The sequence below is a fragment of the Rattus rattus genome, chromosome 7 (genome assembly GCF_011064425.1).
Source record: "Rattus rattus isolate New Zealand chromosome 7, Rrattus_CSIRO_v1, whole genome shotgun sequence".
Taxonomy (NCBI): domain Eukaryota; kingdom Metazoa; phylum Chordata; class Mammalia; order Rodentia; family Muridae; genus Rattus; species Rattus rattus.
In genome coordinates this window covers 87,129,560-87,201,648 of record NC_046160.1, presented here as the reverse complement: position 1 = coordinate 87,201,648, position 72,089 = coordinate 87,129,560, and the positions used below count along the sequence as shown (strand labels likewise).

At 38.1% G+C, this 72,089-nt stretch overlaps 1 protein-coding gene across 1 annotated transcript; it reads left to right on the top strand.

The window, feature by feature from the left end:
* The first annotated feature begins 16,011 nt into the window (after window positions 1–16,011).
* On the top strand, window positions 16,012–48,557 carry C7H14orf39 (chromosome 7 C14orf39 homolog). Its single transcript, XM_032909125.1, has 17 exons — window positions 16,012–16,060; window positions 16,160–16,216; window positions 17,435–17,561; window positions 19,461–19,550; window positions 22,601–22,788; window positions 22,879–22,921; window positions 24,537–24,657; window positions 26,052–26,143; window positions 28,469–28,590; window positions 29,310–29,386; window positions 34,388–34,473; window positions 34,650–34,696; window positions 38,463–38,524; window positions 40,421–40,596; window positions 42,278–42,446; window positions 44,544–44,601; window positions 48,361–48,557. The coding sequence occupies exons 1-17, from the start codon at window positions 16,012–16,014 to the stop codon at window positions 48,555–48,557; spliced, it is 1,761 nt and encodes a 586-aa protein (XP_032765016.1).
* The last annotated feature ends 23,532 nt before the right edge of the window (window positions 48,558–72,089 follow it).

Genomic DNA, 72,089 nt, shown 5'->3' with positions numbered 1-72,089 from the left:
AACCACGGGGTCTCAATGCTTACTGAAGGTTATGTATCAAATGGATCTGGAGGATTGGTGCTTAGCTATGTGACGAGCCTATGATTTGTCAACACAGTATTATCAGTAATAAAACATCGACTGACTGAAAGAATGATTAAGTCATAGTTCTCTGCTGGAATATATTTCCTTCCCCCAACCCCCCCATTATAATTTAACAGTTATAATTTAACATTTTCTCCATTGTTATTAACTTACCTCTTTCTTTTTCCTCACCACTTTCACATCCCAGATCAAAATATTTTTTAAAAATACTCATAATGGGAAGTCGGGGTGGCTCATTGGATAACCCTTCTTGCCACAGAGCCTGACAACCTCACAACAGTCTCCAGATTTCACATAGAGGAAGGAGAGAAGCAACTCCTACCAGTCGTCTTCTGACCTTTAAACACATACTGGGGTAGGCCAAGCAGGTGTGTATGCGCGGGCACACACACACACACACATACACACCCTTAATAAATATTGTAACTTTTCTGAATTAATCTCCTCGTTCACAGAAAACACTTTTAAAAGTTGCATTATAAAAAATACACAACATCTTACTTCCTAAGTAGCCACATTCTCCTGAAAGAAGTCTTACTTTTTCCTCCCACCACTTCCAGGACACCTTTGACAATATCCAAAGACATCTGGAGAGCCAGAATTTAGTGACCGAGCCAGAGGTGCTAACACTGGAACAGAAGAACCCCTCACAACAAATAACAATAACATCGCTTCTAAGAACTCCAGCATCAAGGGTTTTGAAAGTGAACAATGTAGGAAGCCTTGCTAAGGTTCTGCATACTCTGTGGGTGGATTGCTTGCAGAAGAATCAGTCCAAGCCCCGCCTTGAATTTATCTATTGTATTTATGTGTATGAATGTTTTGCCTATGTGTATGTTTGTGAACCAAATCTGTGCCTGAGGTCTGAAGAGGTTAGAAGAGGATGTTGGATCCCCTGGAACTGGAGTTATAGATGGTTATGAGTCGCATGGAGGTGCCGGAAGCTGAACCCCGGTCCTCTGCAAGAGCAACAAGTGTTCTTAACCCCTGAGCCCTCTCTCCAGCCTTGGAACCAGTAAACTTCCTATTGTACCTTTTTTGTAGGCCACATTAATAAAATCAGTTTGTAGGACCCACTTTTTTCTTAAAATTTACTGTAGTTGTTGTCTATAGTCATGTTTATATGCCCCCCAAAACCCCACTGTGATCAGAATAAGTTTTTCTTTCTGACATGATGGTATCTATGGTCTTTGAGTAATTTAGGACAGAAAGAGGTAGGTCTCTCTCCATTTTACAAAAACCAAAGATTGCCCACATTGCACATCTAATTAGTGGCAGACAGAGGAATACAACACCCTCAGATTTCTAACCATTGCACGCCCTGCTCTTTCTGCTCAAGGGAGATGGTTTAATTGTAGCAGAGGCCAGGGCAGAAGGTCTGAACCACACACACAGGTTACTGACCCTCCATAGATACAGGTCTGCACTGTGACTTCAGCACCTGAAGCACTCTAATTCAAGGAGGGGAGGTAGATTTAAACTGTCTTGGATATAACCCTCGCCACTCCCCAAAGAGACCCTGAATCTAAATGTGGCTTTGGGACTCCATTGTCTTCTTCGGAGACCGGAAACTGCTGGAGTCTGGGGCTGGCTCTATTGAAGAGTTTTTCCTGAGTCAGCATACTGTCCACTTACAGGAAAGGCGAACTGAATACAGCCTCAGGGGACAAGAGATTGGACTTGAGGTGTTGTAAGGCTGGGTTTAAGTGAAAAAAAAAAAAAAACCCTCTGAACTCTTTTGTCAGGTCTTTCAAAAGAATAACAGTGATGCTCACAAACACTTCTATAATTAACAAGCTGTCAACATTTTCTATTGCATTTACAGAAGTCGATTACAGACCTCAGAATGGTGATAAATGTTTCTTTAGGTCTGAAATGTTAGCCTTCATCTTCTTTTCAGCCTAGGGGCAATTTTTGAAACCAATTTTGTTTCAATCATTTTGGATCAGTTGTGCGGTAATTTTGGAAGTGCAGATGCTCCGGGCCCACCTATTGAAATAAAGATTTTTAAATGGAAACACAGAGAGGAGGCTGCTTAAGCCCCAGTAGGACCAGCTGCAAAGCTCTGGTAGGGAATTATATAGGCAGGCAGAGGAAACGGAATTGCAAAAAAAAATTAAAGGATGGAGAAATGTGTGTGTGTTTCTTTAAGAGCAGATTCCCAACCCCCCCCTTGAGTCCTTTTCTCTGTTTTGAAAAAAAGGAACATAAGAAAATTTATTTAAAAAGTTATTAACACTGGGGTTGAACTGTTTTATAAGTTTAAATATTTATTTTTATTCTTCCTTTAGTGAATTTTCTTCTATGTCTTTTCTATTTCTTTACCATTTGCTACTTGTCACAATCCTTTGTGTGTGTGTGTGTGTGTGTGTGTGAGAGAGAGAGAGAGAGAGAGAGAGAGAGTTATTCCTTAATGAGTGCTAATGATTATTTTTCGATGGTATAATAATATGTTACTTTCTCTCTTTTCTACTTGGTCTGATCTATGGCTCCTTCCATCTGCCCGATAGTCTCCATTGCTAAGAACTTCCTCAGTAGACTAAGCTTAACATTGTGAGGTAGGCAAAAACAAAATATTCCTTCCTGAAAAGACGGGAGGAAGGAGGGCCTCAGAGCAGAGGCACTGAGTCATTGTACCGGTGCTTTAGGGTAGTGATGCTCTCACACTAGCATTTCCAGGAGCCATGAAGCAGTAGATGCAGGGGACTTCAGATGTTTTTTGCAGCCCCAGTTTTCTTATCTACTGAATAAAGTAATCCTTAGACGGGAAGTGCAGGGCTAAGCGAGATATGAATGACTGTCCTTTGCGCAGTGCCTGACATCATACATTTCAACCAGAATTAGTTCCCCTTTTGTGACCGAACCGTTGACTGAGTCTAGCAATTAGGCCTTTGGTATTGTCTTCATGATGGCCGACTTTCCATTTGGTGCTTGACTTTGCTATCCTTTGCTGTTGTCTTTGAATCCCTGGAAACTTTCTTTAAATTAAAAAAAAAAAAAAGATTTATTTTATTTTATGTACATGAATTTGCCTGATACCTACAGAACTTCAGAAGAGGATGTTGGGTCTTCTGGAATTGGAGTTACAGATGGTTTTTAATCACTTTGTGAATGTTGGGCATTGATTCAGGTCCTGTGCAACAAATGCACTTAACCACTGAGCCATCTTTTCAGCATCTCATAGCCTTCAGAGGAAGGGTTTGTCCAAGGTAAATGTACTGGCTGGTTTTGTGTGTCAACTTGACACACGCTGGAGTTATCACAGAGAAAGGAGCCTCAGTTGAGAAAATGCTTCCATGAGACCCAGCTGTAAGGCATTTTCTCAACTAGTGATCAAGAGGGGAGGACCCAGCCCATTATGGGTGGTGCCGTCCCTGGGCTGGTGGTCTTCAGTTCCATAAGAGAGCAAGCTGAGCAAGCCAGGGGAAGCAAGTCAGTAAGTAACATCCCTCCATGGCCTCTGCATCAGCTCCTGCTTCCTGCCCTGCTTGAGTTCCAGTCCTGAGTTCCTTTGGTGATGAACAGCAATGTGGAAGTGTAGGCTGAATAAACCCTTTTCTCCAATCTTGCTTCTTGGTCATGATGTTTGTGCAGGAATAGAAACCCTGACTAAGACAGGAAGCACTCCTATTCTCTGTTTCAGTAAACTAAATGTTTCCTCTCCTGTTTCCTGTGGCTGATGTAACAGTGCGCCTCAAAGCTGGGTGCTACCAAAACCCAGAAATGAATTCTCTCACAGGTCTGGAGGCCACATGTGATCAAAGTGTTGGCAGAAGTCTTTCTAGAGCTCCAGGGAGGAATTCTTATTCCTATTCTAGGCCGCAGGCATTTCATGTTTTGTAGCTGATTCTCTCTACTTTGTGCTCTGATCTCTATATCACTTATCCTTTTTGTGTGCATGTGTGTGCGCGCGTGCGCGCTCATGTGTGTGTGTGTGTGTTAGTGTCTATGTGTGAATGTATATGCCTGTGTGTGTATGTCCGCATGTGAATGTCTGCATGTGAGAGTTTGCGTGTGTTAGTGTTTACAAGTGAGTGTATATGTCTGTGTGAGAGTGTGTGTGTGAGTGTATATGTCTATGTGTCAGTAGTGTGTGTGTGTGAATATGTATATTTAAGTACGTGTGAGTATATGTGTTTGTGTGTATATTTGTGTGTGTACACATGTGAGTGTATGATGCGTGTGGGTGTTAGTGGTGTGTGTGTGTGTGTGTGTGTCTGTCTGTCTGTCTGTCTGTTTTGTGAAAATACCCATATTTTATAAGGATAAAGAAGATTCTCTTAGAGATCACCTGTGTAATCCAGGATGTTTCTCCTTATAAGATCTTTAACCTGGTCTCTTGTCTTACCACATAAAGTCAGGTTCGCAGATTCTGGGGGCGAGACAGTGAATTAACTCTGGCAACCTTCTTCTTTCCAGCTGACACACCCAGGTACCTGACATGTCAGTCTCAAATGTTTTGGAAGTAAACAGAAAGGATAGAATATCACAACTGATTGATTTAGAAATATAAAAGACATTTTTGGCTCTGTTATTTTTAAAATAAAATCAAAGATGAATTTTCATTGATTTCTTCATTTCATTTGAAATTGTTAATTTTTTGTAGGACAATTGATATAAAAATAAGCAAAATATTGGATTTATGTCATGGGATTCAATAACTGAAAGAACATTCCACCTCTCTTTGCATTTTCTATCCAAATGTAGAGTCTTTAATTACAATGCACTTATAGGAAGAAATCTGCAGGTTATTTGTACTTTATTTCAGAGAGCTGAAATAGAACTTTTACCTTTTTAAAATAATATATGTAATTGATCTCTGCTAATAAATCACCAAGTCTCAGAATCTTGGGGCAGAATTTTGATTCTTCAATATAATTTACATAATTTAGTATAGAGCAGTGAAGCACTTCTTTGGGTTTAGCAGAATCCCCCCTTAGCTGTGAATCTGTTATGCTACCCAATCTTTCCTTTCCCTTCTTTTTTTTTTTTTTTTCTTTTTTCCGAGTTGGAGACCCGAACCCAGGGTCTTGCGCATAGGCAAGCGCTCTACCACTGAGCTAAATCCCCAACCCTCCCTTCCCTTTCTTATTAGAAGGGTATAAACTTTTACTCAAGTGAAAGCTCTTCTATTAAGACTTCACCGTAAGATGGGTGGTGGTGCACACGTTTGATCCTGGCACTTGGGATGAAGAGGCAAGTGGATCTCTGAGTTCTGGTGGCAGAAAAGTCTGCTAGAACACCTGGAGCAGCTGCTAAGGCTGTCCGCACACAGCAATTGCATTTGTCGTGTGGTCTACATCCTTCTCACATTCACCTAGTACTAGTGACCCTTCACTAAGCCATCTCTCCAGGCCCATCACTTCTACAGATTCTTAACCCAAAACACCACATAAATGACCCTGGGAGAGCCTCTGCTTCCTTTTGAAACGTCACAATCCAGGCCTCCATCATAAACATTGCTCTCAACACTCTTCTAAGCTCCCTGAGAACACCCTGTTAGGATCTGAACCATGATCATGAGCATCTTGAGGAGGAAAGGGCTTATTTCATCAAACAGTTTACAATTCAACATGAACCCCAATAGGGACACCAACCCACCTACAAAACTTTCGACCCCCAATTTATCCTGTCTACAGGAAATGCAGGGATAGGGGATGGAGCAGAGGCTGCGGGAAAGGACAACCAATAACTGGTCCAATGATACTCTGCTATGATTACAGAGAGGAGCCTAGCACGGTTGGCTCCTAGCCTAACCACTGAGAGGCTCCACCCAGCAGCTGACTCAGACACGGATATCAAGAGCCAAACAACAGCAGATTGAGTTTGGCGACTCTGACGGAAGAATAGGAGGAAGAATTGAGGCCATGAAGGGGATAGGAACTCCACAGGAAGCCAACAGAGTCAATCAACCTGGACTCTTGGAGCTCTCAAGAGTGTGAACCACCAACCAAAGAACGTACACAGACTGGACCTAGGCTTTCCTGCTCATGTGTAGCAGATGTGCAGCTTAGTCTTCATGTGGGTCCTGGACAACTGGAGTGGGGGCTATCCCAAAAGCTGTTGGCTTTATGTGGGATATGTTCTTCTGGCTGAGCTACCTTGCCTGGCCTCAGTGGGAGAGGATGCAATTAGCTTCAGAGAGACTTGAAGTATCAGGGTGAGGGGAATAGCCAGGGGAACCCTGACTCAGAGGCAAAGGGATGGGCAAAGGGTTGTGGGAAGTGGTGACCGAGAAAAGAGCAGTGAGTAGGATGGTAAGTGAGTAGGTAAAATAATAATAATAATAATAATAATAATAATAATAATAAAAGGTAATCCCTCACATTCATTCCCTCAGACCAGTCCAATATAGAGTAAAAACAAAGCCCATTTTCAGGTTATTCTAGGTGGCATTTGAATTGACAATTAAAGTTGTAATTATCATGCTGAGATTTAGAATGTCATTTAATGTGATACAAGTAAGTAGAGATATTTGAGGAGAAGCAGGCTGATACCTAGAACAGAAACAAAGGTACATGAACAGTAAAAAAACTGAGAAGAGTGAGGCTGACCTTAAGTGGTGTTTTCCTGAGATGGGTTACGGTTACACAGTGGTGTTTGGCTGCAAAAAGCATTGTAATCTGCTCCAGAGACAGGGAGTCAAGTAAAGAAACAAAGAGATGGTTTTGTTTTAATAGTTAAATGTGAATTCTAGGGGGTTGGGGATTTAGCTCAGTGGTAGAGCGCTTGCCTAGCAAGCTCAAGGCCCTGGGTTCGGTCCCCAGCTCTGAAAAAAAAAAAAAAAGTTTAAATGTGAATTCTATCACACATAGAAAAATCTTGGCACATTTTAAACCCGTTTTTTCCCCATTAACCTGACTTGGAGTCATGTAAATAAACTAGTCCTAGCAGGTCACACTGGAAATTCTTCTATGCCTATGATTCCCATAAGAACAATTCTTAGGACACCTGTGGGGTATTTCTTTCCTTGGAAGTGCTTGTAAATTGAATTGAGATTGTAGCCATAATGATAAACTATTTTAAAGCTGTCACCTATTTATTGTGGCTACCAAAGTGTGCCTGGTGTGGGGGTTTGGAGGAATTGGCCTGTTCTTGAGGAGTTTATAGACAGGAAATTTATGTAACAGTTATACCAATAATGGATAAGTGAAACTCTGTTAATGACCATGAAGGATAAGGGCACAATCTCAGAGTTTACTTATGCATGTGAGTTTACTTGTATATATGAGTTTGTGTCCATAGGTACACCTGCATGCCAGAAAGAGGCCTCAGATCCCATTAAAGATGGTCGTGAGCATCATATGGTTGCTGAGAATTGAACTCAGAACCTCCAGAAAAGCAATCAATGCTCTTAACCACTGAGCCATCTCCTCAGCCCCCAAGCTACTAGCTAATAATGCTGAGACTGTTAATACTTTAGTTGAGAGTTGGAAGGTGTGTAGATTATTCAGTGAAGAAAGATGGAGAGTTCTAGGCTGAGGAGCTAACCAGAGACTGAGTCAGTGGTGGAAAAGAGTGTGTTAAGTGCTGGAAGATTCGTAATACAGATGCATTGCAAAGAGACGATGGGCTGGACATGTGCCGAGATGCTGGGAGAGATCACGTACACAAGGACTAATACATACATGTTTAATGGATTTACTGACTGTGCTCACTAGTTTTATGTCAATTTGACACAAGCTATAATCATCTGAGAAGAGGGAACTCAACTGAGAACGTACCTCCAGGCGATTAGGCTGTAAGCAGGCAAACTGTAGGACATTTTCTTAATTAGTGATTGATGGGGAAGGGCCCAGCCCATTCCCTGAGCTGGTGGTCCCATGTTCTGTAAGAATGCAGGCTGAGCAAGCCAGTAAGAGCATCCCTCCATGGCTTCTGCATCAGCTGCTGGCTCCAGGTTCCTGTCTGAGTTCCTGCCTGTTGCCTTGGTTATGATTTTACTGCTGTGACCAGACACAAGATCCAAGGCAACTCTTATAAGGACAACATTTAACTGGCTTACAGGTTCAGAGGTTCAGTCCATTATCATCAAGGTGGGAACATGGCAGTGTCCAAGCAGATATGGGGCTGGAGGAGCTAAGAGTTCTACCTCTTCATCCAAAGCAGACAGGAAAAGTCTCGCTTCCAGGCAGCTAGGATGAGAGTCTTAAAGCCCAGGCCACATGACATACTTTCTCCAAAAGGCCACATCCACTCCAAGAGGGCCACATCTCCTAAAAGAGCCACTCCCTGGGCCAAGCATATTCAAACCACCACAGCTGTGACTGAGCTATGTAAGCCAAGTAAACCATTCCTTCTCCAAGTTACTTTTGGTCCTGGTGTTTTATTACAGCAATAGAAACCCTAACTAAGGCAGTGATAGAAAGTCATTTTAATGTTTGGCAAGAACAAAGTTTATGTGGCAATGGAATTGGAAGGTAGATTTGAGTCCGTTGAGAAACAAGCTAGGAAACAGACAATGGGAGCTTGAACAACTGTTTAAAAATGTGTTGGCTGGAGGCCGAGCAAATCGACTGTGGAGAAAGACTCTCCAGAAATCAATTTGAACAGCACTTTGTGTAGAAAATGGTCTTTCAGGGGTGCTAAGGACAAGGTGAAAAGTCTTAGTTTTAGCACAACGTGATGAAAAAGTGCAGAAGGAAAGAATAGCTGATCATACCCTTTCTATGATTTCAAGCGAGGTTGCATGGAGGAGACTGTGTTATAGAGAAAGTCTGTAAGAGCTAAGTATAAGCTGGAGAGCACGGGAGGGGTAGAGTCATGAACCAGGTCCACCAGGAGAGCCCAGCACTGAGCCGTCCCATGGCACTTACCTCAGTCCATAGCCTTAGAATGGAGCCTCTGGGGCCCTGAGAGGCTTATGATCAAAGGGCCAGACTACACACAGAGAGACTCCATTGGCTGGTGAGACTATAGGAAACTCAGTGAAGGGCATCGTCTTGGATCCCACCACCAGGCTGGTAAATGCAGTGTCTGGCAGATTCAGTGAGCCTTGGTCCCAGGCTAGTTACTCATGATGGAACCTCTGCCTATGACCTGCTACCTGCCCTATTTCAAAAATCTCTTCTACAAGGGCAAGGAAGATGATCTACCTAGTGGATACATTTAAATAATTTGATTACTCATACGTGGGTCAGATGATGGTGGTGTTGATAAAACTTGGGAACGTGTGTGTGTGTGTGTGTGTGTGTGTGAGAGAGAGAGGGAGAGAGAGACAGAGAGAGAGAGACAGAGAGAGAGAGACAGAGAGAGAAAGAGAGAGAGAGAGAGAGAGAGAGACAGAAAGAGAGAGAAAGAGAGACAGTAACTAAGCCATGCATAAATGTGAATTTAAATGCAAATAAATTGGGGTTTACACCACAGTAAGGTGATGTTTCTAGATTTCTGTAAAATTTTATTAGACTGTCTTCAGTTGAAGTGAATCAACTCTTGACTTATTAAACTTTCTTGGAAGCTATAGTAACATAATTCCAGCAAAACAATCCCCCAGCCTTGACGTAGTTATTCTCATACACTTTCCTAAGAGGAAGAGTTAATAAATACAATACAGCAAATATAATAAGTATAAAACTGGATAAATTATCTAAAATAGGAAGGAAGAACACAGTAACAAGAAAACACAATATGATCTAAAAAGGAGTCAAGGACCTAGGTAGGTAATTTTTTTAAAAAAGACATTTAATCATAATAAGTACACGGAAAAAATGTCTAGCATCACAAATTACCAAGTAAATGAAGTCAAACCCATGAAATATTGCCTCACATCTATTAAAATAGTTATGATTTAACAACAATGCCAACCAACCAGAGCTTCCAGGGATTAAGCCACTGCCCAAAGACTATACATGGACTGACCCTGGGCTCCAACCTCATAGGTAGCAATGAATAGCCTAGTAAGAGCACCAGTGGAAGGGGAAGCCCTTGGTCCTGCCAAGACTGAACCCCAGTGAACGTGATTGTTGGGGGAGGGGTGGTAATGGGGGGAGGATGGGGGGAACATCTATATAGAAGGGAAGGGGAGGGGTTAGGAGGATGTTGGCCCAGAAACCAGGAAAAGGAATAACAATTGAAATGTAAATAAGAAATACCCAAGTTAATAAAGATGGAGGAAAAAAATAGTTATGATTTTAGAAGAAAAGATAACAGGTGCTGGTGACAATGTTTGAAAGATGCAGCATTGAACACTATTAGTGGAAATAAATTAGTATAGACATCACAGAAAAAAACAAGAGGATTCCTTGAAGAAGTGGAAAGAGAGGACCCTGGTGTGATTGTATATGCCTGTAGTCAGTGCTGCAGAGGCCAAGGCTAAAGGATCTCGTTCTAGGCCAGTCTGGTCTGCTAGCAAAACCTTGTCTCAAAATACATACATACATACATACATACATACATTCATACATACACACATGCATCATACATACATATATGTATGCATGCATACTTAAATGCACATAATCATGAATGCATGCATTCACACATACATGCATCATATATACATGCATGCATATATACATACAAACAATGCATGCATGAATACATGCATGAATACATACCTACATGCATACTTATATGCACACATAAATGCATGAATAAATCAGTGTTAACAGAATCCAGTGATCCTATTTCTGCGTATATATCATACAGCAAGGAAGTGTCTACATTCCCATGGCCACTGCTGCATTGTCACAATAGCCAAATATGTGGCATCAGCCTAAGTGTCCACTGACCAATGACAGAATAAAGAAAATGTAGCATACACATAACAAACAATACAGTGCTATTTAGTTTTGAAAAGGAGATAGTTCTGTTACTTGTGACAATGTGCACAAAGCTGAAGGAAGTTATGAGAAGGAAATACACTAGGCATGGAAAGACAGATATTGCATGATTTCACTTGTCTGTGGGATATATAAAAGTCTAGCAGTGGGCTTGGGGATTTAGCTCAGCGGTAGAGCGCTTGCCTAGCCAGCGCAAGGCCCTGGGTTCGGTCCCCAGCTCCGAAAAAAAAAAAAGGTTTAAAAGTCTAGCAGTTAGGGAAATGCAAATCAAAACAACTTTGACATGTCATCTCACCCCAGTCAGAATGGCAAAGATCAACAAAACAATCAACAATAAATGCTGGAGGGTGCCAGGAGCCCTCAGTCACTGGTGGCGGGACAGCATAATGGTGCAACCTTACGGGAATTCATGTAAAGAATTCTCGAAACAGTAGAGATAAATCTACCTTATGGCTCGGCTGTCCCACTCTCTGGCATATGCTGTAAGGACTGGACATCCTGCTCCACACACTCCCTCAACCATGTTCTCTTCACCATATCTAGGGAATGGAACTGATTTAAATCTGCTTCTGCCAATGAACGAGTAATGAAAATGCGGCACATACACATACACCATGGAATACTATTGAGCTGTAAAGGAAAATGAAATCATAAACTTTGTAGGTAAATGGATGGAATTAGGAAAAGGTCGGATTGAGTGAGGTATCACCGAAAGACAAACGTCACACATTCTCTCTCCTCAGATGTTCCTAGCTCCAAATGTTCAGATGTAAAGACAGAGCCTGAAATCACCGCAGAAACCAGGAAAATACGACAGGACCGTTGCCAGAATGGGGGCGGGTGGGGTGGCCTGGGATCAATAGGGAGGGGAAGAGTAGGGTCCAAGGGATCTGACTGGGGAAATGGAAAGAGAGCCCTTTAGGGAGCGTGAGTAGAGAAGAAGCAGAGCATGGGGTAAAATCACAGTAAGGAGGCTTCAAAAGGCACGAGGAATCATACTAACTATTCCCCTAAAAAAAAAACTCGGCAACGCACTCGATTCTGTGCAGAGATGTGCGTATAAGTGGTTTTTGTTTTGTTTTGTTTATTTGGTTTCTCCAGGCAGGGTTTCTCTGTGCAGCGAAGACAGGAGACCCACAAGCACAACTTTGCACAGCTAGCTGTACCAGCAAGTCAAGCTGTGTCTCCATGGCTCTGTGGAGCTGTATTTATACCCTCCAAGCATCACGTGCTCTCAGCGTGGCTCTTGCCTCAGCACGTGCAACCAATCAGCTGGAGTCTGCAGAAGCTGACCCGCAGCACACCACCAGAAGTTTTTTGGTGTGTTTCCCCACCACGGAGTCCCGACGAATGCAGCTCAACGAGTCAATGTAAGGGGGACCAATGCATGCGTGTCATTAGCAAAAAATCTTTTATCACGTGTTCTTTCACATGCTTGCTTCAGCAGAACATCTTCCCTCCTGTATCTGCATCGACCAAATATTCCTTCATGAGTAGGCCCTAGCCTTTCACACCTCTGTGCGCTTCAGCTAAATGTTCCTTCACGTGTTTGCCCCAGCAAACTGCCTTTCCAAAGAACCCTTAAGTTTCCAACTCACGCCTATGAACCACATCAGTGAACATCATGGCACATAACCCATACAGCAGTGGCAGATTTAGCAGTGACCAACAGCTCTCTAATCAGACTTAAAATCTGCGCAACAGGGGGCTGGAGTAATGCCTCAGCAGTTAAGAGCACCAGAGGTCCTGAGTTTAATTCCCAGCAACCATATGATGGCTCATAGCCATCTGTAATGGGATCCAATATCCTCTTTTGGAATGCAGTTGTATATGCAGACAGAGCCCGCATATACCTAAAATAAACAAACAAATGATCTTAAAAAAAAAACCCTCACTCAACAAGAAGCAAATTATGTCTGGTACTGGAAACCTAGCTAACTTCTAAGTGCCAGTGAAGTCATGGGTTGGAGAAGGATCTACAACCACACTTTACTAAGCTAGCATAGCTCCTAACATTGATCTAAGAATCTAAACATACCCACAGGTAAGTATAGTCTTTACTCCTCATCAAGGAAACTTCTCTTTGCAACAGATAGACCACTACAGAAAACCACAGCCAATCAGTCCCAATGCATGCATCTACGAAACATTCCATATCCAAGGCAAAGGGAACATCGTGGAAGAGGGGGTGGAAAGACTGTAGAGGCAGAGGCACGGGGTGTTTGCTATGAGACTTTGTCTCTTAATAACGGCTGTCCAAATGTGAGCTAAGCAAAGACGCCACCAAGAGACATGCCTAAGCAGACCAAGGATGGTGGTGGCGGTGGTGGCAGCAGTGATGGTGGCCGTGGTGGCAGTGGCAGCACACTACATAAAGCACTACAACTAAGGGATGCTGAGGGTGGGAGAAAGAGTGTCCCCAGGGAGGAGCACATCACTTGGGTATCCAGTTTGAAAACGTCGGCCCTGAAAACATACATACGAGTGATATTATATGCGTATACGCATGCAATAACAATGAGAGATAACACGCAAGAGATCAAGGAGTCAGATACGGGAGGGTTGGGAGGGGGAATGGGAAGGAGAAATGTTGTGATTATATTATAATGTCGAAAAATGTTTTAAGAGGTCACAATCATAGAAGTAGAAGGCAGTTCAGAGGCAGTTGAGAATTAGGAGAGATATGAGATAGAGGTGGGAACATTTTAATCAGAGAGCATGAAACTTCAGCTAGGCAGGATGAATAAATTCTGGAAAGCTTATGTGCACCATGGTGACTATAGTCAGTAACTGTATTTCGTACTTGACATCTGGTAAGAGAGTAGATTTTAAATGACCCCACCACCCCTACAAATAACAGTTGTATGAGGTGGTGGATATGCTACATAAATTGATTTACTTTCAGCCTTTCATAATTATTTATGCTTTGGATGACTGCCTCCAGGCTTCCTGTGTTGGAATTTAATCCCCATTTTGAGATATTAAGGTGGTAGGCATTAACCTCACTCTAGTGTTCAGAAGTGGGGACTTTGGGATGAATTAGAATTAGATACAGTCACTGTAATGGGTCCTTTATAAGTAAATGCTGATAGATTATAAAAAGAAGATAAGGGACCAGAAGAGACACAGTACCTGGTTGATGGATATCTTGTGGTGTGATGCCTTGCATTGCTTTGGGACTTAATTGCCAAGAGTGCTATTACCAGATGTGGCCTCTCAGCCTTGGTCCTCAGGAAGGGGCCAAAATAAACCTCATTAAAACAAATTTACTGGTCTGTAGTGTTGTGTTATTAGCAACAGACCGAGAATACACTAATGCATTCAAGATTATGTTATACTCTGCAAATGTATACTCGGGAGGTATGAGTCAAAACAAACTTCTTTAAAACAAAGTTACTAGTCTGTAGTATTGTAGGTTTTAGCCATAGACACCGAATACATTAATGCATTCCAGTTTCTAAGTTTCGCACTATAAATATATACAAATTTATTTGTAAGTTATACTTCGGTAAACCTGGAAAAATAGATTCTCATATACACAGAAAAAAGAATAAATTTGCTAAATTTTTATGTCATCAAAGCATATTAACCTTGATGGCTTGGTATCATTAATACCAGTAAGTAATATGACATGTTATAATAAAATTGATTACATGTATGTGTGTGTAACTTGAGATATTTGAGAAAAATGCTGGATGCTTGTTTTTTAAATTTAATTAATTTATGACAACACTTGTTGAGATGATTTAGGATGATAATAGAACCACTTCCGTTAGTAACATAAAACTGAGAAATGGTATAGCTCCGTGGGTTCGGTCCCCATTACTAGTCGATTAAAAAATAAAAATAGGCATAATTTAGTGAATACTTTAATTTTTCTTCTGTATGTTCGCTTTAGATACACAAAGTTCAAATGCATAAATTACGTAGGGGGAGTAGTTTTAAAAAGAAATTTTTTTTAAACAAAACAAATGAAACGGTCTTAAAATTTGCTTTGCAACAAGTTTTGAGAAATGCTAAGTTCAAGCTGAATTTTGAGTTCAAGTCTCTTCTTGTGTTACTGTCCATTTTACTGCTGACTTCCAAGTCATTTTTGTTGTGAGGACTGGGTAGTATTTGAAGAACACCAGCCTTGAGAGAGCTGTAGATTCCTTCTGGCACTACTTTCTGCACCCAGCGTCCATTTTGGGATTTTTGACACAGCTCCACCTCGGGAAGGCTTGATTACAGCAGCCCAATGCACCCTGTCAACGTGATCTCGCGAGATCTGTGGCTGACCACGTGGTGCGCAGGGTCTTCCAAGGCCGGCGCCAAAGGGCTTAGACTCTTAAAGCTCAGGGCAGGTAGCGTTTGCAGAACCCCGCGCTGGGGACCCCGGGAAGAGCGAGCGCGGATGTCCGGGGGTCCGTAGGGACCTATTAGGTGGGCCGGGGAGGGGAGGGGACGCGCGTGGGCCAGAGGTCTGAGGAAAGGGCGTCGGGTCTGAGGAGAGGGTGTGGGTCTGAGAAGAGGGTGTGGGTCTGAGGAGAGGGTGTGGGTCTGAGGAGAGGGCATCTTTGGGTCTGAAAGAGGCAGCGGTGTGGGCGGTGCACCAAGGGACCAGGGCCTCCACAGGCGAGCATCTGTGGGAAGGGGCGTTGTCCTTGAGCGAATTCCCGCCACAAATGCAGGAGCAGATATGCGAAGCCAGCCTGGGGCAGATCTAGGACTGTGAGTTGTGGAAAACCTTAAAAAGCTAAACAAAACACGTGGTGGTCAATTCATACACGTCAAATTGCACCATTTCACTTTCTTTAAGAATTCTCCAGTTGACACAGAAGTTTTAAAATATATATCAAGAAATCTGGATATCTGGGTTCTAGTGTTTCAAAGACTTCCTGCAGTACCCTATATAAACAGTCACGAAGGAAAACTTCCAGAACTTTCCGTCTTGCAGAATCCTTCGAGTTTCCACTCAGTTGCTTATCTGAACTCTGAAAGCTCTGGCTGGGAATTGAGCCGATAATTGGAAGAGACTCCCTTCTCTCTTCGTCTTAATCCACCTATATTTTCCTTTTGGAAATGCTATATTTGAAAGGTTCTTACATTATGCTGTTTTATGCATGACTTCTGAAATTTTTATTATTTATTTTACACAGTGTCCAAGATGAATGACAGCCTGTTTGTCAGTTTGGACAGGCTTTTGTTAGAATTTGGTAGGTATAAAATGAAAATAAAGAAGGAAATAGCTATTTGTATTAACAATTGACCTTTAACCATGAAGGAAAAAATCACAAAAGAAATGTTTATTTTAGTTTTCCAGTATGAGCAAGACATAAGTATTAAAGAAGATAAGATTCAAAGAATTAATAGTAAGTAGTTTTGCATGAAATAAATATTTTAGTATTTTAATTTTATATAGCATAATGCATAATTACACTACTTAGGGCAACTTATAGGTTGTGTGTGAGAAGGAGATCTTTCCTTTGAGTAACAATCAGCTATTTATTTGGGGAATAATAGTTGAAACAGTGTTGCAACAATGTTTGTATTCAACATCACTTTGTAAAGAATTTCTCAGAAATAATTCCTTATATACAGCTCAAAGACCTCTTTTTTTCCCTTTCAAGTAAAAGTCATTTTAAATATTGAATTTTTTTTCTAGAAATAATAAAAAAACCCAGAGGGTGGCAAGTGGCAACTTTCAGGAAGAATGATTCTGAAAAATAATAAGTAAAATAACAGGGTAAATTAAATAAATTAAAATGGTTCAGTTCTAATTTTAGTCTTGAAAACTGAACTGGTAACTTTTTAGTATTCTTAGTATTCCTTAGTATTCTTTTCAGTGTTCTTTAGTATTCTAAAAAATGTTATTTTTATGAAATAAAAAAGAAAATAGTGTATTAATTATTTCAGAGCTGGAGAGATAGTTGAGTAGCTAAAAGCACTTGTTGCTCTTGTACAAAACTCATGTTCGGTTCCCAGCACTCACATGGTGATTCACAACTTCTTGTAATTCCAGTTTCAAGGAATCTGACTGCCTCTTCCATGGACACTAGACAACACTTAGTACACGGGTTATAGTACACATAGTATACAGTCAGGCAAAGTACTCATACACATAAATTTTTAGAAAATTATTCCAATTTTAAGTGGAATCTTATATTTAATGAGCAACAAATGTGTTGGTATATTTACTAACTGATGTGCAATGGATGAAATTTCACATTTGTCAAGAATCCTTCTGGTAGTATTATTAATGAGTAAATGTTTACATGAATTTTAGCAGCACAAGATAAATTAGCTTTAAATCCCCTCTCATTTAACACTTATTGTAAAAGATGAGGGGGGGGGACATTTGTTTTTAGAGTCTTCTGTTCTTTTTAGCTTCTGGGTCTAGGAAGAGGTAGGTCTTGCCTTGGTTCTTTTGATTTTTAGTATAGATGCCTATCTCTTAGGCCTCTCTTCCTTTCAGTTTTCTGATCTCCCCCCCCTTAGGTATATTGCCATATACTTTTGTTTTTCTGGTATATTTCTTTATTTTGAACTTATGATTTCTGGTTAAATAAAACAAACATTTCCTTTTTCAGAATGCCTTGAAAGTATTAAAGAAAACAAAGCAAATATTTCTAAAATATGTGAAGCTATAAACAAAATAGATGAGGACATCGCTTTTTACTATAAACATAGTAAGGAAATCAAAGACAACTGTAGTAAGTAAGTATTTGACAGAAATGAATGCCCATATCATTTGGTACTTTTATTCAAGGGTTTAGAGTTTATAGTAGAAAAATGTCAAATTGGGGATGTAGCTCAATGGTAGAACACTTACCTAACATGTGCAAGGCCCCCACTTTTTTTTTTTTTTGATTACCACAGACAAACAAGTGAAAATCCTATTTTTAAAGTAACAGTGTTCTCTATCCTCCTTTTCTTCTTCTTCCTTCCCTTACCTTCCTCTTTCTCCTCCCCTGGGAATTAAACCCAAAGCCTTGTACATTCTTTCCTCCCACTTCTAAGTTAGTATCCATATTAGCAAATAAAAAAAAAAGTCAGATTGCCTAGTTATGTGGCATTGCAGAAGAACTTAGAGAAGATTCCACAGAAAAATAGAAATAAGGGTTATAAGTTCTCACTAACTCAGATCTACTTAATCGAAATACAGAATTTTGTAAACTAACAGTGTTGGCACATGCTTGTATCCTAGCACTTGAGAGATATAGACAGAAGAATTAGAAATTCAAGGTTGTCCTCAGCTGCATAGAGAGTTCCAGGACAGGTTGGGATATGTGAGATCCTGTCTACGTAAAAACAAATAGGTGATTTTGAGTCTGAGCTTAGTGTGTAAAATTGCTATTAAATAAACTTTGAAGTAATTTTCATCTTTGGCTTTTCAAGTTCTTATATTTCTTTAAGAATTTAGCCTAGGGACTAAAGAGGTGGCCCAGCAGTTAAGAGCTCTAACTGCTCATGCAGAGGCCGGAGTTCAATTCTCACCACCCACATGATGGAGCACTACTGGCTGTAATTCCAGTCCCAGAGGATCCCATGCTCTCTCTGGCCTCCATAGGAACTTCATGCATTTGGTACTCAGGCTGACAAACAGGCAAAACACCCATAGACATTAAAAAAAAATTCAAGATCTTAAAAAACTGTGTCTTTGCATTTATTCACTCAAATCTTTTTGGTTGCAATTGAATTGAGTTTCTTGTTTAAAATTTTAATGGTCAGAACACTAATTCAAATATCTAACATGGGGTTTCATTGATTTAGGTACATACTTATTACTAAGCATTTGACCATTAATGAAATTATGACATGTACATTTGACATGGAAAGAAGTTAACAGTAATGATGACTAATGTGGAGTACTAATCAAAGACCATTAGTAGAATATGTAATACAAATGCCATAGAGGTACACAGTCAAACCTGTACTTTTCTAGTAATCAGAGCCAATTTTTGTAAAATTTAATGAATCTTAATATTATGATCATATGAATGCTGATAGAGTGATGATAGGACATGACATTTTTTAATGTGAACTTGTTTAGGAAGAGAAGGATGTAGATTAAATGATTATTATGTTCTGTATATATTAATTAATGCTGGGAATTAATGCAGTGGCAATTATTCCTTAACCAGCTTTCCCCAAAATAACCACATTGAGACCTTTTAATATTTCAAAGCTTAGGTCTTAGCTGGGCAGACTCTCAAATGGCTCGTCTAAGCTAACCCGACCACCTAGCCCCATCTAGCCACATAGCTAGCTATACCTCCCAGACCTGTAGTCAGTGTCTGCCTCCCCTGATGTCTCCTGGTAAAACCTTTCCTCCTTCTCCTTCCCAGAGTTTTTTGTCCTTCCCAGGAAGTTCCTACCTTCCACTTCCTGCCCAGCTAATTGGCCATCTGATTTTTATTAAAAACTATCAGAGAATGCCTTAGATAGGTGTGAGGGGAGGGAGGACAGAGACATAGTTTCACACAGCATACCCCAATAGAAAGATGCATTGCTCCTTAAATTATTTTTTGTTCTTATACTCATCCCATAATGTTTATTTTTACATTATCAATTTGTCATTTTGAGATGGTAATCACAACTGTAATTTTTTCATAGCTGGAAGCCAACATGTGATGTTTTTCATAAGCATGAAGATTATATAAAAGACCAACTTACTGCTTACCAAGAAACCCATGAGAAAGACAAGTACAGTAATTTATATGTTGTATCAGTTCCATAAATGTGTATTATCAGAGCATGTTGTGTAAGAATGATAATCAAAAATGTAGCGAGTTTGTATGAGTTTTAAGTTAACAGGTTCTCTGTACCATTGTGAGTCTGTCTATTATAAAGCTCTGTTTAACTTTCTGTGTTTAGATATTTTTCAGATATAAACTAATTCTCAGCAGCAACTATTGTAGCAGAATCCTTCAAATAATGATCTTTGTAGAAAACCGTGTAAAGGAATACTAATATGGAGAATTAACTTATGAAAATTTGGGGATATTGACAGTTTTGCAATGCTGGAAATTATATTACTGTAATTGGGTGGTTAACAATATTAATATAATTAGGTTAGCATAAAAAATAATGGTATTCATCATGGCATGTTCACACAAGTGTATCATACCTTGCTCTCGTTTGTATCCTTTCCTCATTTATTCTCCTCTACAACACTCCCTCTCAAATCTCAAGCTGGTTTCCATTCTTCCACTAGTTAGCCCCCCTCCTACATTTTAAAAACATTACTGTTTTCCATCTCCCTTAAGATCTACTCCTCTTCCTCCTCTTTCTAGTTTTGTTAGACACACACAAATACATACAAATTAAAAAATACATTCTACATATAAAAAATGCAGTCCTTTTGAAGATGAACTCTAAAAGAAGTGGTGAACGTTATAGATTTAGACTTACTGTCATAGAATTCAAGGAAATGTCGTGGATTGTTTGGGAAGGATGAGGAGCTGTAGCCTTGCCATAGGAGATGTGTCACTCGGGGTGGGCTTTGAGGTTTCAAAAGCCCATACCATTCCCAGTTAGCTTTCTCTCTCTGCCTTGTGCTTGTGGGCGAGATGTGTGAGCTCTCAGATACTACTCCAGGACCTTGCTTTGCTGGTTGTTTCCATAATGGTCAGGGACTCCATCCTGGAACTGTAAGTCCCCTATAAGCTCTTTCTTCTGTAAGTTGCCATGGTTGGTGTGTCTCTTCAAAGCAATAGAAAAGTAACTAAGAGTAGGAAGCTAGAGTATATCATCTGAAGGCAGAAAATAGAAAAGGAAGACTATTAAGCTATCATTTATGGACACTGCTTTATTCCCCCAAAGAATTTGAAATGATTTATAATGGCTTTTAGAATTATGGCTTACTTCTAATCTCCTATTTTTGTCTAGGGAGTAAGAATAATGTAAGAAACCTTTGGTTGAGTTAGAAATTCATACACGGTGATCCTGCATATCTTATTAAGTATAGGTGTAGATTTTGAAATTCCTAATAGTCAAAGCTTTATAGAAATGTGATCAGGTTGGGACTCAGACCATTTATTTAAAAAGCAGTTCAGTTGCCTAAGTAGATTTTCCTGATGTTTCAAAGAAATTTCTTTCCTTCAAAAAGAAGAAATAAAAGAATGGAATGATTAAAATTTTGTGTGAGTGTGCATATATATGCATGTGTGCTTATGCCAGTACAATTCATCATCATTTAAGATTTTTAAAAATTAATTATTTAATTATTCAATGTGTATGGGTATTTTGCTTACATGCATGTCTGTGTACTGCAAAGTGTACCTGTGTCCCTTGAGGCCAGAAGAGGGCATCAAATCTTCCAGAGTTGAAATTATAGAGAATTGTGAAGTGTCATGTGAGTCCTGGGAATTGAACCTGGGTCCTTTGGAAGAACAGTCAGTGCTCTTAACTGCTGAGCTATCTCTGTAGCCCTCATTCAAGTGTGTGTGTGTGTGTGTGTGTGTGTGTGTGTGTGTGTGTGTGTGTGTGTGTGTGTTTGTTTTTTTTAAAGAAAAATGTTTTCATGAGATGCTAAAACAAATCAATTGAAATATATATCTTTTTATAGTGTTTATTGTAGATAACTTTTCAAGCTAAACAGAGGTATTTAAGTGGAAACAGTGGTTTTTCTTAACCAGTCATATATATAATTTGAATTAATGACTTAAGATCAGACATTTAAAAAAGAAACAGTCATGCACTAGCCATTTTGCCTGCCTTCTTCACATCATTTTCCAGACATGGTTTTTCTATGTACTATCAACTAGCTTTCAACTTGCTAAAACCTGTCCTTGCTTCAAACTTTAAATACTTTACTGTCAGTCTACTAACTTCTTACCTCTAGTCTCCTATTTTTGTCCAAGATTCAGGAAAACTACTATTGCTATCAACAAGTGAGATAATGACTCTTCTTAATTGATAACTTAGGGAAGTTATGTGGTTGACCAAATTATTATATGGAGCGGTCATACACATATGTCATTAACAAGATGGATATATGCTAATCTCACATGGTATATTAGCATTCTTTGAGGTATCCTCTTTCTTAAAAGTATCCCCTGAAACTTTTTTCCAAGTTATTACAAGTGATAAGTGATAGATTAGCAAATACACAGTTTGAAAAGGAGCTTATTTAGGGGCTCAATTTCAGTATCTTGTTAAAGAGGACAGAGTTTAGAAATAGTGTCTAAGGAAGCTACAGTTAGGAATAGCAGCTACGGTTGCCTGCAAACTATTGAGCCAGTCAACATTCTAGCCCCATCCACAAGAGAAGAGCTATGGATAGTCTATGCCTTCTATGAGTATAGAGAGTCAGTTTTCTTTAAGCATGTAGCTTCTGGTAGGTTGACCATGCTGCAGTGGGTTTCCCCACACCCAGAAATACATTAACATCACAGATGGGAGTTGATGGGCTAGTAATTAACAAAAAGAAGACAAAAAGTTTGGGGTGGTGAGAAGACAGGTATAGATCTGTGCAAAGTTCAAGGTTAATAAGATCAAAATGCATTGCATGAAATTCTCAAAGAATAGCATTAAAATGGCAGGAATGGATGATAAATTGAAGAGGATTAAGGAGTGCAATGACTAACTCAGGTAATAAAACAGGTTCAGTGGAAGAGTCAAAGAGAGTTTGAAGAACAGAGTCTTGAAAGAAGTAAAGATGAGTAGATGCCATTTGTGCTTAATGGAAGAGTTTAATAAATGATATTTGCTAAGTTTGTAGATTTCTACATACTTTCTTTTCATTTTAACAGAAAAATGTATCATGATTATATATGTCAATATGAAGATGTTTTGAAACAATACCAACTAAAATACTCAGAAACACATTTTTCATGTAAATATTACGAGAAGAAAAAAGAACATGAAGAAATTAAAAATAGAGTGTTGGCGTGTACTGAACAACTAAAATTGAATGAAACTACTCTTATGAAATTTCTAGGTATTAACATTTTTATTATATACTCTTTGATTACAGCATTTTTACACTGAAAAGAATATAATCATTCTCAATTACAAATTTGTTTTACAGTGCCTGCTCCTTTCCCATCTCTTACTAAATGGACATTATACATGTATCCACAGCAGATTTCACTTATAATTTTATTAGATAAGTATAATTTATGTTTTTAATTGTTAATGTGTTTTTTTGTTTTAGAGTCTCATATATACCTTTTCAGTTTAAGTCAGATTTTAAAGATTACTTTAAAAGTCTTCTGGGGTTAGTTTTTGTATGTGCCCATGTGATCAGAAGCAAGCAATTTAAGAAAAAACGAAATGGTATAGGCTTCTGGCTTTAATGTGACTATCAAATTATGAAAAATTATCTTTATCTTTTTAAAGCATTCCAGATGAATTGATTATTAAATATTCTTTAGGATAGAACAGAGTAAGTGAGTCATAAGTATTCCTTTTGAAATGTGTTGTGAATTGAAGAAAACAGGCAGTAGAGTCATTGAAAAGAGTGGCTTAGGATGGAATGGGAGCAAAACAAATGCAAGGATAAAGAAGACAGCACAGACAGAAAGAACTTGTGATCTAGCATGGGAAATAGACACACAAATAAATCTGATAAGTACCACTGTAATAGATAATTAAGTAATTCTTAAATGGTTTAAGCCTCACCTGTTTGTCAGAGAGATCTTCCCTGATGATGAACTTAAAACTTTAATCGTCTTCCAACCCTTAGAATCCTTATATGCTTTCTTAGCAGATTATAACTCCACCATTTGTGCTGTCTTCTTTACCCATGCATTTTGTTCCCATCCCATCCTAAGCCATTCTTTTAATGCCTCTACTGCCTGCTTTCTTCATATTTTGGTTTTAGACTATATTTTTATTTGCTGTGCATTAAATTCTCAGTGGAAAATCTCAGGTCAGAGATTGTTAGGCACTTTAAGATGCAGCCAGAGTTCAAGGAGTTGGGTATGATTTGGGATGACATGCGAGGTTTGAATGACAAAGAAAAGTAGACAGTGGTGGGAAGAATCGAAGATCAGGGATTACGCGTTTATGTGTAAGATTTTAAATAGACACTTTCAGCAATAATGTGTGATAGAGTATTCACTGGATGAATTGTAGCATGCAAATCATGTATGTTATAAGTCAAGATAGGAAAGGAATAATACATTTTCTTATTCACAGTTTATTAATCTACTCACTTCTTAGTTCTCCTAAATGGATTGTACAGTAATAGGAAATTGCATTATTTAATAACGGCATACGATGTCTATTAATAACTAATAAATACACTATAAATATAAATCCAGTTCAAGCAGGTATCCAGATGTGTGCTCTTTTCTGTTATACAGGATATATTGTTGAACATTGTAGATAAACAAAAGATAAATTGAGTGGATTTTTAGTGTTGTCTGGAATAAATGATAGGAATTTAATTTGTACCTGAACTTATTATTAATATTTTATTAGCTATGCCAAATAACAGGATGAAGTTGTATAAAAAGAGATCAGAATGCTACCTTGTAAAAATATTTTATTGAAAAAGATTTGTAATAAGTATTCTTTATAGAATATTATTTTTTAAGCTCACTAATGTACTATAGGTAAACAATATTAGTCATATTTTTGTTTTCAGATATACTGCTCTTGTAGAACATACATGTAAATGGTAAATATTAACCACATAATAAATGTAAAATTTATTTCATGCCCATTCCTTAACATAAAAAGAGTTAACTTGAGATACAAAACACAAGATATTCTTAAATGTGCCAACGATTTTACGAAAAGATCATTTGAATTGGAGAAAGAAGCAAATGATATGGAAATAGAAATTAATTCTTTAAATAAGGTATATATTTTAGGTTTATATATTGTTAATGTATAAATATGTTGTTAGTCTACAGTCTTAGAAGAGTTGCTTTTTTAAGATTTATTGATTTATTTAATACATTAGTGCTCCATCTGTATGTACACCTGTGTGCCAGAAGAGGGCATCGGATCCCATTACAGATGGTTGTGAGCCACCATGTGGTTGCTGGGAATTGAACTCAGGACCTCTGGAAGGGCAGTCAGTGCTCTTAACTGCTGAACCACCTCTCTAACTCAGAAGAGCTGTTTTTAAAGACAGTTTAAATATGAAGGAAGGCTTTTTTTTTCCTTAGCAAAGCCAAAATGTATTTCAGGTTCTGAAAAAATTTAACCCTTTGTTTGGGAAATAGTTAGGCATTATTTGAGGTCTGAGGAAAGATGAAGAAAGAACAAGATTTAAGTTAGTCATAAGATTTATTTTGTTCATTGAGGGATCAAATGTAGACTACTGTGCTTGTTAGACAAATGCATCACTGACTACACTCTCAGCCAGACTTTAAAGAACAACAGTGTATTTGAAAGAGGGAACAAAATAGTAAATACCTTAGGGATTTAATCTGGAAAAACTTATAGTTTGTAATATTTAGAAGACTAGGATAAAAATAATTTAGTTTTTATGATTTTCTGGAATATATTTTAGTATCATTCCTTGAGTTGTGTTTTTTTTATTTAAAAAATTATGTATTTGTGTGAATGTTTTTTCTGCACGTATATGCACTAAATGAGTGCCTGGTGCCTGTGGAGATAAGAAAAAGCCACCAAATTCCCTAGGACTGGAGTTATAGATGGTTGTGAGCCACCAGGTAAATTCTGGGAACTGAACCTGAGTCCCCTGTACGAGCAGCAAGTGTTCTTGACCATTAGTTATCTCTCCAGCCAGGGCACGGCAGTTTTTGACAAATACTAACAAAAATTATAGAAAGAATATACCTATTAGTTATGAGAAATATATACATGACTACTCTAAAAGTCTGTCTCTCTCTGTCTCTCTGTCTCTCTCTGTCTGTCTCTGTCTCTCTCTCTCTCTCTCTCTCTGTGTGTGTGTGCGTGCGTGTGTGTGTGTGTGTGTGTGTGTGTGTGTGTGTGTGTGTGTGTGTGTGTACACATGGAGGCCAGAGATCAGCATTGGTATCTTCCTCAGTTCTGCCTCTACCTTCCCAGTACTGGCTTTACAGGCTCACAACCTTACACCTGGCTTGTGTGGATACTGGACATCTGAAGTGAGGTCCTTATGCTTTCAGAGCAAGCACCTTACCAAGTTAGCTTTCCTTAAATGCTAGGCAGTGGCTCTGCTATAGTCTTCTAAGTACTGAGGATTGAAAGTGTGAGTCATCATGAAGCTAACTATTTTGTTTTTCTCATTTTTCTTTTTAGCAGATCGCAAGACTTTTTGAAAGTAAAAAATTTTCAGAAGCTCTAGATGAAAAGAACAAAAATACAGAAAAGAGAAAAGAATTTGAAGAGAGGTATAGGTAAACTTTAAAACAATTTTATGTGAACAGATATTCTGTATCAAAAATTTTTGAGTGTGTTCCTGATATAATTTTATGAATGATTTTCTATTAATTTTATGAAAATAGTATTTTTAAATGTTATGAATTAATATCCCAAACTGCTTTTTGCTTAAGAAGACCAAAGGTTCATACAGTAAAACATAGGGTAACAGCAGCACATCTATTCTAGAACTTATCAGAGTGTAAAATCTGTCCAGTTTTTGTGCTAATACCACAGCAGTTACAAACCAGGTTAGACAGTAGAGAAGCAGCGTCTTTGCCTTTTTTCACTTGACTAGTGACCAGTGTGACTGGTTCTTCCTTTACCACAGAGGAAGATGAGACCCTTTGGAGTCTATACCATAATTATTTTCATTCATCCTTATGGAGATAATACAAAGCATCGCTGAGACATTAAAAACATACTGATTTTACCTATTATTGTGGGAGAGAAAAATACATGGATTACTATTCCTAGTTCTAATCAGCTTTCTTCTTTTGGTTTTTGTGTATAACCTGTTTGTTTGTATGTTTGTTTATTTCGAGACAAGGTTAGTCTAAGTAGCCTTGGCCATGCGGAAACTTGTTGTGTAGATCAGGCTGGCCTTGAACTTACAGAGATCTGCCTCTGCCTCCCAAGTGCTGAGAGTAATAACATATGCCACCACCACCCAGCTTTTTGTTTGTTCTTAAATTTCAATCCCCATACTCCATTACCTTTATCCTAATTTTTTTCAAACATACTTTTCTTCTGAGTTAATTTCCCTGATGCTACTTTCTTGGAACTATTATGTTGATGCCTCCACTCTTTTATATTACCTCATGACACTGTGTCATTAATTTTATGAAGAAATTGATTGGGCAGTCTGTAAATATATAGAGAGACTTTTTTATGAATACTTGAATATTATAAAAACTTTGTATATTATAAGGAATGTATTTAATTACTTAGCCAATTTTTTCTCAATATCTATTATTTACCATTCATGTTTTTGCTTTCCATAATTTGTTATTCATACTCAATTGTGATCTAAAAATATCATATGGTAAATTCCAGAAATAAACAAATTAAACACCATTCTGAACTGAACAACATTCATGCTGTTCTTTCACACATAAAATGTGAATCATTCCTTTGTCCAGTGAATCAGTGTTATATACACTGTTGGTTGCTTAGTATCCATCTCAGTTATCATATCAACTGTGCTGATATCATATTGTCTATACCCAGGGTAACCCGTATTTTTGAAATGGCTTGTACATCTAAGAGTAGCAATGCTGGACTGGGAGATGGCTCAGAGGTTAAGGGCACTGACTGCTCTTGCAGATGACCCAGGTTCAAATCCCAGCTCCCACATGGCAGCTCACAACTCTCTGCAACTACAAGATCTGACACTCTCACATAGACACACAGGCAGGCAAAATACCAATGCTCATAAAGTAAAGGTAAATTAAAAAAAAAAAGATAAAAAGAGTAGCAATGCTGGCAACTGTGATATGCCAGAGAGATGATGTAAAGGGTTTTCTTAAAGAGATAGTTTTCAACTCACAGAAAGAAAGCAACGATATACTTTGGTTAAGATTTGTGATATAAAGTTTATCTGTGAAACTCTGTAGAAGGAAGAAATAAATACCACTTTTACTGTCATACATTAATGCAAAAGTTAGGAAAAGTGTGTAATAAGTGCTTATTTATAATGGAAAAGTCATTTAGTATGTGCATACTTCTGTGTATAGCAAAAGATATACTATAAATAAACTTTTACGTTTAGGCATCCATTGAGGGTTGGGGGTCATATAATGTATCTTCTGTTCACAAAGGAAGAATAATGTACTTTTACAGTGCATATACTCATTTAATTTAGAAAAAATTCAATGAAGTTGTTCTTACAGTAATAAGGTTAAAAGACACATTTACCTTTTGACTATAATATTGCTTTAATAATTTTTGTATTCATGATAATTGATTGTTTCTAAATAAATCTTTTAAAATTTCAAGTCTCTGAACGCTGGAACACGTTATTTTTAGTGTAAGTGTTTAAAATGGTTTTTATCTTTGTTAAGTGGTTACGTTTACAAGGAGGGGTGAGGTATACTGAGAAGAGCATTGGGTTTAATCAGGACAGTGCTGGTACTACTTATTTCCAAGTAATTTAATAATAGTGATTAAATCTGTTAAATGCTTTGTAAACCTAGTATCATAATCTGCAAAAGTGAAGATGTTTAACAGTATAGTATCTAAATATTGCCTTTGGATTTAAATTGTAATCTAATAGTGAGTGTGAACTCTTTCTTCAGAATTCCTGAGAAAGATGAGCAAGTGTGGAACACAAGTTCTCAGGGCAGCCAGTTACTGCCGTGCGACCCTCAGAGACTTGTGAGACTCACAAGTAAGAGTTCCTCAGAACCAAGAGGTACAGGTACAGAATGTATTTATCATTCAGAAACTTCGTTTTTTCTTGACAGAGAGGAAATAAAAGGTAATTTTAGTTATCATTTGATGTAAGCAAGGACAAAATACTTAAGACCTGTAGACATGGGAAAGTACCACTTTAACTTTGAGAACAAACAGGATATGACTTGTACACCATCTTTTCTACTCTGTTTTTGAGGAAATCAATTTTGTAATGATTTAAAAAGTATTCTAGTCTGGTAGTACAAACGTCAGATGAGAATGACTAGCTCTGTTTAAAGGGCTAGGTCATATATTTATAGTGCTGGTCATTGAGATGTTTCAATTACATTTCATTCAAGAGTTTGCAGATTCTATTAAAAACATTGAATACTTTGATTACACTTTTAATTTCTCTTCATTAATATTACTACTGTCTTTTTAGTAATCAATTTTAAGAGAGTAGTTTGTCACTTGACCGTCTTGCCATTTTACATTCATGATTATGTAATAACTAGTGTACAGTAGTGAGTTAAAATGTTTGAAACTTTTCATATTTTAAGTTAAATACTCTTATAAACTTGATTTTTAAAGTATAAATTGTGATCAAATGGTTGGAGAAATGAGGGTGGAGCTGGATTTACAGCTCAGTGGCAGAGTGTGAACTTAGCATGTATGAGGCAGTGAGTTTGAGATCTTGTTTGGTTTTATCTTTGGAATTAATTTGAAATAATACATTTAATCTAGATAAAAAAGAAGAAAATTCAGCCAATCAGTCCAAGTTTGTTAGAAGTGACTTGAGACAAAAAGAAAATGATCTGCAGGTATGTATTTCTGTTTTCAATAGGATAAATAGCTTGCTTAAATGAGATGATACATGTAGGTAAGACACAATAATGTATGTGTGTGCCTCTGTATTTATTTACATTAAATTAGCCACTACTATTACCTCAGAGTCTAAAACATTTAAGAGTTTCAACGTGGATGGGTGGTGGTGGCACATGCCTTTTCCCAGCACTTGGAAGGCAGAGGCAGGTGGATCTTTGAGTTCAAGGCCAGCCCTGGCATGAGTTCCAGGACAACCAGGACTACAAAGAGAAACCCTCTCAAAAAAAGAAAAAGAAGAAGAAGAGGAACAGGAACAGGAACAGGAAGTGGAAGAGGGAGAGGGATAGGGAGAGGGAGAAGAAAGGTATCAATATGGCATTCAGCATAAACTTTCCCTTTGTGACTAAATATCATATAAAATATTTTTTAAAATACCAAGCCTGGTAGTTAGTATACCAAAACTTTTGAGAAATATCTACTAAACCCTTCATTAATTACAGGACCAATTTCACAGGCTGCATCTATAGCACTTTCTCATAGGGATTTCCGTTACTTACAAAATACCAGAGACAGTTCATAAAGAAAAAAAAGTGACTCCCACAACAATATAGATTATTGCTATTGTGCTTTGTTGACTCCCAGAACTTTACCCTACTGCTCGAGATACCACACATTTCCAACATGGAACCTGAAGAAATTGAAGTGAGATCTGACCTAGAAGTCTCCCCACAAAAGACTGATTCTCTTAGTATTCAAAGATACTATTAGAGCTGCTAAGAGAGAAAAGCAATTAATAATCCTTCCTAACTCTGAAGCCTGTGAACCCCAACAATGGGGTGTTTATCACTCTGTTTTATTCCCTAGAGACAGAGTCTCTCACTGAAGCTAAAGCTTGATATTTCTGGGACCCGCCCATCCTTGCCTCTCATGCACAATTTTTATGTGGGTGCTAGGAATTCAAATCCAGGTTCTTATGCTTGCCCAACAAGTGAACTTACTAGCATCCTTTTCCTTAGCCCTTTAAAAAAACTCTGTTTCTGTCTCTGTCTCTGTCTCTAGCTCTACCCAGTCTCTCTATATGTATCCATATCTTTATAAGTATCTGTATCTTATGTCTCTATACATCTATATTTGTCTATCATCTCTCTATGTATATACATTATATATATAGCTACTAAGGGAAAAGAATTTTGGGGATTATAGAAGAAATCAAAATAGAATTTATAAAATATTAACAAAATACAATAAAATATGTGATATGTGGACAGACTGGTTCTCAGAGCAAAATATATATTTAAAAACAAACATTAGAAAGTGGAAATTATTAATTATCAAATATTTCTACTTAAAATTGAAGAATAAAATTTATACAATAGAGATTAGTAAACAGAAAGCAAAAAATTAATGACATTAAAAGGTTGGGTTGATGAATCTGATCAAGAGCTAACATACCTTAAATATCAATAAAATTTCAACAACTTAAATAACCTTTCTGGAACAGAAGAGACAAAAGATAAATATTTATCTTCTGAATAAACAGATCATTCTACATGTGGAAGATAATTTTATTTAGAATATTGAGAGAATACTATGTAAGACTTTTTAAAATTAAATGTGGGGTAAGAAGGATATTTCTGTAAGACAGTTTAAATTATAAATAGGCTGACAGAAGAAAAACATAGCTATATAGTTTCCTCTCTCTAACAGCTTTTGCTCTTTCTCTGTTAGTCTTCTCCCAGCATATATGCCTAGACTCAGAGTATCAGGTGAGCATCATCAAAGCTTTCAGGATCGCATCAAGACTGCTTAGCCTTGATGCTACTGACTGTTCTTTTTTTTGTTTGTTTGTTTGTTTTAAGACAGGGTTTTTCTGTTCGTCCTTGGCTATCCGGAAACTTGCTCTGTAGATCCAGGCTAGCCTCAAACTTAAATCTGCCTGCCTCTGCCTCCCAAGTGCTGGGACTAAAGGTGTGCAGCATCATGCCCTGCTTCTACTGATACTTTTGACTAGATAACTTCTTTGTTGTGGATAGAGGCCAGAAACATCTTACTTCTAAGTTAATGACAATCAAAAATATATGCATACATTCTTAGATGTTTTCTGACAGCAAAATTGTCCTCAGATGACAACCTCTGGTTCAAATAAAGCTCTTTAAACAATTTCAAAATACAAAAAATGTTGGAGAATTATCACAACAAACCTGACAGCAAAGACAAGAATACTTATACAATCAGTATTAAGAATGATCATAGCTGTAAAAGTCCTAATATTAGCAAAGTAAATTTAATAGAATAACATTAATGACATAATTATCAATACCTCTGAGACATGCAATGGACTTTGAAAATTAGAAAAATCTGTTAATATGATTCATTACATTTACCAATTAGTAAAACATTTTAGCATCCAATCCCTTGGACCTGGAGTTACAGACTGTATGATGTCATGTGGGTATGTGTGCCACCAAGTATATCCTAGTAATTAAACCCAGGGTATTCTTAATTGCTGAACATTTTCCAGCTCTATGTATGTGTGTGATACTTGCCATAAGTGGTGTGTGCCTTGACACATGCAGAGATCAGAGGTTGGCCTTCAGGAATCATCAGTTCTGCCTTCCACCCTGTGGGTGGGATCCGGGGATCAAACTCCAGTCATCAGGCTTGGCAGCCAGTGCCTTTATATTCTGAGTCATCTCTGTGGCCCCCAAGAAATTTTTTAAAGGACCAAGCAAGGACTGCCAGCTATTGAAAACCATCCAATGGAAAACAGATAGCATTTTCAACAAATGGTGCTGGTTCAACTGGAGATCAGCATGTAGAAGAATGCAAATTGATCCATTTTTATCACCCTGTATAAAGCTTTAGTCCAAGTAGATCAAGGACCTCCACATCAAACCAGATACACTCAAACTAATAGAAGAAAAAGTGGGGAAGAGTCTTGATCACATGGGCACTGGGGAAAATTTCCTGAACAAAACACCAATGACTTATGTTCTAAGATCAAGAATTGACAAATGGGACCTCATAACACTGCAAAGCTTCTGTAAGGCAGCAGACACTGTCATTAGAACAAAATGGCAACCAACAGATTGGGAAAAGATCTTTACCAATCCTACATCTGATAGAGGGTTAATATCCAAAAATATACAAAGAACTCAAGAAGTTAGACTCCAGAGAGCCAAATAACTCTATTAAAAATGGAGTACAGAGCTAAACAAAGAATTCTCAGCTGAGGAATACAGAATGGCTGAGAGGTACCTAAAGAAATGCTCAACATCCTTAGTCATCAGGGAAATGCAAATCAAAACAACCCTGAGATTCCACCTCACACCAGTCAGAATGGCTAAGATCAAAAACTCAGGTGACAACAGATGCTGTTGAGGATGTGGAGAAAGAGGAACACTCCTTCATTGTTGGTGGGATTGCAAACTGGTACAACCACTCTGGAAATCAGTTTGGAGGTTCCTCAGAAAATTGGACATTGCACTACCTGAGGACCCAGCTATACCTCTCCTGGGCATATACCCAAAAGATGCTCCAACATACAACAAAGGCACATGCTCCACTATGTTCATAGCAGCCTTATAATAGCCAGAAGCTAGAAAGAACCCAGATGCCCTTCAACAGAGGATTGGATACAGAAAACGTGGTACATCTACACAATGGCATACTACTCAGCTATCAAAAACAATGACTTCATGAAATACATAGGCAAGTGGATTGAACTAGAAAATATCATCCTGGGTGAGGTAACCCAATCACAGAAAAACACTTGATATGCACTCACTGATAAGTGGATATTAGCCCAAAAGCTTGAATTACCCAAGATACAATCCACGGACCACATGAAGCTCAAGAAGAAGGATGATCAAAATGTGGGTGCTTCACTCCTTCTTAAAAGGGGGAACAAAAATATTCATAGGAGGAGATATGGAGGCAAAGTTTGGAGCAGAGACTGAAGGAACAGCCATTCAGAGCCTGCCCCACATGTGGCCCACATATATACAGCCACCAAAACTAGATAAGTTTGATGAAGCTAAGAAATGCATCCTGACAGGAACCAGATACAGATGTATCCTGAGAGACACAGCCAGAGCTTGTCAAATACAGAGGCGAATACTAGCAGCAAACCATTGAACTGAGAACAGGACCCCCGTTGGAGGAATTAGAGAAAGGATTGAAAGAGCTGAAGGGGCTTGGGACCCCATAAGAACAGCAATGCCAACAACCAGAGCTCTCAGGGACTAAACCACTAGCCAAAGACTATACATGTACTGACCTGTGGCTCCAACTGCATATGTAACAGAGGATGGTCTTGTTGGGCACCAGTGGAAGGAGAAGCCTTTGGTCCTGCCAAGGTTGGGAGGGGAACACCCTTATAGAAGAAGGGAAGGGCAAGGGGCTAGGGGGCTTATGGACAGGAAACCAGGAAAGGGAATAATATTTGAAATGTAAATACAAAATCCAATAAAAAAAAGAAAACTCATTTGCCTTTTTCTTAAAAAGTAAAATATATTTCTTTGAGGCATTCTTCTACATAATTCCATTACGAAATTTACTAATTGTAAGTTCAATGATTTTTTGCATACAGTTTGCATAACTATCGTAACTGTCAGATTCCAGAATACTTCCATCACCTCATTTATTTTTGAAAAATAACATAAAAATCAAGTCATTAATAAAAAATTAATACTCATTTGATTAGTGAATATGGATAGGTTAAAATTTTAAAGTTTACCTTAAATGAAAAATTTCTACCACAAATAGTTACCATATTTATCAAGAACATCAATTATTTAAGAATCCTAAACCTTTTTGCTTCTCAGTATAGTTGCCTTATGTTTCCTTTGTAGCTATTTCAGTTAATGTATATAGTTTTAGGTACTGATTGTGGTAGTAATTATGGGAATGAAATGCTAATATAAGTAGAGATCCCAGTGTAGTTATGATACAGGATTATTTTATATAGTCAATCTAATGTTTAATTATTTTTTCAGATATTTAATGACTCTGGTATGGATAGTAATTCAAAATCTTCACATGTTCCAGCTGTTAAAAGTTCACAAGGTTTTATGCAATTCAGGTAATTTTTAAAATTTAAAAACTGCCCAAAGTGTTGGGATTTAGCTCCATGCTAGTGTGTTTGTCTGCTTTCATTTTCTAGCACTGCCTCCCCCAAAGAAAAGAAACATTTTCATCTCTGAGGTAATTTCAAATATTGACTCTGAAGTAATAAAAATTATATTTGTTGCATTTTAGATTGAATCAACCAAATTACAATCAATGGATTGAAAAGGAACATATAGGTATTTACTGTTTATATTTTTTCTAAATAATAATTATATCAGTTTTTACTAAATAAATTATTTGGATGTTTTTTGGTTCTTTTGTTTTGTTTTGTTTTGTTTTGTTTTTAGTTTTTTTTTTTTTTCCAGAGCCAGGGACCGAACCCAGGGCCTTGCGCTTGCTAGGCAAGCACTTTACCACTGAGCTAAATCTCCAACCCCTATTTGGATGTTTTTAACTCTCACTAATGGAAGTATATATGTGGTTTAATGATACATTTTTATCAGAAAAAAATACATTTTCTTATAGAAAATGTGGGAAACAAAGAAAAATATAAAGAAAACAAAATGTAACTAACCAAACATAACTGAAATAATGCAGTCTGTTGTATAGTCTCTTAGTTTTTTAAGATATGTGTTAATTTTACTCTCTATTCCCCATTTGAATTATACAATATATGTAATTTAATCCCATTTCCCAATTCGACTGCATACAGTCATTACAAATAAAACATGACATGAGGCTATTTTTCCTATCATTAATTTTATTTGCAATGACTACATAATATTCCATTGCATGAATATAGTAGATTTCCGTTATTTTCTTACATTTAATATCTTTTTGTTTCTATTTTTGAAACTATACATAATGCTTTTATATTTTTATATTAATTTTTGCTGCCTTGACTATTTTCTTTAACTGAACATCATAGAAAAGTCATAGGATATATTATGAGCTTATTTTCACAAGATCAACAAAACGTTGGAACTGTGGCAAACAATGGGACATACTTACCTTTTCTAACTATATGTGGATGTGAATGCATAGATGTATAGTGACATAAGCACACACACATGTATATCATACACATAGATACATATTGATAATCTTTTAATGAGTCACATTATACCCTGTATCATGGTATATGAAAGTCATCACCTTTTGACTTTTTGAAGTTTTACAATGAATCATTTGGAAACCATACAGTTTTGTAAACTGGGGCTGGAAAGATGGCTCAGTGGTTAAGAGTACATCAGCTTTTCCAGAAGACTCAAGTTCAATTTGCAGTACCTACAATGACAACAACCATTCATAAGTCAACTTCTAGGGTACCTGCTACTCTCTTCTGTCTTCCTCAGACTGGCACACGTATGGCAAACATTCACATAGATACATATACATAAATAAAAATATCTCTAAAAATATTTGTAGATGGATATATTTTCAGAATGTTACAGTCTATCAGACTATTTTTTTTCACTTCTCATATATGGATCAACTTAAACAACATGTGTATATTATACAGATGAATACTCTTTGCTTTCTTTTAAGAGGAAAAAAAAATGCCTTTCCTGTGCATGTGATCTACTCCAGCTGTTTATAATCCTCTTCACAAGCTAAGCCGATTGGATTAAACAGGGAGGAATAGCTAATCTCTTAAGAACAATGCACCCTTGACATAGAGATGTTGGGAAATATATATAACTGGCATAGTCCTACTTGTGCTGAGCATGTGTTGTGAGACTTCATGCTCAAGAAGACATGTAATTATTTTAGAAAAAAACAAAGACTTTCAACAATCTCTAAACCTGTAAGTTGGGGAAATTAGTATGTGGTAAAAAAATAATAGGTGTGATTTAATGCAAGAGACAAAGTGTACAAAGCTTTCAGGAAATATATGCATGACTTCAAGAGAGGCATTTTTATTTTTAAAGATTTATTTTATTTACCTTATGATTTATTTTTAATTATGTATATGTATGTGTGTCAGAATATAGGCATGTGAACAAGAGTGCAGGTGCTAGTAGAGGCCAGAAGAAGGTGTTGGACCACCTGGAGCTAGAGTTACAGGCAGTTGTGAGTTGCCTTGAATGTGGGCTGGAAACCAAAATCATAATAGCTGCATATGTAGCAGAGGATTGCCTAATCAGGGCATCAATGAGAGGAGAAGCCCTTGAAACTATGAAGGCTTGATGCTCCAGCATAGGAAAATGCTAGGGTGATGAAGTGTGAGTGGGGGGTTGGGAGAGTACCCACATAGCGGGGAGGGGGATGGAATAGGAGGTTTGCAGAGGGAAACCAGGAAGGGGATAATACTTGAAGTGTAAATAAATAAAATAACCAATAAAAAATTAAAAAAAGAGTAATAGTCATTGTTAACCCATTGAATCATCTCTCCAGTTCCCAAGGCAAAGATTTCTTAAGCAATAATTAAAAGCCCAATTAATAAAAATTGATGTTTGGCTATATTAAAATAAAGAAATGTTGTTATCAAAAGATACAATAAAAAGAAAGCTATAGAGATAGCTTAGAGGTTAAGAGCACTTATTCTTGCAGAGGATCAGTCTTTGGTTCCCAACACCTACAGGGCCACTAATAACCACCTTTAACTCCAGTTTCAGAAGATCTAACACCCCTTCCTAGATTCTGTGTGCACTGCACACATTAAGTGGACAGACATACATGCAGGCAAAACACATGTAAATAAATATCTAAAAAAAGATACAATAAAAAGAAGAAGAAAATGAGTCATAAAGCCAAGGAATATATTTGTATGTAATACATAAAATTGCCCAGAGAGTAGTTCCAAAAAATGTAAAGAACCTTTACAAATCAAGTAGATGACAGCAGACAACTCACTTAGAATATTTCAGAATAGAGGTGTGGCAGGTGGCCTAGTCAGACAATGGTGACAGGACAATCCCTGGAAATTTGTAGGCCAGCTAGCCTGGCATAGTAGCCGCAAACAAGATGAAACAAGTGATTGACAGTCAGCACTGTCCTCTGACTTCCACATGCGTAAAAACACATGCATACACATGAATATGCACACACATGTAAATGGAAAGATTAATAATTTAAAACTTGAAAAGTAAAAATATGTGAACTGACATTTCAAAAGAAACTTTTCCAGCAGATAAACATGAAATGATGCTTAGCAAATTATGAAAGTGTAAAGCTACAGTAAGATCTGGTACATATCTACCAGATTAGCAAGTCTTAAAAAGTACCAGGATTAATACTTATAAGAGTATTGACCAATAAGGGCTCTCATAAGCTAGTGATATAAACTGTAATAATAAATATTATATATTAGCATTAATAAATAGTATTGTGATATAGTGACATAATGAATCCATCTTAACTTAGAGCTAATTTTCTGAGATTTCATTATTTTTACAATGGCTAGTTATCTCAGCCAAAATTGGTACAGCCATTTTAGAAAAATTTGACACCTGATATTGGGAGATACACATACTCTGTATCTCAATATTCCATCTTAGATATATGCCTAGAGAAATACAAATATGTTAAAATGGCATTACATTTTTCCAGTGCTCATCTGTTGTAGAATGCCTGGATATATGGTTTATACCAGTAATGAGAAAACTGTGTCTATATGTAGTGATATGGAGGAGTTAAACAAACACATACTAAACAGAAAGGGATACATAAGAAAGATATTTAGGTGATAAAGCATACAAGGGAATTGTTATCACTCAAGTCAGGATAGGGATTACCTTTGAAGAAGAGGATATGGGAAACAGGACCTTTTGGAGTGTTCTTTACCTGGCTGATGGTTACATGAATGTCCTTTGGTTACTGTTAACTATTATATTTTGTGCTCTTACATGTATATATTGGGTAAAACTGTATGAACTTGTCATTTTTGTAAATAGATATTTACAAAATGCTTTATACAGCTGAAGCAAATTATTTAATTTCATAATGAGTCACATAAATGAAATAAATTAATGAATTTGTTAAATCTCATCTGACAAATAGATGCTGAATGTGGAGATAAAGAGACAGTAAGACAACTAAGAGAATCAAAATGTAGTACACAGGTAAGTCAAATGTTCGATTTTTAGTTTCTAAGCAGAGCAGCCTAATTTTAAAAATGCTCAGTGTTCATTTAAATTTTAGCTTTATTATGATGAAGATTACTTATGTAAGATGTTATTGGCTTGAATTAGAAATATTTTTTCAGATTAAAAAAAGAATCCAAAAAAGTTGATATGAACAAATGCCAACAGTTGTCACTCATACGTGATGATAAATATTGAGGTCAAAACCAGCACATGGTTGAAGAAAATAAATTTGTTTGGCAAGATTTAATGATTTGTTATGGCAATTCAAGACCAGTGGATATGAAAGTATCTTGATAATAGTTTTGTATAGTGGAAAGCTTTAATGATGACAGATGCAAATAAGCTACCAAGGGTTAAAATGAGAAGTGACTAAGTAGTATTAGACTATAAACAAATGAGCACGTTATAATTGTTTTAGACAGACTCAAATTGTTTCTGTAATAGGATTTGGTATAATCATATGTGATAAGTCTCTCTCTCTCTCTCTCTCTCTCTCTCTCTCTCTCTCTCTCTCTCTACCTATCTGTGTGTGTGTGTGTATGTGTGTGTGTATGTGTAGTGTGTGCATTAAGTGTGTATAGAAATAAAGGAAAAGTTAGTATTTAGGTTCTCAATCTTTAGAAGTAAACTAGTATAAAAATTATAATGGCAAAAAATTAAAGACAAAGTAGTTGTTTATTATTATTCACCTTAATCACAGTTACCTAAAAAAACTTATGAAGAAAGATTTATTATAGTTCAGACTCTGAGAGTTCTTAGTTGGTCCCACTGCTTTGGGTCAGTAATAGCACACATCATAAAAGAAGTTCATAATGGGGTCAAACACCTTTGTAGGCTTAGACTTTCCAAAGCCTACTTTATTTAGGGGTTTTTAACACTCTTAACCTCCCCTCTAGCCCATTGACCAAATGTAGGGAAGGAAAATGGTTAATAGGACAAGGAGTTGTGGGCCTGTTTAGAAGTAGTTCTTTGGGGAGATTCCACGTTCATTATCAGGATACCAGCAGTCCAAGAGCAAACACCAAACACTAATCAGTAGTGGGCTACAATCCAGCAGAGATGGTGAGGCTCTGCCTTATTGGCACAAGTCAACAGAAATGGCAAGAAACAGCTGGAATACCATGAGAAGTTCTTTGGTACATTTCTCTCTACGAAGTCATGACAAGCAAAGATCAACAAAGACCAGTGAAGCCTTACAAGGCATAACAATGCAAGAGCGTCCTCTCACGCCTATTGGGTTCCATTTATACTCTCTCCAAACATCAGGAGCCTTCTCAAGAGTCTGCCTCAGCAAAACATCCTCTCACAAGACAGTTTCCAGAAAAATATCACGTGACACAATTGAGTTTTCAAAGAATTTCTACTTCATAACTCATCTATGGCCAGGATTTTTTTTTTCTTAAAGAAGAAAGCTCTTCAGAGCATGCTACCTACCATGATTTAAAAGACTCTCATGCCCTCCAAAAATTTTACTACCTCCTAGGAATGACAAGCTGGGGATTAAGCCTGTAACACAGATCCAGATTATAGCATAAAGCAATAAATAATATTGCTTAATTCCTTTTCATGGAGTTAGAGTATAATGGAAACTTTTAAAAGAAAAACCACTCATTTTTCTTCAATGTCAGCATTTTTGGTTATCATTTAATTTTTTCATGTAATGTTAAGGGAAGTGGAGCTGGAATAAGAGAAGAATTTAGTTACAGAGTAACTACTTTTCTCTTTGAATATATATCACTTCATTAGTTCTGATTTTAGTTATCTGTGAAGTGGTAACAGAATAATGCAGTGCATTCTACCTTATGCAGTACATGTGTGTTCTCTTAAGTAACGGTCATTGTTAAACATTGTGCTGTTACTTTCCATTTACAGGCCCTATACATAGAACACTTTGGAAAGTCAATAGAAGCTGATAGTGTTGAAGAGGAAAAAGCTGAGAATTTCCCACAAACTCCAGAAACTCCTTCATTTCTAAGAACTCCTGAAGCTCCGAAGACACCTGAATCTGTGGAGAAAATGCAGTTCCCTAAAAGCCCCTTCTTTGAAATGTATGATTTTATTAATAATTCTAAGTTATTTATTTATATGCTGTGTTATAAAGTAATTTATAGTAATAATTACCAAAGACTCTACTCCCTGTTTTTTGTTTGTTTGTCCTTTTGATGGTTGGGACTTGTTAAAGTGAAAATGATAAAGAGCCTGAGTATCCAGTGTGACAATATGGTGGTTTAAGATTTTACAAAGGATAAAAGATGTGGAAAAATTAAAGTCAAGCTCAAGAACTACTGTCACATATAGTAGTTATAGACTATTGATGGAGTAATGTTTCAGTGGTCAATTTCCATTTGTGTGGTGTCTGAAGCAAGGGTTCCCACTTTTTAAGACTAAATGTCTCCAATATGAATATACAACAGTGAAAAGCAATGATTTGGGGTTTGTAGCCAAGAAAGTAGTGCTGCATTTAACCTTTGGGTTCCATTCAGGCTGTTCCCTAACACCGAATCCTAAGTTCTCCTGAGACATAAATCAGATTTTGCTTCAGCAGGTATCTCTCATCTGTGTTCTACTCCTGTAGTTTAAATTGCTAGTAAAATTTTGTGTTTGAATGTCATACATTTGACTCAAGAAAAAGTATTCAAAATAGAATTTATCATCGAATCCTAAAATTGAATGAACGTTGTTCATTCTCTGGATGATAACATTATGATCTGTAAAGGTACGCTATTCATTTATGATTATAGAGAAAGCTGTGGCAGTATTGTCAGGCTGGCATATTAATATATAACTATACATGTTTGTCTATGGGTTGGTGGGCAAGGGAATGAATCTAAACTCTCACTCATGTTTAGTGCACACTCTGGCCTAAGCAACAAAAACAAAAGCAAAGCCACTTTATAGATCCTGGTGTACAAGCAGCTTTTGGGTACTTTATGCCATGATCTTTTTATATTAATATTGACTTTATGAATCATTGCTACACCATCATTTTTATCCTGTAGATGCCAAAACAGAATCATGGGTAATACAAACAGTCAGTGTTAAAGTTGAATTTGTTTGTTTTGTTTTGTTTTTGTCCAAGGCAGGGTTTCTTTGTGTAACCCTGGTTGTCTTAGAACACACTCTGCTGACCTTGAGCTCAGAGATCCACCAACCTCTGCCTCCCAAGTGCTGGGATCAAAGGTGTGCGCCACTGCTGCCTGGCCTAAAGTTGAAATTTTAAATTAGACTACTCTGGCTCTATATTATATACTGTCTTGTCTACTTACTCCAGAACTCGTACCTTTTCTTATCACTCTGGAATGTCTGACTTCTCATTAAAACATGTCTTATGACTAGTTTTCAAGGTCTTAAAGACAGTGCCAGAGTTGAGAGCTGGGATTTTCAGTGTGAATTGCTGCATCTGAATTTCAGTGTCATTTGCTATTCTTTTAAACAAATCTCTTAATATTGCTAAACTTCAAAAGTATTTGCTGTAAATGAAAATGATAGTAACAGTGCTTTGTTGTGATGGATTGTGGAGAGAAATAAATCACACTTACGTAAGCCTGGCAACATATTCTTAGTAAGTATTTACAGTTATTATCCCCAAATTTGTTTTTATATTCTTCATTCAAATGTACTTTCTTCATAAATTTGTCACCTTAAAACCTACCTTTACAAATTCCTACCTGTACACCATTGCTTTTGTAGTTTCCCAGTCTGCATTGTTTAGTAATGTATTTATAACAGTTTGATGATTTTTAAATCTTTCTGTAACAGATCTAAAAATGCAGCATCTGAAGGACAGAAACAAAAGGATTCTCCTGGATTTTCATTTCTTATGAGTTATACCTCTAGATCACCTGGACTAAGTTTATTTGATTCTTCTGTATCTGATTCAGAAATCTCATCAGATCAGGTAAAGAAAGACCCGAATATAAGCTCACACATATTTCATTATAAAGCTGATGATAGGCTGAAAGTTAAAGATGTAAACTTACATTTCATGAAAATTCTAAGTCTAAGAAGGCCACAGTGGCTATATTTTCACTTGGGGATACCCTTCAGGATAAAGACGTTGTTAGAAATTAGAGATAATGTATAAAAATTAAAGATTCAACTCATAAGAAAGATATGACACTTGTAAATATGGTTTATATCTAGCAACAGCTTTAAATTGTGCAGCATAGAGCTGTGTACTGAGCTTAGTGGTGGAATGTTTGTCTACAAACTGTGCCTTGGGTCCAATTCCAAGTAATAAAACTAATGAGTTAATTAGTTAAATTTGCATGAGAAGATAGAGACTCAGCTATGGAGGTTTTATACTCCTTTTTCTCAACAGTTGGTAAAATTAAACAACACAAGAAACATACCCTGTAAGGTCTGAATGATACAGTCAATCTTTTTGGTCAAATTGACCATATCCAACAACTGCAAGTTTTCAAGTGCTAATGGTGTAATTACAAAATAAACCATGACTTTTCTTTTTTGAGACAGGGTTTATCTATGTAGCCCTGGCTGTCCTGGAACTTGTTGTGTAGACCAGACTGGCCTTGAACTCATGAGACATGCCTACCTCTGCTTCCCAAGTGCTAGAATTAAAGGCATGGGCCACCATTGCACAGCTCATTAATGAATCTTATGAATACAAAAGTATTAGAATCAGAATGTGTTCTTTCACAACAATACAGTTTAATTAAAAGTTAATAAAATATCTAGGAAAATCCTAAACATTTAGGCTGTGAGTCAAGGGAATAGTCATGAGAGAAATCATAAAAGATTTTGAAATTATTATTATGACAATTCTGCTTACCAAAATTGAAGAGTCTAACACAGCCAGAGCAAAAGTGGCAGTTAGATAATTTAGTTAATAAAATAATTAATAGAAAATAATTCTCTAAAATTAATGACCTTTACTTCGTTATGAAAAGAACAACAAAGCAATTCCAAAGCGAATGAAGAAATAATAGACTAGAAGTCAATGAACTGGAAAAACAACAAAGAAAATTAACAGAGCCAAAGTTGATTCTTGGAAAATAACTGACAAGATGACCAACTCTTAGCTAGATGAACCAACTCTACTAGAAACTAAGAGAACATAATTATAAATTCTAAATATTATAAAGTAGTTTGGTGAAAGAAACTTATTCTGCACATTAAAACAGTGTATATGATGGTTGAAATGACTGAACACTGGTCCAAGCCTGGGACCACAGGGTGGATGGAGAGAACCACCCTACAAGTTGTCCTCTGATCTCCACATGCGCACCATGGCACATTTGCACCTGCACATGCACTCACATTAGTAACTAATTTCATAAAACTGTGTAAACTAAAGTGTAATCAAAGTGGTATGAAAAAGATATAAGGATTGGTCAAGTAATCAGTGGTATAGGCTAGAAAGTCTTGAAATAAAAGAATTTAGAATGTGATACATTTGGGACTATTAATTGTAAGAATAAATTAGGAAGTTATACATTATACCAATAAAAATAGATAAATTAAATTGAAAAATATTAACCATAAAATATTCAGAAGAAATGTAAATGGATGGTTCTCTAAGTGCAAATATTTTATATATTACTATAATCTAGTTAATAGGATTTATTTATCTATCTATCTATCTATCTATCTATCTATCTATCTATCTATTATTTATTGCAGTGCTGGAAATTCAACCCTAGGCCTCACAAGTACTATAGACAAGCACTCTACCACTGAGTCACACCCTCCAGATCAGTCCTTGGTTTAATATAAGTAGATGACAAGTTTATTTATCTAATGCTAGAGATTGAACCAAGAACCTCATGTATGCTAAACAAGGATTCTACCATAGTTGCATCCTGAGCTCAAAGAGAGATGTTTTTTAAAGTCTTGTAATGTGCTATGTAGAAAGTTACTGTTATGTCTACCCTAATAATATATGCTAAAAGTACAGGCTCTAGTGTCAATTATAATGCTATATAAACTGTTCTTTTGATTTCACAAGTAATCGTTAATGGAAATTACTTTGCAGTTTAATGAACATTACCCTGCAGTAAATCTAAATCCTCCTTCATCACAACAAGGAATTGGTGAGTGTTTTGAAGTTTTCTACATGTAAAACATGTTAACTTTCCTCTATGTAGGAAAGTTTGTTTGAAAGGATAGGTTGGTTTATTTCTAATTGATTTTTGGCATTCTGTTTATTTATTTATGGACATTTGCTTGTAGACCCTGTTAACGCAGTAGACAGTACTGCAGTCTCATCACACAGAAAAAAATAGTAACTGCTCCCCCTGTTCTCCTTTCCCTCCCTCCTACCTTCTTTTTCATCCTTTCAGCACTTGACCATCTTTCACAACTCTGCCAACACTTGTTTTCTTCAATATTACTGACTTCTCAATTATCAATGTTATGGGTATCTTATATTTGTTATCATATTTAGTTCTTTTTAATGATTAGCATTAATTATTCCCATTCTTTTGGAAATTGTTTTATCTTGGTGCATACTTTTTATTGGGTAGCCTTTCTTCTTTTATTCTTTGGTTAGTTAATTCAGTCAATATTTGTATATGTGTATGTATTTCATTTGTTGCCAGGTACTGCTTTTGTCCACAGTGGCAAGAATTCAGAATCTTCATAAGGCTTGTATTCCACTGCCCTATAGACAAATAAATGTGTATAATATTAATTACGTATATGATATTAATATACTAAATAGTTTAGGACTTGAAGAGGTAGTAAGATTCATACTATAAATTTAATATATTTACTTTGTAGAAGGATGAGGAGTAAGAGATAACAGCGTGTTCAGTGTCTTTTGTCTCATTGAGAACCTGTTAATTACCCAAATATTAAGATCTCTTTTGCTACCTCATCTACATGGAACATGTCATGCTGCTATGGACAAGACACATACATGGAGCATGTATGTCACCTTGACACAAAAGCTACCCTATCAGTTTCCCATCATCATTTTTTTCCATTTTAGTCATACCTATATGCCAATTCTTAGCTTCTCTGATCCAGGTGTATTCTTACACAGCACAGTTGGCAGGGAAAACATTCGATATTTATCCACAATACTATGTTTTCTAAGAAAATAGTATTATGAGAAATGAAACTATTAAGTCATCCTTCCATGTTGGTCTGACTCAGCCCTAGTTTGAGTTAACCTTTAAATACTCAGAAGAAAAATAAACTAGAATAAGAAGACTAGAAGATACTTAGCTTAGGAAAATGGTTGCTGTGCTAAAAGGGCATCAGGGAACACATCAATGAAAGACATTTGAACAGAGGCATGAGGAGATGGCCATAGTAGCTACTGGAAAAAGTATTCTAGACAAAGACTGAAAAGATCTTACATGGAAACATGCATGGTATGTTCAGTGAAAAGCAAAGTAGATTTATTTAAATGGAGAGCAAGGAGAATAGTGCAGAAAAAAATAAGTCAGAAGCGTGAGAAGGAACAAGTCGTGTTTGACCCTTGACCATTAAAATCTTTTTAAGTGAAGAAAGAAGCCACTGGAGAGAGAGTTTTGAGCAGATGACTGAAATGATCTGACAGGTTTTGTTTGTTTGTTTGTTTGTTTGTTTGTTTCTTTCTTTCTTTCTTAAGATTCTCTGGATTGCTATATGGAGAACACACTGTATAAAAAACTAGGATAATGCAGAAAGATGATTAGCATGCTATTAAAACGATTTAAGTGGAAACTGATAGCTGCGAAACCTTTTCTAAACTGGAGGCTTGTATTTCTGATTGGATAGTGATAAGCTCTTTATAGCTAAGATATTTTTTGACATTAAAAACCCAGTCATCTGAGACAAGTGCTATTCTCCTTTTGACATCGCTGATGATTATCTGCATTACTCTGTCAAGATTCAGAATATCAGCAATAACTTCTCTCTGTTGTTATATTAAATTCAACTAGGCATCGAGCTTTATGTTTCTAGAAAACTTATTTTTCTATTTTTAGTGATTTTACTGTGTTTCTAACTTATAACCGCTCACATGGGATATTGTAATGACATCCTAATGATGTTTTGTCCTCTTGGCTTACCTGTAAATCACATCTTCACCTTCTCTAAGCGTAATGCTGACTATCATCTGCCATTGTCAAACACTTGAGTGGCTTTCATTGGCTGTCACTTACCATCTTCTTACTTTTCTAACTTAACACCAATATAAGCATTTTAAAAGCAAATTACCTGTCTTTGGTCAGACTGAAGAGTTCAGCAGATCTCAAGTATGTCCAGACTTTTTACCTGTTTGCTTCTTGCAACCTTCAAATCCCTCTTTATCTTTGAAGAGTACCTTCTCACCCATAAAACCGTTATTTCCACCTTCTACTTTCCATTCCCAAAAAAATCTCTCTACTTTTCTGAACTTCTTTTTAAAAAAGTAATGTTTATACTCTAAATAATATCATTAAGTGTTTATGAATATATAAAAAACTCTGGATCTTTTGATAAGGGCTTGCTTTATTTTTACCTTTGAATTTCTCAGAGCACTTAAAATATTGTCTTATACAGCAATATGCTTTTGTTTATAAAGTGATTAGGAATTTTAATACTTCATGGGAACTCTTAAAAAGAAAATAAAACTTATTTATGCAGAGGGAAATTCAAGATTTTATTTCTTTCAGAATCTATATATTTTTTTCTGTTTAAGTCTTATGGTTAGGAAATGAAGTTGGTAAAGAAACAAATAAAGAAGGGAGTGAGAGAACTCAAATATCTGTAATCTGTGCGTCCTTCTGGCCAGGGTCTGACTATTGGTTGACTGAGCTTTGTTTAGAGTGAAATAATGGATGTTGATTTCCAAGTGGCACATAGAAAATTTTCTGTTTAATTACTAACTACCTAACTCTGTATAGGAAATAGTTAAGCTTCATGCCATTTGTTTCCCATAAGCCATTCTATTGCTGTAGATTTTAAACTGTGGAGTAATAGTTGATTTTAAAGAGACAGTGAAAAGTATTTTTACTTTATGTTTTAAATAATGAATGAAAATGTATAATTTTTTGTTATGCCAATCCTTGGAGTCAACAAACAAATCTACAAGTGAAGTTGATTTATAAATTTTCTTTTGAAACTGTGGAAAACCCTTTTCACAGATTCATCAAAGGTTTTGACCGCTGCTATAACCGTATTTTGTAATTATGCAATAAATAGTAGCTGGATAAATTTGACCTTTACAGCATCTCAGATGCAGCATTTCCCTCTCCATATCCACTGCTGTGGTAATAGGTAAAGGACACGTTCTCTCGAACTGTTGGATACTATGTCTTTCCCCTGTTGGTTTTCATTACTTCTAGATGCTCCTTTTCATCTATTCTATACATGTTTTCCAAAGGAACCGTACAAAGCAGTTTAAGTCATGTTATATCTGAACGTGACAATTGTTAATGGTTTCTTCTTCCCTATTTAAGCCTACATTCTATGGTGAGACATTCAGTAGTTTTTGCAAGCTCGTTTTCATCAACTCTTGTTCAATATATCTTTGTTAGTCTTCAGTGCCCCTGATAAGTGGAGTGGATGGATGCTACCCTGCTGTTCGCTGTGCAGATCTGTCTCTGGACATGCATACTACTCTCTTTTTTAGAGATGTATTACCCTAGTTTCTGTTCTGCACACTTGAGCTCAAATTACTTATAACTATGCTTAAGTTCGAATTTACCTTTCCACAGTACCAAGGACAATGCCTTATATGTATGAAGAATACATTTAAATATCTACTAAATAGATAAGTGATTTAATGTAATGTACTTATTGTGTGCAGTACACTGTAACCTAGTAAATTGTCTTATAAAATATGAACACAGTGATATTTCAATATTTATGCTCTTCAGGAAACTTATTTGGGAAATCAGAAGGAGAGGACGCCTTCACATTTTCCTTCTCATCAGACTCTTCTCACACATTTGGAGCTGGGAAAGACGACTTTAGTTTTCCATTTTCCTTTGAGCAGGATCAAAACACAATGTCTTCCTCTTCCTCAAAGGATTTTTCTTCCTCGCAAAATAAAACACAATTTATGTTTTTTTGAATCATTATTTTTGAACTATTTAATGCTATTTAACTATTTGAACTAGTTAATAACTGTAAAATTTTGTATTATCACTGAATGCAAGATACATTTTTCTCAATTAAAGTAGTAATTGTTACTACAGTTGAATTATTTGATTGAAGTTATTTAGATAGTGAATATTTGATTTTTATTTGTGACACTAGCTAATCATTACTTTGACTTTGACTTTGTAGGCCCTGTCAGACAATCCTTTATTTTAGAGATGTCAATACTTTTTCCATAAGTTTTGTAAGTAATATTAAGTCTCCTTCTCCCTGGAATTTGAGCTTTAGTCTAGTAACTAGTAGCACTTTAGTTGTTTTGATAATAACAAGAATGCCTTCAAACTATCAGAAGACCTTTTAATGATAACCGTGCAGAATTTATACTTTAGCCATTAAAAATTTTGAAATCACTGGGTTTTAGTTATGCTTTGGGGGGGGTGGGCAGGATGCTGAATGTTATTCTGATTATAATTTTAAAAAATTCATGTCAATGACAATAAAAGTTTATGTTATTTTCATTTAAATACAACAGTAAAATTCCAATTTTGTCAATTATGTTAGTATATCTTTAAGAAAGTGAAAAGTGAGAGAAAGATGAATATTTGAAGATTGTGTTGTTATATCACTGGTTTCCCTGGTTAAACCTTTTTTTGAAGAACCAAATTTTTTTGTTTTTCATCTTCAACAAGGAACGCTTAATATTTATATTTTGTTTTATGTTTGTATTTCATTTTTTATATTTGCCAATTATATAGCTTAAATTAAAATATTTAAAATTTGATGAAATTATATATATTACTTAATTTTTATGTGCTTTTCAAATTGAGTTATCAAGTAATAAAAAGAGTATGACTGCATATTTTGATGCATAATTACTGACAGATTTTTATTTTTTAACATTTAAAAAATTTTTTATTTAATCTTTTTTTTTTTACAGTCCAGATTTTATCCCCCTCCGGGTCCACCCTCCGACTATTTCACATCCCATACCCACACCCCACCCCCATATCCACGAGGATGTCCCCATCTTCCACCCCACCAGTCCGCTAAACATCCTGGGGTCTCCAGTCTCTTGAGGCTTAGGTGCATCTTCTCTGACCAAACCCAGGGCCCTGCAGTCCTCTGCTATATATGTGTTGGGGGCCTCATATCAGCTATTGTGTGCTGCCTGGTTGGTGGCCCAGTGTCTGAGAGATCTTGAGCAGTCAGGTTAGTTGAGGCTGCTGGTCCTCCTACAGGGTTGCCCTCCTCCTCAGCTTCCTCCAGCTTTTCCCTATTCAACCACAGAGGTCAGCAGCTTCTGTCCATTGGTTGTGTGTAAATATCTGCATCTGACTCTTTCAGCTGCTTGTTTGGTCTTTTGGAGGGCAGTCGTGATAGGTCCCTTTTTGTGAGCGCCCCCAACCCCACTAGCCTCAGTAATAATGACTGACAGATTTTTAAGCCATCATATTTTTTCCCTACATCTAGTCAAACTGCAGGGAAAATCCGATTGGTTTCTCCTTGCTGCCAACAAGAAGCTCAAAGCTTTTATGGATCCCTCACCCCTAATCATTATTTAAAACACAAATGCTGCTCTAAAGCCATTCTCAAGACATTTTAAGCTTGAACTTTTCTCCCCAGAAATCTTTGTTATATGAGCAGAAAATTGTTTCTTACTAGATTATGATGCATGTATGTAGAATCATGATTCTCAACATGCAAGTCAGAATTAGAATGAAGGTCTGTGAATATCTACATGTCACAGTTTAGTGAATTAAGTCTTTCCAAAGACTTCAGGGTACTGATCTAATGAGTGATAGAATTTAAGGCCACTCTAGACTGGATAGTTTATATTTAAATATTTATTTATTTGTATGAATGCTTTCTGGCATATATGTCACTACGTGTATGTCTGGTGCCTGCAAAAGTCAGAAGAAGGTGCCAGATTCCCTGGAACTGGAGTTACATATAGTTCTGAGGCACCATGAAGGCTCTGTGAACCAAATCCAGGTTCTCTGGGAAAACAGCCAGTGTTAACCCCTGTGCCATCTATCCAGCCTCAGAATAAATATATATATTTAAAATCTAAACCTTCAATAACTGATTAAAAGCATGAAAAAGAATTCTAGTTTAAAATTTAGGGTTTTATAGTTATATGGTATTCTTTGAATAAATATAAGATAAATGGAAATATATCTTTGTGAAAAAATGTTTTTAAAAAGAATTTTACAAGACGGGATACTGTGTTGTGGTGTGTGTGTGTGTGTGTGTGTGTGTGTGTGTGTGTGTGTGTGCATATGATCGAAGCACACTGATCCACGCACGAGGATGTCATAGGACTAATCTATATAATGCATACATACTTTAAAGATATGGAGCTTTTGTTTTTGTGTCAGATACCTTTATATGGCATGCTATAGATTTGTTATGATAAAGATACTGTATCTGAGAAAAAAAGATTTGGAATTAGATTGTTTTAAGAGCCTCTAAGTCAGGCGGTAGTGGTACTGCATGTTTTTAATCCCGGCACTTAGGCGGCAGAGACAGACAGATCTGAGTTCAAGGTCAGCCTGACCTACAGACTGAGTTCCAGGACAGCCAGGACTGCACAGAGAAACCCTGTCTCGAAAAACAAAAACAAAACAAAACAGAAGATTCAAAATTTGTTTTTTAATTTAATAATATGTAAACCACTTGCATGGTTAGATTTATTAAATATCAATAAATAAAGCAAAACAAATGATGTTTTTAAAATATCTAGTGAATGTGCACATGTCATTTTGAGAATATATGAATAGTTCGGTCTTGCACTTAAGAACATATAACATGATTGATAAGACAAAACTCAGGTACTAACGATAATACTACAATAAAATAGTTATATTTTTTCATAGACTATACTGATGTGTTGTAGAAAAGATACTGGTTTCTTTTTAAAAAAATGTAAGGTATGAACTGAAAAGCCTAAGGAATGATTCATTGAAGAAGTAGGTTTGTAATTAGAGCTCTAAAAGTATGTAGATTATAAATGTTCAAGAGTAAGTTGACACTGTTAAGTGTACATTTTTGTTAATTAATCAGCTAATTAATTGAGCACTAGGGATTGATAGATCACAACTGATGGAGATGACCTAGAAATAAAGCAGACAGGCATCTCCAGAAGCAAAATTGTCCTTTCATCAGAACAGCTAAAGGCTGCATCTTTCTGCAGGAGTAGAGATTGTGTGCACCTAGTACCAAGGGGCTTGGGGTTTTATAGACAGGAAAAGGAGGAACTTTGAGGATGGAAATGTCCATCTGCAGGTCAGTTCTTCTGCAGTCTTGCAGTGGTAGACCCCAGAGGGGTTTGGTATTCTAATCTACTGATCAGAAGCATCCACAAGTGATACCAGTCAAGTCAACTTTTATTTGGAGTTTCTCAGTCCACCTGAGGCCTTTATTCAATTCAGGGATTGAATCCAGAGCCTTGATGTAGACTCTTCCACTGAATTACCTACAACTCTGAATTGGTGGCATTTATTTATTTATTTACTACTTTGTTTTGTTACATGGGTAGTATTGTGAGACATTCGTCCTAGTGTTAAGGTATGTATGTCTGCCCATGCATGTGCCTTTATCTCTTTCTACTGAATTGTCTTGAGACAGGGTCTGTCACTGAACCTGTAGTTCTTGGTTTTGGCTAGCCTGGTTGACTGGCCTCTGAGCTCCCAGGATCCTCAGGCATCTGCAGTCACACCCAGCTTTTTGCATGGGTGCTGGGGATTTGAGTTTACATCCATTCCCATGCTTGCATAGCAAATACTCTTAGCCACTGAGCCAGGCCCCAGGCCCCAGCTGATGGCATTTTGGCATTGCATATTTTGTTGGCCAATTCTAATGACTAATGTTAACAGGATTTTAATAAACATTTAATAGAGGTGAGCTGGATTGGTAAAGGAGATAGGGAAAGGTTTCCATGTAAAGGAGACCATTGGCCAGAGGAAAATAGATACTATTTATGAAGAGGAGAAGTCTTTCTGGACTAAACAAACACAGGAAACTGAGTTTAATAGATATTGTAGAACTCATATTTGGTAGATCATGATGTATTTGACCTTGTATTCTGAGAGCAGTAAGGACAATGAAACAATTTATGTTTTAGATATGAGAAAATGAGTGTCCAGAGCTGAAGACAGTAGCCCATCAGTAAAGTGTTTGCCATGCAAGCATGAAGAGCTGATCTTCTGATTCCACATAAAACAGTTAGTGCTTGTGATCCTAGCACTAGGAAGGCAGAGACAGGAAAATCCCTGAGATTCATTGGCCAGCCAGCATTGCATAACGGAATAAACAAGTTCTAGGGAAGGAACAGATCTTGCCTCAAAACAAAACAATTAAAAACAAAACCCAAAGTGAATGGCATTTGAGAAACAATACTCAAGGTTGGTCTCTTACCTTCGTACACACACTCACATTCACAAAATGGAATAGCCAAAGAAATTAAACTGACAATATAATCCATCAAGTGTTAAGAGAACCCAAAGACAAACCACTTAGAAGGCAGTTGGAATTGTCCAGGTGTGTGGGCATCATAACCAATTGACCTATGGTTTGATTCTACTGGCCCTGAAAATTAGAAAAACATATTTAAAAGAATTCATTTGACTAAATACCATCTTGATATAAGGTAAAAAGAAGAAAGTTACCTTTGGTAGGCTGTGTTCTGTTTAATCAAGTCATCCAATAGCAGGAACTTGTGCAGTGTTTCTAATTTAAAAGTAATTTTGTGCTTGCCACTGTGCCTGCACATGTACACAAATACCTGTGGTGGCCAGAGCTTAGTGCTGGGTATCTTTCCTAATCACTGTCCACTTAGGGTAAATTTCAAAAGGGAAAGTATTCCTTTAAAGATAATCTGTTGGGGCTGGAGAGATGACTCAGCAGTTAAGAGCACTGTCTGCTCTTCTAGAGGTCCTGAGTTCAATTCCCAGCAATCACATGGTGGCTCAAAACCATCTATAATGGAATCTGATGCCCTCTTCTGGTGTGTCTGAAGACAGCTGTGAAGACAGCTACAGTGAACTCATATAAATAAAATAAATAAATCTTAAAAAAAAAGATAATCTGCTGTTGTCTTAAAATTACAAACTTGCTTGCAATTTTGAGATTGAGTCTTACATAGCCCAGGTTGGCTTTGAATTTGATAGGTAGCCAGGGATGATCTTGAACTCCTGTTCTTCCTATTTCCATCTCACAAGTACTGGGAATATAGGCATATGCCACCACTTCTGATGAGTGTCCCCTGTTTTTAGTCAGTAAAATTTCAGAAACATAGGTGCAAATTCCAGAGTCTTCTAATACATTTGAAAGAAAATCACTGTATATATAATTTTGTTTAAGAAAAAAAGCTACTTTAATAGAAGCAGGATAATCTTGTCTCTAATTAGGAAAGATTTTATAAGAATAAATACTTCCTAAAAGTAGTCAAGACTCTCATTTTCAAAGTACATGTATATCTAATCATACACTAGCTTCTAGAATATCACTGCTGAAGGAACACATACACACCTCTACCTATGTGTGTACATTTAAGTTAGTGTCTAATAAAATGAGATGAAACATGAATTTATACAAGTAATTCAGCAGCATGCATTTATCCTGTGTGTGTGCTTTGGATGCTGAGGGTTTGCATGTTAAACCCTGAGGGTCCATATGCTAAAGGCTTAGTCCCCAGGGAGAACCAATATGAGGTGATGGGAGATTTAAGAGTGAGAAGTTATTGGGTCATTGTAGCATTAGGAATATGGGACCCTGCCTACCTTATCTCTGTGTTTTTGGTCAAAATGTTTTCATTTGCATCTACATATGCTCCTGCATGGTGTTCATGCCTGAGCTTGCACCTAGAACTTCCAAGCTGAACTCAATAGTCCCTTTCTTCTGAGTTAACCCTTTCATGATTCCGGTAATCTGTTATTTGTAACTACTGGATGTCATTATCTACAATGTATAAATATTTTCCTGTTCTTAATATTTAATGTGGTTTCATGTATAAAAATATTTTAATTAAGTTGTCAACTAAAGCATATTAGTTTCCTGTGGCTCTTGTAGTAAATTATCACAGCAATTTTTAATTAAACAACATTCTGAGGTCTGTAGTACAAGAACTGATTTTAGTGGGCTGGAATCAAGGTTTAGTCAGCAGGATTTGCTTTCTCTTGAGGCTCTGAAGGAGAATGCCCTGTGCCTCCTCCATCTGCTGATCACTGCTGACATTCCGCTTGTGGGGCATCACGGCATAGTAACAGGACCAGTGGTGCGCATCCCTCCACATGCCCGTCTGGATTCACGTTAAAGAGTTAGAGGTCAGGATTGAGGAGTTGGAAGATTAATATTGTAGGGTGAGTTGGCAGGAAAATATTCAGGTAAGATTTGATACTGGAAATCAGGTTTAAAACCTACAGGACAGGACAGGCAGGAAACTCAAACCGAGTTTCTATACTGAGTTCTTGAAGCTAAAATCTCTCTCCAATGGAAAACTACAAATTTTGCTCTTAAGGTCTTCAGTTGACTGAATAAGGCCCACTCACACAGTAGATGATAATTTGCTTTATGTGAACTGTATCGATCAACATTCTTCACTAACCAGCTTGGTGGTTCACACTTGCAGTCCCAACTTCTCAGGAGGCTGTGTCTGGAGGATCACTTTAGAATCTAGTTTAGGAGGAGTCTGGGAAGCATCACAAACATGATCTTTTAAAAACTGGGAGGAAGGGCTGTGCATGCTGGTGTCTCGCTAACCCCAGTACTCTGGACACTATAGAAGCAAAGGTAGGGATATCTCTTTGGATTTGAGTTCAAGGCCAGCCTGTCTCACATAGTGCGTTGTAGCCGTCCAGGACCATATAATAAGACTACCTCAAAAGAAAAAAAAAAAAAAAAGACTACCTCAAAAGAAAAAAAAAGGTTAATCTCATTTTTAAAATAAATATCTTCACAACAAATTATAGAGGTGTTTGGCCATTGGTTGTTATATTCGGTTAATAAGGTTACCTATCACGGCTGGGCATCTTCAAATGGCTTTCTTCTTCCTTGGTGTGTCTTCCCTGTCTATGAAATCTTTGCTGCTTTTATACGGATGTGTGCAATACCTTTAGGATCTGTTTGACAATGATTCAAACTATCACCCCAGCTGAGGATCCTCAACTTAGTGATACTGCCATATGAAGTAACATTCACAGATTCCAGGAGATAGGTTGTGTCTATCTCAGGGGAGGGACACGCTTTTCAGCCTGGGGCACAATAATTTTTGGTCCTCAGTCTTGTCAAAAATAAATGTTTTCTACTGTTTAAGTTAACTCCTGCTGCCATAACACTCTAAGCATGATTATGTCACTGACTTATTATGGATAGATTAAATGATGCCTCTCTACATCCCACTTTTGTCCACCCAACTTCCTGCTTGACTTTAGATTTTTTATGTATTTTTTTGTCATTTTGGTTGTGAGCGTTAGCCTTTGGTGGATGAGCCGTCTCTCCAGTCCTGTGTTTTAAAGATTTATTTTATTTTTTATTCTTATGAATGTTTTACTAGAGATCCGCTGGAGCTGGAATCACAAACAGTAGTGAGCTGCCATGAGAGTACTGTCCGCCCAACTCGCTCCTCTGAGAGAGCAGCGACAGTTCTTAACCACTGAGCAGTCAAGCCAGCTCCAGGTTGGGGTTCTTTATATACAGTAAACTTTTCTTTTTCTTTGTGGCATGTATCATGAATTTTGATAAAGAATCCTTATCCACTCCCACAGAAAACAGTTCCATCACACCAGAATCCCCTAAGCCCTTTTCTACCCCCAACTCCTCTTTCTACTTCCGGTGTCTGGAAACCACATATCTGTTTTCTGTCTCTTTAGTTTTGTCTTTTTCAGAATGCCATATAATAGAAATATAAAATATGCATCTCTCAGGATCTGGCTTCTTTCACATAGCAAAGTGCGTTTATGCTTGCCCACAGTATTAGCATAGTCCTAGACAGCTCATCTTTATTGCTAGGTTTGGTCCACTGTATATTTACAGTATATCTCATATGTCAGCCTGTTATAGGGGAGAGGGAGCTACTTTCACAGCTTTTGTAACTTTTGATAATTATGAACAAATTTTCATAAATACCCATGTTCAGGATTTATGTGGATTTCTTAGTCTGTGTGTTCCAGAAACTGATCAGCTGGGCAATGTATGAACATTGTTTCTAGAAGCTTACCATCAGCTAGGTTGCTTATCAACAAGTATGCGTTACTCATAACCTTGGAGGCTGGAAAGACCATGTTCAACCCTTTGGGAGGCTTGGTGTCTGGTGGAGGTTGGCCTCTCTAGTCATGTCCGATTTATTGTAGCTGTGCCATTACATGGTATGGAGAGACTGTCTCCTTCAGGACTCTGATCTGATGAGAGCCCCCATACCCTGTCACCTCTGGGACTAAAATGTCAGTATATGGAATTTACAGGGATCTAAGGCTCCTGATTAGAGCAGTATGTGTTTATTTCACATGCACAAGTGCCCAGCGGTGTTCTCTAAAGTGATCGCATCATTTTATAATCCCGCCAGCCCTCTGAGCGTTTCAGCCTTGACAGCAGTTAGTATCATCAGCTTCACATTTTTTCGAAGCTGTTTGACTAAATGTGGTAATGCATGTAGTGCTTGAAAGCCAGAAGCAGCATGTCATATGCTCCGGGCCAGCCTGGGCTACATACAGATTTCAGGACATAGTTTGCTGAGTATTTTTATTTTGACTGGCTTTGGAATTTTCTTTTTCTGTATGAATCCAATTCTTTTGCTTTTCTTTTTAATATATAAGTGACATTGTTTTTTTTTGTTTTGTTTTTTTTTTTTTTTTTTTTTTTTTTTGAGGCAGGGTCCTCAGTGAAGTTCTATCGGTGCTGGAATTCAATATGTACGACAGGCTGGCCTTGAACTCAACAGAGATCCACTTGCCTCTGCCTTCCAAGCCCAGTTGACATCTTTTTTTAATGTTGAGGGTCTTACAAGTTTATTATTGTTACTCTATGAAAATTTAGCTTCTGATTTATTTTGTTTTTAATTTTACACATTTATACTCATTTCCTACCTTCTCTCTTGTTTTAGTTTTGATTTTTCTCTCTCGCTTTAGTTTTTTCTAATTTTTGTCTTTGAGAGAGGATTTCACTGTGTAGCTACCTCTGACTGACCTCAAACTCACTATGTAGACCAGATTCTCCTGGAACTCACAGAGACTACGTGTGTCTTATAATCGTTTTCTCTTTTTTCCAGTTAAACTAGGTTTGTTTGTTTTTTGTTTGTTTACATCCCAAATGCTGTCCGGAGTCCTTTCTACCCCCATGTCCCATTCGCCTCTAAGAGAGCAGCCCCACCCCACCCCTGGGTATTCCCCACCCTGGTGCACCGAGTTTCTGCAAGATTAGGCTCATCCTCTCCCACTGAGGCCAGACAAGGCAGTCCTCTGCTACATCTGTGCTGGGGTTGGGGGAGGCTCAGATCAGTCCACGTAGGCTCTCTCCTTGGTACCTCAGTCTCTGGGAGCTCCCAAGGGTCCAGGTTACTTGACATTGTTGGTCTTCCCATGGGGTATGCCGTCTCCTAAAGGGCCTTCAATCTTTGCCCTTGTTCTTCCACAAGGGTTCCCAACCTCTGCTCAATGTTTGTCTGTGGGTATCTGCATCTGTCTGAGTCAGCTGCTGGGTGGAGCCTCTCAGAGGGCTGCTCTGCTAAGCTCCTGTCTGCAAGCAAACATAGCATCATTAATAGTGTGAGGGTTTGGTGCCTGTGGGTGGGATGGGTCTCAAAATGGGCTGGTCACTGGCCAGCCATTCCTTCAGTCTCTGCCCCATCGCTATCTCCACATTTCTTTTAGACTGGACCAATTTGGGGTCTGGCTACTGGAAGTGGTCTTTTCAGGCTTCATATCCCTACTGTTGGGCATTTGGCTAAGGTCACCTGCATTGACTCCTGGGAGCTTCCCTCATTCCAAGTACTTCCTAGAGAAACGCCTCAAACCCCTTTACCCCTGGGAACTGCATGTTTTCTGTTCATTCTTCTGGCCCTCTGGGCCTCTCTCCCCATGCCTGATCCTGCTCCCTATTTCCCTCACACAAGGGAAAATTTCCTGAACCAATGGCTCAGACACCAAGGTCAAGAATTAATAAATGGGACCTCATGAAACTGAAAAGCTTGTGCAAAGCAAAGGACACTGTCATCAGGACAAAATGGCAGCCTACAGATTGGGAAAAGATTTTCACTAATCCTTCATCTGACAGAGGCTAACATCCAAAATATATAAATAGCTTTCAAGAAGACTTCAAAAAAAAAAAAAAAACCAAATAACCCAATCAAAAAATTGGGTACAGAACTAAACAGAGGAATCTTGAATGACCGAGAAGCAGTGAAAGAAATGTTCAATATCCTCAGTCATAAGGGAAATTCAAATCAAAACAACCCTGAAAGTCTACCTTATACCAGTCAGAATGGCTAAGATCAAAAACCAAGGCAGCAGCACATGCTAGTGAGGATGCGGAGAAAAGGGAAACACTCCTCCATTGCTGGTAGGATTACAAACTTGCACAACCTCACTGGAGATCAATCCAGCAGTTTCCCAGAAAATCGGAAATAGTTTTACCTAAAGACCTAACTATACGGCTCCTGAGCACATACCCAAAAGACACTCCAAGGACACACGCTCCACTATGTTCAAAGCAGCTTTATTTGTAATAGCCAGAAACTGTAAGCAACCCAAATGTCCCTCAACCAAAGAATGGATACAGAAAAGGTGTCTTATTATTGTAAAGAATGCTAACTGTTTGAGAGCATTCTCTTATTCTAGTAATTCTCTTATGCTAGAGCATTCTCTACTACACAGTGGTATAGATTCTCTTCTTGGTATTACTTTAGCTCTATCTATCATCTGTCTACCTCTACCCAATCATTCTATTTGAAGTACTACTTTATCAAAGTTTATTTTCATATAAAAGTATATGTAAGACTAGAGAGATGGGTGAACAGCTAAAAGCACTGCTATTCTTCCAGAGGACCTAGGTTCAATTCTCAGCATCCATCTGATGGTTGTCACTATCTGTAACTCCAGTTTCAGGGGCACTGACATCCTCTTCAGTCATCTCTAAGGACCAGGCATGTACATAGACATACATGCAGGCAAAACACCCATACACATAAAATAACAATAATTGTTTATATTTTCTTTAGGACCACCCATGACTTAAATTATGTAAAGGATTTTTGTTTATTTTCATGTAACTGGGAGATTATTCAGGGATCCTTTTGTCATTGGCTTCAAGTTTCTTTTTATGTTTGTTAGGGACTGTGTTATGGCCTGGAATGTACTGCGTCTTGATAAATGTAACTAGTATACTTAAGAAAGTCCTTGGGCTCAGTGGCATACCCATTTAATCCCAGCACTCAGAAGGCAGAAGCAGGTAGATCTCTGTGAGATTGAGGCTGGCTTGATCTATACAGTGAGTGCCATGCCTGCCAGGATTACAAAGTGAGATCCTCTATTCAAAATAAATGAGTGAGTGAATGAATGGATGGATGGATATTTTTTAAAAGAAAAAGGTATTTTCTTCTTTGTTATCATGTTCTACCCCTTCCTAATAATTTCCTTATTCTTTCTAAAAGATTCTTTCCTGAAATAATTAACCTGATCTTGTGTGTCTAAATTTTATTTATTTTTCCCCTTAATTTATTTACTCATTCATTTTACATCCTGACTGTGGCTCCCCCCCTCCCAGTCCCATCCTCATACCCTGCCTTCCCCAATTGCCCCTTCTCCTTCTCCTCTGAGAAGGGAAGGCTCTCCATGGGTATCAACCCAATCAACACACCCTGGCACATCAAGTCACAGCAGGACTAAGCACATCTTGCCCACAGGCCAGAGAAGGCAGCCCAGGTAGGGGAAAAGGATCCAAAGAGAGGCAACAGAGTCAGAGTCAGCCCCCACTCCACTTGTTGGGGGACCCACATAGGGACCATGCTGCACATCTGCTAGCTATGTGTAGGGTCTAGGTGCTACATGTTATCTATATTTTAGATGGTGGTCCTAGCACACTAATCATGGCACCTTCAGTTTTCTTAATCCCAAGGTCTGTGTCATAACTGATTCTGATAATTTCTTGTTAGGTATTTAGCAAGATCTCTCTTTTTAGAAATTACCAATAAGTAGCAAGGTATTATTAACTGTAGCTAGATGCTTCTTCCTATTAAACTGAAACTTTGTATCCTTCATCCAACATCTCTCCGTTTTTCTGGCCTCCTTCCTTCCTGGCAAACACTTCATTTAGCTTCTATGACTTGGACTTTTTTTTACCTTCTGTAAAAAATCAAAAAGTTCTCCAGGTGTTTGGCCTCTGTGTGCCTGGTTTATTTCCCTAGCATATTGCCTTCCTGTTGTCACAAATGGAAGACTTTCCTTCTTTCAAACCTTCATACTTGCTTGCTTCAGCCATTGAAATCACTGAACACTTAATGTCCATGTCCTGTCTATTGGGCTGCAAGAAGGTCGTGTGCCAATACATTTTTGATCCTGATTCCGTTTTCTCTGAACATATATAACTGACATTTCTAGTGGATAGTTCTACTTTTAAATTTTAAAGGCATTTTCTTGCTGTTTTCCATAATGTTCCTACTACCCTACATTCACACCAGCAATGGACACGAGCTCTCTTTTCTCCATAATTTTGCTAACATTTTTTTTAATCTTGTCTTTTGGTAACAGTCAGGTTGGAGCAGCCTTGGATGACTTGGAGCTTGGGATTGTGGGCACTGGCTTGATGTGGGGAGAATGTGCAGACTGGATCCAAAAGAATAGGCTTTCAGCCTGAGGCTGCCTGGGCTGGCAGATGTTGGGGTAGATCTGTAGCCCAGATGGAATGGAACAAGGGGTTGCCAAGTCATTCTGGAACCAGGGTTCACCCAAGTGGACTTGGAGCTGGGTTGGGTAGCAAAGCAGACTGTTCACTCTGACCTCTGCTGTGCTCTCCTGGATTCTTTATCCCTGGAAATAGTTATCTTTGACATTAACACTTTATGTCACATTGAAGCTCTTAGACTGAAGTATGTCCACTTAAATTGGATTAACTTTCCTTAGAGTTCCCACACCATATGGTCGCCACGCAGAAACCACTTGGCTTGATAGTAGTTAAGTCCTTGACTCAGTACAGGTAAGGCAGTTTACTATTTAACTGATTTTCCCCTAGTATCCCGATACATTTTAAACAGTGTAATTCGTATCAGACAAAGCTAGAGAAATAAGGTCTGCTCGGATACTGTAGCATCGGCGCATGTCGCCCCATTTGAGGAATGAGACGAAAATCCTTGGACCATGTGGCTCCACGTCACTAAAAGCAGTAAGCCCTCCTGCTCTGCCTGTTAGGGGTTGGGAATCCTCTGGATGAGTGGAAAATGCAAAGGTTAATTTTTTTAAATCTATTTCAGCTGATTATGTCTTAGGATTTCAGGTGCTGCAAGTATGATCATGTGTATGTGGGTACATTGGTGCATGCGCACATGGAAGCCAGAGGACAACCTCGAAACCTCAGCTGTTGTTCCTCAGGTTGGTTCATGCCCCTTCTTCCTGCCTGTCTGCATACACGCATGCATGCCTTCTTTCCTTCTTTTTGGACAGGCTCTCTTGCGGCCCTGGAGCTCACCGAGAAGGCTAGGCTCACTGGCCAATGAGCCTGGCCCAGCTCTTCAGTACTCAAATTGCACCTCCATGCCCAGCCTTTTTCTAATGTGGGTTCTGTCCTCCTAGCTCCGACTCTTTTTTTTTTTTTTAAGTATCTCTATGTATCCTAGCTGCCTCGAACTTATAGCTTTCCACCTCTGCTTTCTGAGCAAGGATTTCAGGCATGTGCCACCACTCACAGAGAAACGTTCTGACCTTCTGAAGGAATGAACGAGCGAATGACGATGTATACCTGAAAGACAGGAGAGCTGGCATGTCAATGCCCTCCCTTTGGATTTCAGCTGCTGTCATGTGACCTGCCTCAAAGGCTCAAGGGCTCATTTAGAAACCTCCCGGTCGCCTCGTCGCCTCTCTTTACAATTGCTCTTGATTTCTCCAAAGTTGACACGAGTCACATGTAATCAAATCTGTACTCCTGGTGAACAAGCCTTGCCCTACTAGCCAATGAGTCACACCCAGGTTGTCTGCAGCTCAGAGGTTCCCTCTAGAACATCACCGTTTTGTAAGGTGCCTTTCATGTTTTCATAGAATCATTAGACCTCATTACCTAAAACAATTAAAGCAATTAAAAACCCTAACAATTAATAGCTTACATATAACTCACATTCAACTCTGTCAAGACATAAATTCATGGGATGAATGAAAAGTTTTAACAGTAAATTTACTCTGTGGTGCTGTTACTGCTTTTGTTTCTTTTATGTAATCATTCATAGACAAACACTGCCACTGAGTTACTATCATTTTCGATTTTAATTTTAAAATATAAATTAAAAATTAGTCTTTTGTGTTCATACTACACTTCTATTGGTATTGAGATTATATAAAAATGTTTATAAAAATGTTATATTAAAAGTTAACCCCGTCCAATAATGTTTTACATCTTAATCACTTTAGTCCCCTCTTCTCAGTAGGTTTCGTTTTCCCTGTTTTCAGTTAGCTGCAGCCATAGCTAAAAATATTAAATGTAAATTCCATAATTTATATGGTGGTGCCCTGTTTCAGGCAGCTTGGAATATCCTATCGCCTGGTTCTGCCTCAGGAGGACATGAGTCATTCTTAGATAGAGGGGTAGTAACCACATAATATTACAATATATAGTTACAATTAGTCTACTTTGTTCCCACTGCTGTTAATCTCTTTGTGTGCCTAATTTTGAATTACATTTTATCTTGCTGAATGTGTGTGTGTGTGTGTGTGTGTGTGTGTGTGTGTGTGTGTGTGTGTGTGTGAGACATTATATCCAGGGTTCTTGGGAAATAGTTCCCAGGAATATTTCCTATTGGAAGTAAGCAGTCCATTAAGAATGAACTGTATGTAAATTCTCTAAAACTGTTTGAGCTTCTCTTGGTAGGAGACAACTGAAATTCTGTCCCCATTGAATAACTCCTTTCACCTTTCTCCAGCCTCTGGCAAACACCATTTCTGTTTTCTGTTTCTATAAATTTTGCCTACTTCAAGCTCCTCTGTAAACAGGATGTCAATTTTGTCTTTTTGTGACCAAAAAGGTTATTTCGCTTAGCTGTTCTTGCTGTCCTCAAAGTGCAGTGCTGTGGTCTGCTGTGATGTTCTCCCGGGCATCACGTTTTGTCAATCCAGTCCTCTGCTGATGGGCTTTACCCCTCTCAGCTCTTTTGGTTGCCTCCTTTAGTTTTGTAGCAAATTTTGAAATCAGGTTGATGTCACAAAATTATGTATTTATGTATTGTGTGCCTCAAAATACACATGATAGTACTTTGAAATATATTAACTCGCTTATATAACATAGAAAGGAAGGCTAGAGCTGCACAGGAATGTTAGTTTTCAGACTAATGCTTGTCTTTAAACTGTACTCGTCTCAGTGAAGACAGCAAGAAGTGCTGTGACAAGGCACTCTGACAGTAGTACTGGCTTTTACACCTTCCTGAATTACCTTTGCTGAGATACCTTCTCCTCACATGGCTTGAAGTGACTGTCTCCCGTCCCATCACAGCATCCCAGAGGACTCCCTGGCATATGTCTGGCAGCATAGATATAGTCAGAAAACTCTTCCTCAGCTTTTGTCTGGAAATATTTTAATCTCTCCCTCCTTCTTGAAGGAAAGTTTTCACAGGGTGTAGGACTTTGGTTAGCAGGCAGTTTCCTGAGGCAGTTAAACTACGTTTGTTTTTGTTGCCCGTAGGCAGCCAGCATTGCAGATGAGAAGTCTGTCAGCGTTCCCACTGGGGGCTCTTGCACGGAGCCTCTCTCTGCTCTCAAGATTCTTGTTCTCCTCCACAGGTTTGATCGTATGTGTCTTGGTACAGGTGGGATTTGAACTTATCCTAGAGTTCCCTCAGTCTCATGTCTTTTATCCATTTGGAGACTTTCCAACCAGTATGTTTTCAAATACTCCCTTTGCCCCCTCTGTGTCTTCTGTCACTGCTGCACAACACGGGCTGATCTGCTGGTGGTGCCGTTCGAAATTTTCCAAACCTAGGTCTTCCTCAGGCTTGAAATTTTGTGTTGTGCTCATTGGTTTTGTTTTCTTTTGTTTTAATTGCTTATGATTTGAAATGTGGTTGCTATGTTGCTCAAGAAGGCCTTCAACTCCTGAGCTTAAGAGAACCTTTGGCCTCACTCCCCAGAGCATCTGGGCAATGGGTTCATCACTCCGCTAGGCTGGTGTCCCATTGACTCTCCTGCCTACTCAGTCCTGCTGTGGAATGCTGTGCTGGAGTTTACATTTCAATGATTATGCCTTCGTATTCCAGAATTTCCTTTTAAGAACTAGGCTTTCCTGTCTCTTTATTGCTCTGCCATTTGACACATGGCTTCCCTGGCTTTCTCCACACCTTTCTCTAGTTCTTTGAGAACTTGTAAGGCAGAAGTTTCAAAGCCTTTATCTAGTAGCTCTGCCATCCAACAGTATTCATCCTGTTCATCCTGCTATCTGTTCAGCAGGTCAAGATTTCCTTCTTTGCATCCCTTCTGGGATTTGTTTCATTGTTAAAAAACTGAACACATGAGCTGGGGGGTGGTGGCACACCTCTAATTCCAGCAGCGGCAGAGGCAGTCAGGTCTCTGAGTTCAAGGCCAGCCTGGTCTACAGGGAGTTCCACGACAGCCATGGCTACACAGAGTAATTCTGTCTTGAAAAACTAACCAACCAAACAACTAAAACTAGATACAAATAAACAAACTAGCTACCTGAACTCAATACTGTAATTCTGCCAATCAGATTTCTCTCTAATTATTCAGGGCTGATTTGGGGTTTGAAGGATGGGATGTCATTGTTCTAATTTACTGGGTTTTTTTCTTTTTTGAAAAAATTACTGTAATCTAGCTTTTACTAACAATGAGCTTGAGATATAAGCTTAAGACTTTAAGTCCTAGCTAGGCAGTGGTGGTACACACATTAAATCCCAGCACTCAGGAGGCAGAGACGGGCAGATTTTTTGTGAGTTGGAGGCTAGCCTGACCTACAGAGTGAGTTCCAGGACAGCCAGGGCTACACAGAGAAACCCTGTCTTAAAACACAATAACAAAAGACTTAAGGACCTCTCAGGACTTTCCTGAGCCTGTGTCTTTCTCTGGGCCTTTGTGGGCTCACTGTCCAATTTCCTTTGCACATGCCTTTCTTCTGAATGCCCTAGACTTTAATTTCAGGATCTCTAGGGAGTAAAGAGAAAAATGGTAGTCCTGTCTGTCCAGCTGTCATCACTGTGCTCAGTAAAGGCACTAAACATAGTATCAGCCTTCTTAAATGTTGAGACTTGTCTTGTAACCTTGTAACTCGTCTGGGAACCTTCTGTGCACTCTTGAGGTGTGCATGTGTGTGTGTGTGTGTGTGCGTGTGTGTGTGCGTGTGTGTGTGTGTGTGTGTGTGTGTGTGTGTGCATGTGCACGTGCACAATGTTGCATGGAGTTGTACATTCTGTGTGTGCCCATTTGGTCTATCGTGTTCAAGTCTTCTGTTTCTTTGTTGATTTCATAGCTGCTGGATGTTCTGTTATTATTGACTATGGGGCAATTAAGTTCCCTTAAGTATACTATCGCCATGACTTCTCTCCTCGGCTATGCCAGTGTGTGCTCTATGTGTTAAAGTATTCATGTTGGGTGCATATGTGGTTATAGTCACTCTGCCTGTCAAGTGCATTGACTTTTAATAAAGGTTTGTTTTATTTTTATGTATATAAAGGTTCTGCCTGCTTGTATACATGTATATCACGTGCATGCCTGGTGCCCTTGAGGTTCAGAAGAGATTGTCTGGAATTGAAGTTATGTGGTTGAGCCTCTATGTGAGTACTGGGAAAGAAACTTGAGTTCTCTGGGTGACAAGTGACCTTAATTGCTCAGCCAACTCTCCAGGCCCATGCACTGATGTGTATTGTTGTATAGTACTTTTCCATGAGTGTTGGTTTTTAAGTGAGTTGGAGGCCAGCCTGGTCTACAGAGTGAGTTCCAGACTGATATTAGCATTGTTGTCTCTGCTTTTCTTTGGTCATGCAATGAATGGAATCTCCCTCTTCTTCCTCTTGCTGCTAATCTGTCCACTTCAGGTAAGGATTTTTAGACAGTACATCCATAGACCATATTGTTAAAATCCATTTGACCAATTTTTATCTTTTGACCTGGTCATTTAATTCATTTGTATTTAAAGTAGTTTCCAATAGGAAAATAGTAGCCATTGTCTCCCTTCCTCCTCCTCTTCCTCCTCTTCCCCTGTCTTCTCCTCCTCCTCCTCCTCCTCCTCTTCCTCCTCCTCCTCTTCTTCCTCCTCCTCCTCCTCCTCCTCCTCTTCTTCTCTCTCTCTCTCTCTCTCTCTCTCTCTCTCTCTCTCTCTCTCTGTTTTATTGATTTCTTTTATTGGCAGTTTTTATTTTAGTCTCTTTCCCCCTGTATTTAAGTTACACAGGTGTCGCTGCTGGTGGATGTGGTGCTATGCTGTTACTTACCTTAAAACGTAAGCAGAAATTATAACTATTTATTTTAAGCAAATGACAAATTAAACACTAAAACATTATAGATAAACACAAACACTTTAGATTTAACTCTTCCTCTCTGTAGTACTACAGTCTGTTCCTGGTCATATTGTACATCTATTTAAAGCATACTTACAATAATTAGCACTTTTGAAACACCTTTCATTTGAGAACTGCAGTTATCTCGCCACCACAGTTACCGCAGTACAGTGCTCGGTAGCTGTGCATGCTTACGGAGCCATGAGTTGAATACTTTCTGGTACTGTTGTTTTCCCCTGTAGCATTCTTTAGTTTCAACTTGAAGGATTTACCTTTGAACCTCTTGACAATTAGGTAATGAATTCCTTCAGCTTCTGTTTTTGTGAAATTTTTTATTTCTTCTTCATTTTTAGACATTTTTTCAGTGTCTTAGAGTTTCTGTTCCTATAATAAAACACTATGAACAGGGTCTGGAGAGAGAGCTCAGCAGTTAAGAGCATTTGCTATTCTTGGAAATGGCAGGTTTTAGTTCCCAGCACCAACACAGAGGCTCAGAGCTGTCGAGAGCTCCAGTTCCAAGGTGTCCCACATCCTCTGCCGACCTCTGTGTTGAAGTGTGTTTTGGCTGCTTACTTTCCTTTTGCTTCAATTTGCAGGACTCTCTTTAGCATTCACTGTAGAATCACTGTAGTAGATGAACTCCTTCAGTTTTTGTTCACCTAAAAAGTCATTACCTTTTATTTAAAACTTAAATAAATAAATAAATAAATAAATAATGTTTGGGCAGTGGTGGTACACAGCTTTAGTCCCAGCACTCAGGAGGCAGAGGCAGGAGGAACTCTGGGAGTTCAAGGCCAGCCTGGTTTACAGAGAAAGTTCCAGGACAGCCAGGGCTACCGGGAGGAACCTTGTCTCAAAAAGGGGGTGGTGCTGGTGGCTGGAAAAGTGGGTCAGTGGCTAAGAGTGTATATTGTTAAGTCTGAAAGTGCTGCACAGAAACCACCACTCATGTATACAATTGGCAAGAGTGTTTTTATTTTGTGAAAGCAAGAAACCTGCATACAGCAGGGGTCAGCAACTTATAAAAATTTGTGACCCCAGACAAAGGCTCGCAGCCAGGGTTAGGTGATCTAAAGCTTCACTGGTGGGTGCCAGGGGTGTTACATGGGTCAGTTTTTGATCGGCTTGTGTCCAGAGGTCAGTGGACTACATCCTGTGTCATGACTGCCCACAGGATGAGATACTTACACCATAAGAGGCTGCCCATCACAGCACCCTGAGATAAGATATTGCCCCATCCTGTGGTTATCTCCAGATTGTTCATAGGATGGGGAATTTTATGGCCTTTCTCTGGAATTTCTGGTCTGTAACTGGAACCGCTGACTTATGGCCTAGTTCTTGCAGCTTATGACTTGGACAGGAGGGTTATGGTCAGCTCCTGGAACGGATGACTTTCCTTTCGAAGTCAGGCCTGATCCTAAAATGGAGTTTATGTAGCCCTCTCACAAGTTGCCCTCTCAGGAGACCCAAGTTCAACTTCCAGTACCCATGCTGGGCAGCTCACACCACCTGCACTTCCAGCTCCTTTGGGATCCAGTGTATCTGGCTTCCCTGCACTCATGGGCATATCCCCACACACTCATTAAACCCACACGGAGACACATAATCAAAAAGTAACAAAAATAAATATTTGAAAAACTATTTTAGCCGTGGTTATATACAAGTTTATTCCAGCACCGAGAAAGCAGAGGCAGGTGAGTTCAAGATCACCCTGATATACATTATAATTTCCAAGACAGACCAGGCGTGCATAGTGAGACCCTGTCTCAAAACACACAAACAAACAAGAGGAGTTTTTTTTTTTTTTTTTTTTTGTAGTGCTGGAATTCCAACCCAGTGTCTCATACATGTTAGATAAGTGTTCATGCTGTGACTTCTTTATTATACCTTGGATCTGTCAGGCAAGACAGAAAACGATCCCTTCACCAGTAGGCAGACAAGTCAGGACATCGGATCCTTACACCGTTGTCTGTTTGGACCTGGACTGGGCGGGTAACTCCTGCATGCTCCGCCCCTTTCCACTTGGGTCTTTTCCACACTGGCTTGTATTCAGTAGCCTTCCCTCACGTCTCTAGGGTTCTCGCTGAGGTATTCCAATACACGCATTGCCAGTCTGCTGATTCAGGAAGAGGAAAGCCTGGGACTTCCTGGGTGCTATCGCTTTACCACCTTCATAGTTCTTTTGAGGGTTTCATCATGGAAGAGATATTTTAAGTCTACTTGTCTCTTTAAATATACATAGGTTGAAGGCTAGCAAGATGACTCGGCAGATAAAAGCACTTGCTGCCAAGCCCCATGGCCTTGAGTTTAATGCCTGGAACCCACGTACCCACATGGTGGGAAAGAACCAACATATATGTGTACACACACACACACACACACACACACACACACACACACATTAGACAGTGTTTCTATTGCTGTAATGAAACACCATGACCAAAAGCAACTTGGGAAGGAAAGGATTTGTTTCAGCTTACCAGTCTCAGGTAACACTCTATCATTGAGAGAAGTCAGGACAGGAAGTCAAGGCAGGAACCTGGAGGCAGGAGCTGATGCAGAAAACATAGAGAAACACTGCTTACTGGCTTGCTCTTCATGGCTTGCTCAGCCTGCTTTCTTATAGCACCCAGGACCACCAGCCAGCCCAGGGCTGTTACCATCCACAATGACTAGGCCCTCCCATATCAATCACTAATTAAGAAAATTCTCTAAAGACTTGCCTGCAGCCTGATCTTACAGAGCATTTTCTCAGTTGAGACTCTCTCTTCCCAAGTGATCTAGCTTGTGCCCAGTTGACATAAACTAGTCAGGAGAGTATGTACTGAGCATTTTATCACTAGTCTAAAAAATTTGGTTAACAGATAGCTTCAGAAAAAAAAAAAAACCTATGTAATCCTACATAATTTCTTTAGCTTCTATTTCAGATTCCTTAGAGAAATCCATGTACACATTAAATGAACTATTGTAGAGCACTAAACCAACACCTGATGTATGATAAGCAAATATAAAATGTGTCTTGATCAATATCAGTATCAGTTCTAGAGTCAGTGTGAGTTATCTTTGCTCTTTATGACAATAGCTCATTTAAAAGGTAGAGATGAAGTCCATGTGATAGAATCATGATAGTTTCCCATGTATAATTTCCATTTATAGGGGGAAGGTACAGTCTTTTAGTCCTGAAAACTCCACGGTTAGTGAGTTCAACAAAGGTTTATTCCTTAAGCTTGCTATGCCAGGCGAGCGGTCAATGGTATTTTTAGGACCCAGACAAGAAGCAAGTCAGTTGAATTCGCAGCTTCCTTGAGTGTTGTAGGCTATCTTTTGGAGGCTCACAATGTTTGCATGTCCATTCAAGGCAGAAGTAGATGTCAGGATGGCTTTTACTGGGCTCCCGGGACCCATGGTGTATGCTCAGCCAGGGATCCTATGAGAGCACTTCCATGAGCCAGTAGGTGCAAGCCAGAGTCCTCACAGCCGTATACACTCTCTCTGGGCACTGACTGGCAGCTTACTCTCAGTTCCTAGGTGCTGCTGTCCTCTTGAGTGTGGGTGGGACAGGATGTCACTTCTGTGAATATGTACAAAAAGACAGCAGCTTCCTCTTGTTTCCTGTTCCCTCTTACTGAACCAAGCTGCTTTATTATAAGATACTCCATGGAGAGGACCAGGATGAATGGAACTTTAGAAAAACAATTTATTAGCATGTGTTCATTGTATATAGTGCTGAATTTCATAAGAACATTTCCATAGTGTCTCTCTCTCTCTCTCTCTCTCTCTCTCTCTCTCTCTCTCTCTCTCTCTCTCCCTCCCTCCCTCCCTCCCTCCATCTCTCCGTCTCTGTGTGTACATGGTATATGAATGTGTTCATACATGTGTATGTACAAGTAGGGTCAGAGGTTGACCTGAGTATTTTTCTCAGTCATTCTCCAATTTGTTTTTAGGTACTGTCTCTCACTAAACAGTGACTTGTTTAGACTGACTGGCCAGCAAGCCCCAAAGATCTGTCTCATTTATGGAACTAGTGTTCAGTACAGTTAAAAACTGACCTACACTCCTAACTTGTCTGGCCTCACTGGGAGGATATGCTTAGTCCTGCAGTGACTTGATATGTGTGTGTGTTGGGTGGGTGGGGAGGGGTGTACTGGGGAGATGATACCCAGAGGGGGGCTTCCCCTTCTCAAAGGAGAATAGGAGGGAGGAATGAAGAGAGTATCTTTGTGAGGGGATGCTGGGGCGGGGGGGGCTAATATTGGGATGTAAAGTGAATGAATAAGCAAATTTTTAAATAAAAACCTAAAATAGCAATGTACAGCAAACCAAAACAGAAGACTAAATAGCAATAGATAGATAGATAGATAGATAGATAGATAGATAGATAGATAGATAGATTTAAAAAAAAAAAACAAAAACAAACCAACCATTAACTCAGGCACTTAAAACATCCAGTAGGAATTGACTATAGAAGTTCCTTTAAGCCATCCAACTGTGATTGCCAGTATGCTAAGTCTTACAGTTCCCACCCCTGGAGCTAGCAGGGTGTGGGCATTCATGAGTGTTGTGCGCATGGGGCTGGTCTGTATAACAATGTTCATAATTTACTTCATGTTTCTCAATCAGGAAATATTCTCCCTGCCAAGGTCATTGTGGAATATTCTTCTTGACAAAGTTAATCACTCTATGGTAATTAGAAACAGCACAAGTCTGGAAGGTGAGGGTGTGTCTAATGTTCCTCAGCAAAATAGTAAATGCTGAGACTTTCAGGACAGTCTTTAAGGCTGTGGGAAAGAACTCTGAAAACACAAGTTCAAGAATATA

Bases quoted from the DNA above. Each gene is read 5' to 3' on its own strand.
- C7H14orf39 (XM_032909125.1), top strand. From the start codon at position 16,012: ATGAATGACAGCCTGTTTGTCAGTTTGGACAGGCTTTTGTTAGAATTT. The intron at 17,562-19,460 runs GTAAGTATTTGA...ATTTTTTCATAG, and splicing joins ATCAAAGACAACTGTAGTAA to CTGGAAGCCAACATGTGATG. The intron at 24,658-26,051 runs GTATATATTTTA...TTTTCTTTTTAG, and splicing joins AAATTAATTCTTTAAATAAG to CAGATCGCAAGACTTTTTGA.